We start from the raw sequence: 72089 nt of genomic DNA on the forward strand, positions 1-72089 counted from the left end.
TTGCCTCCCGCAGTCTTATTGCTGCCAGAGTAGCTGTCTTTACCCCCATCAGTTCAACTGGTAGTAGGTCAAGTATAGTGTCTAGGGCATCACTATGCGTAGTGCGTAGACTGCCTGTCATGCAGACTTCCGCCATGCGCTGCATCTTCCTGAACTTTTCCCTGCATGAGGAGTTGTCTAGGGCGGGCCACCAGACAACAACACCATAGAATAGAATTGGTCTGATGATCGCTGTGTATAACCATCTGACCATCTTCGGGGACATTCCCCATTTCAGGCCTACCGCCTTGCGGCAGGTATAGAGTGCTATTGCCGCTTTCTTAGTCCTTTCAGCGGTGTTCAGCTTCCAGTCCAGTTTCCTGTCTAGTGTGATACCTAGGTACTTCGCACTATCACTAAGAGCTAGTGTTTCTCCTAGGAGCTTCGGAAGTCTTAAGTTAGGTATTTTGTACTTTCTGGTGAACAGCACGAGCTCTGTCTTGGATGGGTTGACTCCCAGCCCGTTCTTTTGCGCCCAGGCCGACAGAACTTCGAGCTTCCCTGTCATTAGGTCGCATAGCGTCTGTGGGAATTTCCCCACGAAGGCAATAGCAACATCGTCCGCGTACGCAATGATCTTACATCCGCCACCCTCTAAGGAACGTAGTAGGCTGTTAACCGCCACGTTCCAGAGTAGTGGTGAGAGTACACCTCCTTGTGGGGTGCCCCTCTTGACGTATCTTCGAATAGTCGAACCTCCAAGTGTAGCCTCGACACTCCTGTTAACCAGGATCTGCCGTATTAGGTGAGTTGATCGATTGTCTATTCCAAGTCCCGTCAGTGCGTCGATTATTGAGCACGGTAGGATGTTATTGAAGGCTCCTTCTATGTCTAGAAAAGCCACAAGTGCGTATTCCTTAAAATTAATCGCTCGTTCGGCGATCATAGTGATATCGTGCAGGGCTGTTTCTGTTGATCGGCCCCTTTTGTAGGCATGCTGAGAGCATGAGATGTCGTTTGGGTTAATGTGAAGTTGTAGGTGGAGACTTAAGAGTCTTTCCATCGTCTTAAGGAGAAAGGAAGACAGACTTATAGGTCTGAAGTCCTTGGGGGTGCAGTGGGATGGTTTCCCCGCCTTGGGTATGAATACAACCTTCGTGCACATACCAGTAGTGGTATCATACCAGTAGTGAAGACTGTGCTGAAGATTTTCTTAATCCATTTCCTTAGGTTAATACCGGCTCTGGATAACTGAGCTGGTAGAATACCGTCCGGTCCCGGAGATTTGAAGGGTTTAAAACTGTCCATTGCCCATTTCAGGTTTCTGTCACTAAGTAGGTAGTTGAGCGAGCCCTGATGACCCTGGCTACGCATCACCTGGGTTGTTCCTTCCGAAGAGCAACCCGGGAAGTGTGCGTTGATAAGGGTCTCCAGGGTTTCCAGGCTTGAGGTTGTCCAGCACCCCTCCGTGTTCTTAATGTAACCTGCGATGGGGGCTGTAGTAGAGAGAATCTTTCTTAGGCGGGCGGCCTCTGATGTCTCCTGAATGTTGGTGCAGAAATTGGCCCAGGCAACCCTCTTTGCCTTGCGCAATTCTTTGTTATATTGCCTAAGTTCAGCTTTATAGGTTTCCCACGCCTCGTCTGTGTTGGTACGGTGCGCGTGGTTGAAGGCCCTACGTGCATTTTTTTTGTACGGGGCTAAAGACGAGGTCCACCACGGAGGCTTCTTCGATCTGTTGCTACCTATCCTTTTTTTGGGGCAGGCCTTGTGGTAAGCTTTTGCACTAGTCGCAGTAAGCTTGTCTACCATGGCGTTAAGCCCCTCATAGGTCTCGATGGTCTCCGAAGGCGGTTCGCCTAAGGATCTATCTAGTATATTTTTATAGAGCTCCCAGTTTGCCTTTCTAGGATTTCGTACTGCTTGCTTGGTAAAGTTTTCAAAATTTACTACTATCTCAATATAGCGATGGTCTGAAAATGAGTGTTTGTCAAGGACTCTCCAGCTGGTGATTGCATCAGCCAGGGAGTGCGAGAATAGTGTGACATCAAGAACCTCCCTTCTGTTCTTGACTACGAAGGTGGGTTCTGAACCTCTGTTACCCACTAGAAGCTTAGAGCTGAGGATAAAATCGAAGATTGACTCACCCCTCTCGTTTGTGTCAGTGCTTCCCCACTGACTGTGATGAGCGTTGGCATCGCATCCTATTATTAGGTCGATGTCCTTCCTTTCGCTGTCTTCCACAAGCCGCCTGAGTAGCGAATGGGGTGGAGGTCCTAGGTGGTCGTGACCCATATATGCCGAGCATATTCTTAGATGGCCGTCTGGGCCCTCTATCGATGCGGCTACGTGATCTTCATTGCTGAAATTTGGTAGCAAGAAGGTATTAAGGCTTTTCTTTGCGAGTATGCATGCTCGCTTTTTACCTGTTACATCGGCTGTATACAGCCTGAAGTCCGACGCCCCCAGACCGAGAATCCTGTCTCCGTGGATCCAGGGTTCTTGGATGAGGGCCACGTCAGCTCCATCCTCTGCAAGATGGAGCAGGAGGGCGGCGGAAGCCACCTTACTGTGATGGAGGTTTATCTGCAGGAATGTCAGGGACATCCTTTAGATTCTCCACCACAGTAACCTCCGCCTCGGTGTCGGAGCCCAGCAAAGAGTCCTCCTCCATGCCGACGCCACCAAGAGCCCTCGCCAGGTCACTCTCCTCTGAGGTGTACCCTTCCAGAATGTCCTCCTCCAAATCCGACATTCCTTCTGGGCGGACCTCTTCGGTCGGTTCCCCCGAGTCTAGCTCCTGTGCGTCCATCTCCAAGTCGATGCCTCCAGGTTTACTCTTCGCATCCGACTTGTAGATCCTCACCGCAACGTGCTCGAACCCGTATTTGATACGGCTACCGGCACCCTCCAGGATCTTCGCAGTCTCCTCATTAAGAGTGAGGACAACCTGCCTTCTCAGTCCCACTGCTTCCTCCACCTTGGCGACCCTCCAGTCCGCCGTAGGGAGTGTGGGATTGCAGATTTTAAGCATGGCCAGAATGGTGTCAGGGTCCGCCGGCTTCTCTGTCAGCCATACGCGGGCCCTCGGTTTGCTGGGGATCTTGTCCCAGTCCACCGCCTCCAATCTGGCTCCTGGGTAAACCTCCCCAAGCGACGCTATCATTCGCTTGTAGAGGCTTACAGACCTCGCATCTTGGCACGCTATCACCTTGATGCTACCCTGGTACCACCCTGCAACTTCGCAGTCCGGTGGGGGTCCTCCGCTCTTGAGCATCTCCTCCATGAAGCGCCCATGCAGCTCATTCACTACCTTACGCCAAAGCTCCTTGGGGATCAGGCCATCTTTGGAGCCATTATCAATGACCCCAATGATGGTCCTGCCCTTGGTAACTTCGGCGAAGGATCTGCTACTCTGTGTCTGCACCTTCTTCTTCTTAGCTAGGGGCGCTCCACCGTCGGTCGACCTCTGCCTTTTCGCACTCTGTGCACTCTCCTTGGCAGAGTCGCCTACTCCTGTCGGCTTTTTTGGGTCCAATCTGGCTCCCGCTCTTGCTGGCTGAAAGTCAGGCAGGATTTCCCTCGCCCACTTTATAATTTCAGCCTGATCGGGATTGGACTCCGCCGATGGGTCTGCCCTCATTAGGATGAAGGCCGCTCTCCTCCTATCTTTATAGGAGCCCTTCCGCTGCAGGGGGCCAGCAGTCGTCGGACCGGGGCCTTCCTTAGGGTTGCCGCCGGTGCGAAAGGAGCTCGATTCAGGGATCTTACCCCCCACACCGTTCGGTGGTCCCATAGTGGGCCCCGTTTTGGGGGTCGGTGCCTTGGCATCTCCCCCTACACCGGCGCCGCTCGCCTCCGGATGTTGTCCCTCAGTGGGGCTTCGCCATCCCAGCATCTCTTTGGCCTCTATCTGCCTTGGAGATTGACGGATCCGAGATCCCATTTCCGGACTTTCTTAGGGAGTTCCGTTCTCCACTGTTTGTTTTTTTTGTTATAGTGTTATTGTTCATTTTTGGACCCACGAGTAGGCGGGAAGGGGTTCGTCCATCATGACATAGCCCGCTTGTCATGATAAGCCTGGCTAAAACTGAGGGGTCGGCCGGTCCCCCAGAGTCCGCATATTAACGTCCGTGCATCCCCCGGACATGCATCCCTCGGCATATGCTGTTCCACCTTGGATTGGGGTTATTTGAGGAAGGGAGTTTTCTTCTCCCCGCCCAACTACAATTAGCCAGCATCCTCGGCAGAGACATGACCTAACCGGGACCTGTTACCAGCCGCCCTCACGTGGAGAGTATAGTCGCACTACCATCGGTGTACACAGTTACGGCACATGAGCTCATGCGTTTCTCCCCCTGTTGTACCCGATTGGCTGACGGCCGAGACTTAAATTTACCGACCATATATCTACCATGGTCAAAAGAATTTAATGATAGAATTTAATGAACTAAATCGTTATATACATCATTGATCCGTCCGATTCTTAAGTATGGATCGTGTGTCTGGAGTCCTCAATACGGAGTACACCAAGATCACATAGAATCTGCACAAAAAACTTCCTGACTTTCGCTCTTAGGGGACTTAATTGGGATGCAAATCTTTACCTCCCCTCTTATCATAGTAGACTTTTACTAATCAGCTTACCATCATTAACAAACCGTAGAACGATGCTGGGTGTCATGTTTCTATATAATCTTATTTATGGAAATGTCGACAGCCAGCATTTACTAACACGCGTTAATTTTAACGTTCCTAGTAGAAGGACTAGAAACTTTCGTCCTCTACTCCTGAGCCATTGTAGTTCGACAAATGCCCAACACGATCTGTTCAGGGATGCCGTGTTCAGACTACAATGTTCTCTACCACATCTTGTCACTTTGCTCCACTAACAATCTTAAATTGCTTATATTAAACGTCTTATCAGTGCAACACTCTTCCTCGTGATATTTTTCTTCTACTCCTCGCTTAAACTATTTTGGATCTATTCCAGCGATTCGAGCCGTACGCGGCAGAGTCCCTCGGTCGGTTGGACGGGAGGTGGGCTGTACGTATGCATTGAGAACCGCGCAAAAAAAAAAAAAAAAGTATATCGCCCAAATCATCATTAAATTTGATCTAATAAATTACGCCTATATTTAAATCGAACAGAATTTGTATTTTATTAAAAGTGGAATTCTGAACATTAAATTAAGCTACCTGAAAACGCTCGGTAATTTAACATACACTTCGCTAGATCGGTACTTTGATAAGAGGTGTGATCTTGAGGCAGAGATCTGCAAGACGGTGAGCGGCAAATAACTCAAGGGGGTTAGACAAGACAAGATAAGCGTTTGTCTTGAGCGGCGCTACTTTACACTTAGCAGTCAACAACGAAACCTTAATATTTTCCAGATTTGCAACACATATAAACGCAGGCTCCATAGGCTCTCATCAATGAGTCAGAAAAGGCATGCACTTATATTGCTGACATCGGCTCGCTCATTACAAACCACGGTATTGAGATATCTTCTAACGGCGACAAGGCTCATTGAGCCACAGTATCTGCAACAAAATCTTTGCTTTTATAAGCATTGGGATCAGCCAAGGGAATGAAACAGCTTTGATGTCACCGAGAGAATGTTCCGCTATGTTTCGCCCTTTGACCCATGATAAAGCATCAATTTCAAATTTAAATAAATGTAAGGCAGGCAAACACTAGAAAGTAGCGGCAGCTAGAAACAATAAGACCAGATGATGAAAAGGCGAGAATAGGCAGCGGTCGTAAGAAGGAGATCTGGGATAGCAATTAAGCTGAGAAAAGTCGCAGAATAAACTTTTAAAGTCACAAGAATAAAGTTGTAAAGTGGCAAAATCAAAGTTGAAAGAAAAGTCGCATTATCATCAATCCAATAAAGTTGTAACAATAATTATTTTCTTCTCTTAGGTGTACCGCGGAAACTGTGGGTGATAGAACCTATGTTTGTTCTGGACTTTGGTTCAGGGGAGCCTAAAGGTTATGGAGCAGGTAAAATTAAGCGTGGAGGAAAAAAAAAGTTGGAAATTGTCGGCCTTCCCTCATTGTGTTAATAAACTATCCTATATTATAATAAATACTTTACATTTGGGGGCTCGCCGGTCGAATGAACGGAACTAGATAAGAGTGCAGTGAAAGATACATCAAATTCGCCGATACCATTCAGACCCGGCATTTCTTCCAAAAAGGGTTGCAGATCAGCTGGAAATATACATATGAAAGTCTCTGTAGTCGGAAAAGCTACGAAAAATTTATGAAAGTTGTGGAGTTGCCTGCTGTTGTAACACAGTAACATAAAGACAAACGGCGCCAGCCACGTTGTGAGAAGTGCACAATAAATAGAGACATATATGTATATATGTAAGTTAACACCTAAAATGTCAAACACTAGATAATATTAATAAAACGCTAAGTCCAAGCACATAAGTTCTAAATAACAACTGCCAAAGAGCTTACATAAACGCATTGAGTGCACCGGGCGCCGGATGCAATATGATGCCGTGGCACCAATAAGGATCACACGGATCGAAAGACACGTGCGCTGAGTAAGCATTGATTATGCTTGCGATCGTGGGAAAGCCAAAAGAAAGAAAACACCCAATTATTTGGCAAAGCTCACTGAACTTAATGGCAAGTGCATCCACTAACAACACAATGCACTTGCATTGACCAATTAGCAATGAAGATATGGACTTAAGCTACAACGACAACATCAGCTACCAATGACATTGAGGGACGCCAGCAGCAGCAGCAACCGCGACCGAGATCGCGGCAGCGATGGAGCAACGCATTGGTGTAATTATTAATTATAAGAATCATAATTGTCAGTTCTAATCCGATACTCAAATAAACAAAATTTGAAAAAGATTAATTTCTTTTTTTTAAAGAATATTAATAAAATCTTTTTAACAGGCGCCCGAGCAGGGACCTGGTGAAAAACCGCGAAAGGATACAAGTTCCGAATCTCGTTCAGATCGGTAAAAAAATCCCGACGTTCGGCTATATCTTCAATTAAATAAGAAAACGCCAAACACCGCGATTCGGAAGTGCAAAAGTGCCGTTAAAAAAGAAATGCTACAACGCACTCCTAAAGGAATTGTACCCACGCCGAAATGATTTTAATGTGAGCTAGTTAAGAAATATTTGAAAACAGAAAAATCCATAAGAAACCTTGAGTAAAATAAACATGAACAAAAAATTAATAGTTCAAATCGAAAATAAGAAATGAACTACTAATTAAGAAATTAAACAAAAAAAAAAAAAATTTAAAAGAATAATATTAAAAAGGATATAAAAATTAAGTTTAAGGAAATCCCAATCAAATCACACAAATTCATAACATATGCTCCAATTGAAACCTTACAAGATCTAAACTAGAATTTTTAGAAAAAATTAAATATAATTCGCTTGACATCCAAACAACTAACCCTCATAAGACCACTAACGATCATCCATTAAAAACCTCATTAAAATGACTGAACAGGACTTGGTAGATAGGATGGGAAATCTTGCAGGACCTTCGTCCTCTGTAAGGACGAGTTCGAAACTACTGACGGAAAAAGACATTGAAGAGAAAATTAGGGACATACTTCAAGAGAACCTAGCTGGGTTGGTAAAGGAAATCATTAATCCAAACAAGGACTTTTCAAACTTTTCAGACCAAATAATTAAAAGGGAACTAGCCCACAATATTGGCGAGTTAGATAAATTACCGGACATTGTGCGGACACTTAGAGACTTTTCCGAACACAAGACCGAATATTCGTCTTGGAAGAAAAGTGTAGAAAGGGTTTTAAAAATGTATGACAGTAAAAAGGTGTCCCCAAAATATTACGGCATAATATTAGCAATTAGGAACAAAATCGTCGGTCAAGCAGATGCTGTCCTCGAGTCCTATAACACACCTTTGGACTGGGAGGCAATATCGAAGTGTCTGCCTGCACACTTTGCTGATAGGAGAGACCTAAAGACACTAGAATATCAGTTGTATGCACTTAACCAAGGCAGCAACTCGATAGTTGAATTCTATCAAGCCGTAAACCAACAACTTTCTTTGATTTTGAACCAAATTGGGAATCTCGAAGCATCTCAGGAAACTATACAGGCACTAACAGCACTGTATATAGAGAAAGCACTGGATACATCTGTAAGAGGCCTGAACGGCAATCTTTCCCAACTTCTGGCTATTAAAGAACCCCACGACTTAGGACATGCATTACATCTTTGCAACCTAATAGAGAATCAGAACACTAGGAATGGCCAAACACAAAAAAACATTTACCCCAGAAGAGATAACTTAGTACCCACTAGGGGGTATCCGCCACAAGCCCTACCCCGAATGACCAAACCAAATTTTCAACCAAATCTGTACTATTACCCAAGCCAAGTAAAAAAGCCCGCAATCCCACCAAGGATATTTGAAACAACACCAAACCGACCTAACCCACTCAACCAAACTCAAACAAATCAACCAGGAGCGCAAGCTTTCTTTAACCCCAACCCACCTCCAAGACCCCAACCAAAGCCAACACCCATGGACGTAGACCAGTCTATTCGTTCACGCCACGTTAACTATATGAATAGACCTCAGGACAACAATTTTGTAGAGAAACGACCCCTGAGCAACACAAATGTTCAAAATACTAATAAACTGCAACGCCAGTTCAATATACAACCAGAGGTAGATGAGGAACAAGAATATTTTCAGTCATCGGAAGAGAATCGAATAAACGAGCTGGATGAAGAAGCTTCATGGCAAGCGGAATCCGAACAACAGGAATCCATTGATATGTCAGAATTATATTTTTTCGAATAAACCGTTCCTCCTTACCCTATTTTAAGGTAACTATCGGGAACGGCAAAACTCTGAAATTCTTAATTGACACCGGCTAAAACCAAAATTACATTCAAGCGAAACTATTACCAAGCCCTAAACCCAATAGTAACAACTTTACAGTAAATTCAGTAGGAGGGAATAACGAAATAAAACAACATACAATAGTTAAACTTCCCAACATATCAGATACCCCATTAAAATTCTTTCTTAGATACACTGAAAACCTTCCATGGAATTCTAGGTAACGACACTATGAAAAAACTAGGGGCAATAATAGATGTTAAAAATGATATTCTGCTGTTGGAAAATAATAGGAAAATTAAAATCCATCAATTAGAGGCACAAGCCGTAAACAAGATCGGACCAACAGACGAACATATGACAGAAACTCAAAGAGAAATAATCAAAAAATTTATCGACACCTATAAAAACCTTTTCGCCGATCCTGAAACTAAACTAACTTACACTACCAAAGTTGTAGGTGAAATTAGAACTTCCTCCGATACCCCTGTCTACGGAAAGCACTACCCATATCCGGCATCGCTTAGGCAAGAAGTAGAACAACAAATTCAAGAAATGCTGCAGGATGGCACTATTAGACCCTCACGGTCACCCTATAATGCACCAGTTTGGGTAGTCCCGAAAAAAACCGACTCTAATGAAAAACAAAAATACAGGCTAGTTATTGATTATAGAAAGCTCAATGAGGTAACAATATCCGATCGGTACCCCATTCCTGAAATAGGGGAAATGATCGCACAATTAGGAAACAACAGATTCTTCTCAGTACTAGGTTTAAAAAAGCGGATTTCATCAAATACCACGTAAAGAGTCAGACATGGAAAAAACTGCATTTGCAGTGAATGGAGGCAAATACGAATTTACCAGATTACCATTTGGATTAAAAAATTCACCAGCCATATTTCAAAGAGCTTTAGATGACATTTTGCGAGAACACATAGGGAAAATCTGTTATGTGTACGTCGACGACATCATCGTTTTCAGCAAAACAGAAAACGACCATGCCGAAAACTTGAACAAAGTGTTTCTAACATTACAAAAAGCGAAAAATGAGGATACAAATCGACAAATGCCATTTTTTCAAAAAAGAAGTTGATTTTCTGGGATACACGATTTCAGAAGAGGGAGTTAAAACCAACATCGAAAAAATCAAGACAATTAAAAACATCCCAATACCTAAAACACTAAAGGAACTTCGATCATTTTTAGGAATGACAGGCTATTATAGGAGATTTATTAAAGATTATGCGAAGATGGCCAAACCTTTAACTGCCCTTTTAAGGGGAGAAGAAGGAGGCGTATCCAAATACAAGTCTAGCAGAATAGCTATTAACCTAGACAAAGAAGTAACGGGTGCATTCGAAAAACTTAAAAACACACTTATATCTAGGTTATAACCGATTCCTTGTCGTGGATGGCAGCAAAATTGATTGCAACGCACTTTTGGGATACGGCAAGCAGAGTAATCGTGGTCAAGAAAAAGGACACTTAAAGCTTACGTCGATTATGGGAAGCTCAACATCATGGAACTCCCGGATTGTTTTCCAGTTTCTGTAACCGAGAAGGTTAACGAAAAGCTGCAGACGGCAAAGTCTTTTACAGTATTGGACCTGGAAAATGGATTTTTCCACGTACCCGTGGAGAAAGTTAGTCAGACCTACACCGCATTTGTTACGCGTGAAGGTCTCTTCGAGTTTAATGGAGCCCCGTTTGGTATTGAAAACTCCCCAGCTGCCTACGGTTCGTCAACCACATTTTTCTAAACATAATAAACGAAGATGTCATGCAGTTGTATAAGGACAACATTTTGGTTTAAGCGATATCAGAGAAAGAATGTTCACAGAAAACTTCAAAAGGTATAAAATACAGCAGCCATTTCGAATTTCTTTTTTGGGCCATTATATTCGGTTTTTGAGTTAAAAGGTCTTACTCAGAGAAAAACCAATATTTTTTGTTTAACCCTTTCGACCCCAACATTTTCCCTGTCGAAAAAAAAATTTTTTTTTTGTTGTATTCTGTTTGTATTGGGCCAAGCAGTATTTGAGTAAAGTTTGAACTCCCCACCCCCACTAGTTTGGGCGCTACCGGATGTTGCTTGTGGGCAACGTTGGGCCATAGTGTATATTAAAGAATACATTTTTATTTGATGGTTATTTTTGTTTATTTTCAATTTTTAAGTATGGTAAGACATACAACAGTTTTTATTGTTGTTACAGCATAGGTGTACTTTACATTTAATACATTTTGACATTGGGGTTCCTGTTATAGCTGTCGTAGAAGTCCGGCGGTACGACCTCCTCGTCGTCCACCTCCTCGATGTTCTGCCGGATCTGGGACGCCTTCGGAAGGATCTCGTCCGACGGCGGCGCCACTGACCCTCCGCTAGTCTCCAGAGTGGAGCAGAGGCTGTACTCCGTGGCCAGGGACTGGGACTGGGACTGAGAGAGGCTGCTGAGGGGATCGCTGCCGGGCAGGACCAGGGCCAGGCCGCCCTCACCGCTGCCGTCCCTGGCCACGCCCCCTTTGCCGCCCCCCTTGGGCGACCGCTGGGCATATAGCTTCTCGATGTCCGGCAGCTGCCGCCCACGACCCCCCTTCTCCCGTTCCCGTTCCCGCTCCCTCTCCCGATCCCGCTGCAACATCTCCTGGATGTCCATGCTCCGTTCCCGCTCCAGCTGGTCCATGATCTCCAGGTCCCGTTCCAAAGTGCTGGAGGAGAATGTGCTGCTGCTGCACTCGCTGAACGAGACGTCCTTGTGGCGCAGGAGGTCGACGCCGCCCGGAGGCCACCGCTGCGGCGGCACCATCATGCTGCTCACCACGAAGCTCTCCTCCCCGTCCCCGTAGTTGCTGGTGCTGCTGTCGTCCGGGATGGCGATGCTGGTTCCGTTTCCGCTCCCATTCCCGTTGCAGTAGGTGGAGGCCGTGACGTTCGAGAGGCACTCGGCGGTCAGTTTCAGGGAGCTGCGATGCCCCGGACTTGACCCCTGACCACCCGGACCCTGGACCTGGCGGCAACGGTTGCTGCTGGCGCTGCCGCTGGCACCGCCGCCCAGCTTACGGTGCGGGTGGGCGTGGCCAGTGCCCCCGTCGGATATGATGTTGATATTGACGTCGTGCTTCTTGCCGCGCACGTCCTTGCCGAGATTGTTGACGACTCCGTTATCCCCCGGCCCCCTCCCACCTCGCCTTTCCCTATCCCTATCCCTATCCCTGTCTCTATCTCTGTCCCTGTCTTCAGAGATGTCTTCCATTTCATCACCACTTTCTTCGTCACTGGAGACATCCCAATCGAAGTTGACAATTCTCTCAATATCATCATTTGATAAACCTTTTTCTTTTGGTCTCATATTTTGGTGGTGCAATGGCCCAAGGTTGCTCACAAGCAACTTTATTACTTTGAAAATTCCTCAGCTGTTTTTTAATAGAAATCAATTAGATTGAACTACAACATGCATTAAAGAATTCATTTATTAACAAATTTCACTCACATTCTTCAATTTTTAATGCGTAATTTAAAAGTAAATCACTTTTTTTTCAATATACCTCACAATACAACAAACACTTTTTACGCGAGGCACGTCCAGCACATTCCAAATAATTTCGTCAAATGATGCGCAAACTAGAATTTTTTTGCTTACATTATAAGTATACACATCAAAGCACCGTTATCTCGAAGAATAAGCAGACAAAAACAAAAGCACCGACTACCGATAGCCGTTAAACTTTTGAAATTGCTCACAGGCAACTTCGGGGTCGAATGGGTTAAATTTGATCAGGTTATTTACTGACCCCTTGACTGAGAGTTTGAAAATAAAAGTCATTTGGATATTTGTCAATTTATTTTTTCAGTTTGATTTGTCGTGTTGTTCGTCTTGCCTTTAGTGTTTTTTCAACTGTTTTTTGCTTTACCAGTTATTTTTTTTTTAAATGGTTCGTGAGCCAAATAAGAAAGTTCAGCAGTTTTTTAAATTTGATGCGAACGATAAAATGCTTTCGGAAGTAAGCTGGGTTCCATTCAACCAATCTTAAAAGACACTTACTGGCAAAACATGCCGATTTATTTAAGGAGACCGATAAGGATGTAAATCCAAAAAAAAAGAAAAATGTCACATGAAACCAGCGAAGAGGAACTTACATCTTTAATAGTTAAAATTGTAACGAAGGATTGGAAGCCATTTTTATTTTTAGAAAGCGAAGGATTTGGTGAAATAGTTCATCCAATTTTCTCAGCTTTAAATATGAGCCCTATAACATCTCGGAATGTTATTAATTGTGATTAATTTGTACAAGAAAGAGAGCAAAAAATAAAAAACAAGGGTTTTCTAATAAAGGAAAAAATTATATCCCTGAAAATAGACGTTGCCACAAGAATTAATAAGGTCATTTTAGGTGTAAAAATACAATTTATAAACTCGAATATTGATTTAACAGACATTGTTGTTAAGACACTCGGAATGGTACAGCTGGAACAATCACACCCTGTAAAATATATTAAAGAAAAGGTTTGGATAGTGCTACACGAATGAAATATTACTCTCGATCACGAAACTAGTAGGTAAGAAAGGTTTGGTCAATTATATATTTAAATGTGTCGATGTTCTTTATAAAAATTCTCCAAGGCCTTTGTTAATTAAAAATGAAAAAAATATACAGACGCTTGATGTAATCACTCGATGGAATTCCTCTTATACAATGGTGGAATAAGAGAAGTTTTGCTTCTTGAAAATTAGGTTTTGTTAGCTGCTATTTACATGGACAAACGTATAAACTGTGTTTTGTCTGAAGAACAGAACTTCATAGCAAAAAAAAATCTAAAAAAAACAGCGTTTGAGCTGAAAAAAGTAAGTGAGCTTAAAAGTATTTTTTACCAATACTAATTAAAATACCCTTTTTTTATTATTTACTAAAAGAACAAACTAATTTTTTATTTTTATTGAATGTAACAATTAACTGTTATTTATACAATTTTTAAAATTAAATTATAATTAAGAGTTAGGCAAATTACACAGGCCGACAATTTCCAACTTTTGTTTTCCTCCACGCATAATTTTACCTGCTCCATAACCAAAGTCCAGAATAAACATAGGTTCTATCACCCACAGTTTCACCCGCAGTATATTGAATTATGTAGGCCGTGTAATGGCGATGACCATCATTGTTTCTAGTACATATCATTTTTGAAATGTATGTGTACCAACTAAAATTAAAAAATGGTATCTAACAGTTACCATATCTTTGGAATACTCATCCAAAGTTGAAATCTCAGATTTTCTACATTAATTTTTGGTCTTCTATGATTTTTCCCCAAGCATTTTTTTATGGAAGATTTTTATTTTCTTATTGAAATCAGTAGATCATACCATGTTTTAATTTTGGATTTAAGGAAAATCTCGAAATAATTTTATTGAATTATAGAAAAATTATTCTAATAGAAAAACAATCAATTTAGATTTTATTACATCTAGGGTTAATTCAAGGGAAAATAAATGTGACAATAGGTTATAATTTTTACAGATAACGCGAAAAGGTTAACTTGACCGAGTATGCTTTTATGAAGGAGCAGTACGACGTACCTGCAATGGTGGCAGGTCTAATAACTTTAGCCGACAACGATATGGCGGAAGAAGACCATCTGAGTCCCAGTTTAAATATTTTAAATAAAAGAAACTGTTTTTGCACTGATTCAATACTTCTTTGATGAACCATATACTGCGGACTCCAAACGCATGAACAGTATTCCAGGATCGATCGAACCAAAGACATATACTTTTAGTGGTGAAGGGATCATCAAACTCTTTTGACCAGCACTTCATAAAAGCAAGTACTCCTATGGCTTTATAAACTGTTACAGAAATATGTTCATTAAACGACAGCTTGTGATCGAAAAGAACTCTAAGATCATTCAATAAGGAAACACGATCTAAAAATTAATTCCCAAGTAAGTACGAGATGACATGAGGCATGCTACGATTAAACGTCATAACCTTGCACTTTGAGCAGTTTAGTGAGAGAATACTTCATCAAGGTCAAATTGCAGATGTCTATGAAGGAAGTGGTCAGAGAAAGAAAAACAGAGCTTGACATCATCAGCATACATAAGTGTAGTAGCACAGCTCACGACACTAGGTAAGTCGTTAACAAAGTGGATAAACATACGAGGTCCCAAGAGACTGCCTTGTGGAACGCCAGATGTAACTTTTATAACATGAGATGTGATGTTCTTGAACAAAACCCGCTGCGTACAATTCGATAGGTATGAAGTCATCCACTGTATGATATTAGGAGGAAAACCCATAAGATAAAGTTTCGGGAGAAGGAGACGATGATTAACAGAATCGAAAGCTTTGCTAAAATCGGTGTAAACTACATCGGTTTGCATTCGTTTTAGATAACCCTTGTGGACGATCGAAGTGAATTCTAGCAGATTGGTTGTTGTAAAACGATGTTTGACAAAACCATGCTGGGTGGAGGAAATTATGCTTTTGCAATGATGTTTTCTACCAATTGTTCTGCCAATTTCTCCAGCAGCTTGGGAAGCGCAGAAAGTCTAGCAATACCGCTATTTATTTATAAGTATTTTAGAACCTTTCTTATGAAGTGGAATAATAAAAGATTCTTTCCATCTCTTAGGAAGGAATGAATGGTCCAAAGATGAATAGGGTAGTAAGAGGGTAGCATAGGATATCAGAGCAGTGCCTGATAATACAGCTCCGGACATTATAAGGACCAGCAGAAAATGAGATATCCAAGGTTGAAAGAGCATTAGAAACATCGAGATGATTAAATTTAGACAAGTAAATATTTTATATATACGAAATTTTATAAGGGTATGTAGAATTTAAATTATAGGAATCGGACGTATAAGTTGATTGAAAAAGTGAAGCAAAGAGATTAGCAATACCTTGTTCTGAAGAATCAGAAATATTTTTATAAGTTAGGGAAGGAGGTGAAAGACTGGATTTACGTTTCATATTGACAAACGAATAGAAGGAGCTCGGATCATTTCGGATGTTTGCCTTACAATTCACGATGTAACGCTTATAAATTTGATTATTAAGAATAATAAAATGGTTGCGAATGTAAAGAAAGTTTGACTGATGAAACAAAGATCCAGACTTAAGAAACATTTTGTATGATTTAGATTTACCTGTTCTTAAGACGAGAAAGGTGTTCATTAAACCAAGGCGGTTTAGTTGATGAAGACGATGAAACTACAGGAACAAATTTGTCCAACGCGTTGTGGATTACATCATAAAAAGAATCAGTAGCAGCATCAATAGAGTTAAAAGATGAAAGATATTCCCAGTCAATTCTAGCTAAATGATTTCAAAGAGCATTGTAATCCGTTTTTCGGACATATTTAGTACGATACTTGAGCTTTAGTTAGCATGAATATTGGGGACATCAATTAATACCGAAACCAATAGTGTAGAATGGTGTACGTAATCAGGAAGCGATAGAGGTGAAGACCGATTTACAGTCACAGAGGATATCATATTAGAGAAAATAAGGTCTAAAGATCTGCTAAATGCGTTAAGGATGGGGTTAATTTGGAAAAGAGCAATTTCAATAAATTCATGAATAATGGCGTTATGACAACTGGCATGCAAAGAATTGTCATCTTCACACGGGATCCAGGAGATTTTGGGAAGGTTAAAATCACCCATAATTAGGACAAAATCAGAGTCATTGACTAATGATAAAACGAACTTAATATCCTCAAGGTGATGAAAATATACAGTATCCTCAACCGATGGAGGTATATAGGAACAGGTCATGAAAATATGAGTCGGTCCAACAGGTATTTTTAAAGCGATAAACTCGATTCCAAACTGATTCGGGAAAGAGATTAGTTCAGCTGAGAATTTATTATTAACAGCAATGAGGACACCACCACCGAAAGGTCTATTCATTCGAAACACAGTGTACTTTGGAACAAAAATTTCATAATCAGAGAAAGAGGAATTAAGCCAGGTTTCAGTAAGTGCAATAGAATCAAAATCAAAAGAAGCACTCTTAGTAAAAAATTGGCTCAATTTACCCAGAATACTTCAAACGTTTTGGTAGCAGCAAGAAAATACGTTATTACTCAGTTTTTTGGAGCTGAACCGACATAGTTGGGATTTAGAGGATCTTTGGCTAAAAATTCATGAATAATACTGTGCTTAGGCCAGGCTGATGGATCAAGTGCTTTTTCAAAGTAGGATTCAGGAATTACAATTTTAAAAGAGGATATACTACGCTTATTATTAAAATTAAACTTAAAGATCGCTAATTCATTAGAAGCTACCTTAAGATGGTTTGAGAGGTGTCTCCTGACATCATCCACAGTGGCGTCCGGCATGAGGCGGGATACAAATATAGTTTTACGAGGTGCAAAAGCTCAAAAGCAGAAACTTCAAATCAGAATATGGGATTGGAAGAGAAACAAAGTCAGGAGTCATCGGTTCAGAAGTCCTCACACAATGTGAGAAGTGTTGAGAAACAATCTTTGTTCTCTGCTTATTTGGATGGCGTGCAGGCACTAACTCAAACTAAAGAAGAGCCATTTTCGGACAATCTTCTTCAGATTTACACTGACATAGAAAACTTTATGTTTACTCAGAAGAGTTTAACTCTCCATTGCAACATCTTAGATTTTTATCACGAGATGAAATTGCGGTCTTTGGAGCAATTCTCTTGCAGAGTTATTAGGGAGAGTTACATCCGGTGTATGTCTGGAGTAAGAAAACGTCGGCACCCGAGTCTAAGCAGCACAGCTACATTCGGTTTTTTTCATTACTGAGTGAATATAATTATTCAAGTTTTGTACACGATAAATGGCTATATTTGGAGAGTATCTAGGAATGTTTTTATTAAGAAATAATTATTATTTATCCCGTTACTGCGTTCGGTCGGAGTCGCTTAAAGAAAGTGTTATATTGCGGTGCTTAAAATCTGGCCTCACAGTGTTATCTTAAATAAAAAAATTGAATTATTTGGTTGTATTGGTTATTTAAAATTGAATTATTAAATTGAATTATTTAAAATATTAGTTTTTTGTGCGGATGAACGAAGTAATATTGAAAAATATGCGATTTTTAATTTGTGACGCGGTTTTAAATTCGGAGGTACCATTATAACATAAAAATCAGCCCATAACTGCCTGTAAAAATGTTAACAAGAATTTTTTTAATATAAATGCGGATTTTATTGTATTAAAATGGTGTAAAACATTTTATTTAGATCCGAGCATTACTTTTTGAGTTACGTTACGCACCGACTTGGAAAAAGTTGTTTTGCGAAAAACGCGTCTAAAGTTTTAAAAGCAGTTGAAATTATATAGATAGAAAGTAACTAGATAATCTGATCGACATGAAATTTTCACAGGATATTCCTGAGATAATGTTCTATTATATAAAAAATTATTGAAATTTTTTTTTTAAGTTTCAAACCATCCTTCCTTTTTAAACAAACAACTACCAAGCAATATGGATACTTTATCTTCAAGATTTTAGCGTCTTCTTAGAGCATCAATCAGGAAGCAGTATCAAGCACGTATATTACTTAAGCAGGTACCAATCAAATGTGCTTGTTGTGACGTCGAAAATCACTTCTCCATTGACAACAAGCACATCTATCAAAATTCGACTATAATATCCTATAGCTGTCATATAACTAAATGAGTTGTCAATATGAAACGTAAATCTAGTCTTTTTCCTCCTTCCCTAACTTATAAAAATATGTTCGATTCTTCAGAACAAGGTATTGATAATCTTTTTGCTTCATTTTTTCAATCAACCTATTCGTCCGACTCATATGATTTAAATTCTATATACTCTTATAAAATTCCGAACAAAAACAATAAATTTGTTCATCTCGATATTTCTAATGCTATTTCAACCTTGGATATAATTTTCTGATGGTCCTGATAATGTCCCGAGCTGTATTCTCAGGTACTTCTCCGATATCCTATGCTATCCTCTTACTGCCCTATTCAATTTAGCTTTGGACCTTTCATGCCTTTCCAAGAGATGGAATGAATCTTTTATTATTCCACTTCATAAGAAAGGTTTTAAAATACTTATAGAAAACTACCGCGGAATTGCTAAACTTTCTGCGATTCCCAAGCTGCTTCACAAAACTGTTAACATCGCAACTGCAACATCATTGAAAATGCACATTTCCTCAAGTTTCGTTCAACTACAACCAATACGCTTGAATTCTCTTCCATCGTCCAAAAGGGTTATCTAGAGAGAATGCTAACCGATGTTGTTTACACTTACATCGTCTCCTTCTCTGGTAACTTTATCCTATGGGTTTTCCTCCAAATATGGACTGACTTCATATTTATCGAATCGTACGCAGCGTGTTTTGTTCAAGAACATCACATGAAGTTATAAACGTTACAGATGGTGTTCCGCAAGGCAGTCACTTACGACCTTTTCTTTTTATCCTTTTTGTTAACGACTTACCTAGTGTCGTAAGCTATTCTACTACACTTATGTATGCTGATGATGGCTAGCTCTGTTTTTTTTATGACGATAAGTCGTAGCATGCCTCATGTCATCTCGTACTCACTTGGAAATTTCGTTTTAGATCGGGTTTCCTTAATGAATGATCTTTAAGTTATTTTCGACCACAAGCTGTCGTTTAATGAACATATTTCTGTAACAGTTAATAAAGCCAAGGGAGTACTTACTTTTATCAAGGGCTGGTGTTCAAGCATTGAACACGATGAGAATTTCAACATAGAATGTAGGAGATCGGACCCATGGGAATAAGTGATTAACAGCATGGTTTGAAAGACGATCCCCTGCAGTCTAACCAAATATTTATGTGGTGCACTTGAAGCACTTAAGAAAGGGTCACATAGCATGTCAGCGTGCAGTCCGTTGATAAGTAGTTTTAAATAGATTTAAGATTTTCATGTATGTTTCTTGTAAGAGAATTGTAAGAAATAAAAACAGTTTTGAAAAGGAACTCATTGGAGTAACACGATTATTTACGGGGCTCCTCTTAACATTTGGTCCATCGAGATACCCTGACGTTTTCCCCCCTGTGGTAAGAGACTCAGGTTTAAAAAACTGACACCTATAAGTGGCTGTAGAAGAATATTAAAATTCTCAGCCCAGGGTAGCTACAAAATAAGGCTGCGATCTGAGTAAAAAAGATCTCAGTTTAAATATCGTAATCCTCTGTTGTTTCCCCCAAGAGGTAAGGAACACAGAGAATAAAATAATATAAATGCCAATGAGCATAATTCAATAGAAAGGAAAAACAAAAATTAATAAATATTTTTCTATCGTGTTTGTTCCGGAACGACACCGGAATAATAAAAAAATATATATATTAAAATATATATAAAAAATAAAATTTGTGTGTTGGCGTATCCGAGGCCTACATCGGAAAAGTTAAAAAGAAAAAGGAATTGTGATTACTTGATTGTGGACAAACGAACTTAAAAAAAAAAAAATCTACAAAAATTAAATGAAAAAAAAATATATATATTATATAAAAAATATAAATATAATTATTAAATCGGAAAACATCAAAAAAACAAACATCAGCATCAGTCACAGCAGCAGTGAACACCCCAAGCAGGAGCACATCAGGAGCAATATCGGCCGAAACAAGTCACCCACGCAGAAGCAACATCCGCAGCGACACCAACTTCAACAGCAACATCAGCCAGCAGCAGTGACAAAACCCCAAGATGAAGCAGCATCAACAGCGCAGCGACAACAAAATCATCAAACCAACAGCAGCAATTATAGTCGTCGGCAAGTTTGGTCTTTTAGATTTATAACTTTTTAGTTTTATAACTTAAATTTAATTTTAATTAAAAAAAAAATATTAATATGTCGACAAAAGAAAAAATCGCTATTATAGAAGACCAGGTGCGTCTCACCCGGCAAGTAGATGCGCTTCTCGCAAAAAATTCTTATTCAGAAGAGGATAGGGAGTCAATTAGAAATATCGAGCTTAGAGCCTGTACGAACCATAATCATTTGGTTCAACTTGGTGCTGTACGAATATTTTACTAAAAATCATTTCGATAGCATGTTATCAAAATTCAAGTCCGTTAAGGAAAAAATTATTGGCCAGGATGAGCTATTTTCTAGGCTTCAGGGTGCCATAAAGAATCTCAAGGATTACCTCGAGCAAACTTATATAGAAATCCAGGAAAGGAAAGCTGAAACCTTTTCGATAAGAATTAAAAAATTAAAAATGTTTCTTAGCAGAGTAGAAACAGTGTCCGATTTAATAAATATTGAAGGCCTAAATGATAAATATATGGCCAAAATAATAGAGCTCAGAGAAGATGTTGAAATACACATTGAGCTCATGAATAATAAAATCGAAGTAAGTCGATTAGAAAAGGTAGAAAGTAGTAGCCCTAAAATGGACGAATTACCTACCCTACCCAAAATTGAGGTACCCAGTTTCTTTGGAGACTCCAAAGATTGGGACCATTTTTATGAGTTATTCAAGGAGCTTGTGCATTGAAGAATGGATTTAAGTCCATCCTTGTAGCTAAGCTACCTTAAAAGTGCTCTAAAAGGGGAAGCACGAAATGTAGTCTCCCATTTATTGCTTGGCTCAGGCAATAATTATGATGCAGTCTGGGAGTTGCTCATAAAAAGGTATGAGAATACTAGAAAAATATTTTCAGACCAATTGAATCGCCTAATTGATCTTCCAAAAATAAATTTGGACTCATACAGGCATTTTAAAAATACAATTTATTCTATAAATGAATCAATTTATATGATGCGTCTCAAAGCAAATCTGACCGAAGAATCAGATTGCATTTTTGCGCATATTATTATAAAGAAATTTACTATTGAGGCTCTGCAACAATATGAGGGCCAAATAAAAAAGTCAAATGACATTCAAAATTTGAAAGATGTCATAGAATTTTTAGATAAACGGCTTAGTTCGTTGACATCAGTTGGAAATGAGTTACCAACTAGAAAAATAATACAAAATAATCACACAAATTAGCAAGCATGCCCGATGTGCAAAATGCCCGGGCATCAATTAATTTTTTGCTATAAATTTAAAGCGTTAAGTCCACAAGAAAAAACGAATATGGTTAAAAAATTGAAGTGGTGCTACAGATGTTTAAAGCACAGTTCAAACTCAAAATGTCCAAGCGAGCTCGTATGCTCGTATTGTCAAAAGTTACACCTTAGCATGTTACATTTTAAAAAAGAGAATGTAAATACATGCATGACCTCTGAACCAGCGTTGTTAGCCACGGCGTATGTTCAGATTAAAGGTCAAGATGGTAAATTCGGGAAATTTAGAGCATTGATTGACAATGGGTCACAAAGCACTCTAATTTCTGAAGAAGCGGCACAAAAACTTAAGTTGCCAAAAATAAAAGCGCACACTAAAATAAGCGGAGTATCAGCAACAGGTGCCTGTGTTTCAAATCACAAATTAAATTTGACAATCAGGAATAATTCTCAATATTCAAAAGAAGTGAGCACAAACGCAATTGTTTTGCCAAAATTAATGAAAAGTCTTCCCACAAATAAAATTTTTATAAATAAGTCGGATTGGAAAGGATTCTATTTAGCCGATCGCAATTTCGATAAACCTGGTCGAATTGACCTGGTTATTGGTGCGGATTCATATCCACAAATTTTACTGCCGGAGATAACCAAAAAGGGTATGCTTCTTCGGCAAAAAACTATCTTTGGATGGACAGTGTCAGGACGCACGAAATCCAGGGGTAGTAATTCATTCGTAGCAACCAGTATCGTGCTTAAACAAATGGACCGATATTGGAAGGTAGAAGAAGAGGATAGCAATGGCATAAAAACAGAAATAGGTGAAACGAATTTTAAAAAAGTTACTAAAAAAGATCCGGATGACTTTAAATAATTTGCAACAAAGATACAAATGGAAAAGAAATTCTTCGAATATGCAAAAAGGTCAAATAGTTATATTAAAAGATGATAGTTGCCATCCAGCGAGGTGGCCTCTAGAAAAGTCAAGAAGCATTAGCTTCGGCTTATATAGGAGAAATAAACGAGATTCCGAGAATTGCTTGAGACCCTCTAAAGCCTCCTGTTATGAATCATACAGCGGAAATAGTTCACCTGGCCAAACAAATAAAAGATTTGAAAGCACAAAATTTAGAATTGAGAAAAATCGACTTTCATCATGTGTCAGGTCATAGCTTTTAATTTTGGTAATGATAATCATAACATTACTGATTATATCCTATTTAAGAAAATTAAAGTCGAGAAGACAATTGATGGCTTTATCATTGCCAACCCCATTGCCGAATGATTGAAAAAAAAATGTTTATTTTATATGTTTTTTGTATAATGTAATGGTTTTGTACATATAATTAAGTAATCATTCAAATAAAAAAAAAAGGAAAAGCTACATATATCTAAAAGTAATAAAAAACAAAATACGTAAAAATTACAGTCCACTAAAAATCGAACAAAAAATTTAATTAATTAAAAAATGTAAACACAAGTCAAGCACTTTTGTGGCCCCTTGCAGGATGTTCAAAAATTAAGTTGAACATGGGAGCTAATAAAATAACTTAAAGAATGTTAAAATATTCAAAAATATGAAATAGAATTATATAATTAAGAACATATTGTTATCGAATTATAATAATAACAATTTTCTAATACTGAAGAAAAGAAATTTATAAAAGCAAAAGTACATATATACATATACAGTCCGCTATCTAGTGTTATCAAAGGACAATATAATGAATCTAAAAAATATATAAAATGTACACCTTTTTTGTGGCCCTTTGCAGAATGTTCAAGCATTGAACACGATGAGAATTTCAACACAGAATGTAGGAGATCGGACCCATGGGAATAAGTGATTAACAGAATGGTTTGAAAGACGATCTCCTGCAGTCTAACCAAATATTTATGTGGTGCACTTGAAGCACTTAAGAAAGGGTCACATAGCATGTTCGCGTGCAGTCCGTTGATAAGTAGTTTTAAATAGATTTAAGATTTTCATGTATGTTTCTTGTAAGAGAATTGTAAGAAATAAAAACAGTTTTGAAACGGAACTCATTGGAGTAACACCATTATTTACGGGGCTCCTCTTAACAGCTGGAAAAAAGAGTTTGATGATCCCTTCACCACTAAAACACTGTTCTTATGTCTCTTTGGTTCAACCGATCGTTGAATATAGTACATGGTTTATCAAAGGAGTATTGAATCAGTGCAAAAGCTGTTTTTTTTATTAGTTTTAAAATATTTAACTGGGGCTCAGAAGGTCTCTTTCCTCTTTCCTTTATAGAATCATTCTTGCTCAAGTTGACTCGAAATATTTACTGGAAAAGATACTATTTTCTGTTCCAAACAGGTAACCCCAGGACCCCTTTGGTTACCAACTTGCAGATCAAATTTTGTGGATCATGATCCGTTTGGTGTTATCTGTACAAATTATAACCTATTGTCGCATTTATTTTCCCTGAATTATCCCTAGGTACAATAATTTAATTGTATCTTTATTAGAATAATTTAGCCTTACTTTTAATTATAATTAATTTAAAATAACAGATATTTGTTACATTAAATAAATAAATAAATATAATCCGATCTGCCAAATTCTATAAGAATCGACCGATATCCTATAGCTGTCATGTAACTGAACGATCGGAAATTGGACATACTTGCTATTTTTCAAGATGCTGGAGACTTCGAACATTTTTATTAAAAAATTGATTATTGAATATTAACTATCGAAACCGACGTGCACTCGATTCCACTTTACAATTAGCTCTATTCACGTATTCAAACTTAAGTCTAGCTATATCTACCGTAGTCTATCTATGTATATCTATAGTTTTTTTACTTATACTGGACTTTAAGGATGACAAATCCACTATATGTCTTTTCAAACTAAATCTCAATTATATTTATATCTATATCTATTTACAATATACAATATACTTGTATATATATATATATCTATTCTTTCTACTTACAGGTTCATTCACCACTACAATAACTAATGCAGATTCAATGCAATGTATTAATGCAATGGATAAAAGCATTGTACAACTAAAAGAAAGTAAGCTAAATTATAGCGTAGCAGAAGTTGATATACTTTTGCAGTTAAATATCAGCTTTTATTAAAAGATTTATATCGGACCGCATATATATCGAATACAGTTTGCTGATCTTTAAGAAAATTTCTTTATGAAATGAATTTCTTACACGGGTGCCACCGAAATCGATGACGCAATTGATTCACCTGGAAGGAATTCACTTGGAATATTTTAGCGGTGAAACAGGATTTTTATCCATGCTGCAAACCCTATTGAAAATCTCTGTTTGTGGTTGACACCTTGTCAATTTTCCAAGTAATTGATTAGTAACTTTTTAAGTTCTATCGTTGCAGAACAATGTGTAAATTTATTTCTTTGTCTGACTGGCTTCAATTTATTAATAAAACATCAAAATTGTGCCACTTGTAGCATGCGTACAATTGTATATATACAATGTAGATTATACATACATATAAATAAGGCTGCAACACTTTGTTGTTTTGCCAACAGAATTCTTTGTTCACGAATGGAACAATATTTTTAAATTTCGTTTTTATACCCTTGCAGAGGGTATTATAATTTTGGTCAAAAGTGTGCAACGCAGTGAAGGAGACATCTCCGACCCTATAAAGTATATATATTCTTGATCAGGATCACCTCCTGAGTCGATATGAGCATGTCCGTCTGTCCGTCTGTCCGTCGGTCCGTCTGTCCGTCTGTCTGTTTCTACGCAAACTAGTCTCTCAGTTTTAAAGCTATCGAGTTGAAACTTTGCACACACCCTTCTTTCCTTTGCAGGCAGTATATAAGTCGGAACGGCCGGGATCGGTCGACTATATCCTATAGCTGCCATATAACTGATTGATCGGAAATGCCATAACTTTGGTGTTTTTTAAGTTAGAGGGTTGGGACTTTCCACACATGTTATATTTGACCAAAATATCTTATGTACAAAATTTCATAAGGATCGGCCGACTATATCCTATAGCTGCCATATAACTGATTGATCGGAAATGCTATAACTTCGTTGTTTTTCAAGTTAGAAGGATGGGACTTTCTGTGCATTCTAATTTGGGCCAACTTATATGATCTGCTAAATGTCATCAGGATCGGCCGTCTATATCCTATAGCTGCCATATAACTGATTGATCGGAAATGCTATAACTTCGTTGTTTTTCAAGTTAGAAGGATGGGAGTTTCAATGGATTCCTCTTTTGGCAAAATAATTCGATTTGCCAAGTTTCATAAGGATCGGCCAACTATATACGATCCGCTATATATCTAATAATATAAGATGCGTGGCGCCACCTAGCGGACTGCGACACAACTGCAAGGGTATATAAACTTCGGCTCCGCCCGAAGTTAGCTTTCCTTTCTTGTTTAAAATATTTTTATAAAATAGTTTTATTCCATTTTATATAATATTTTTTTAATTGTTCTAAAATATGATCATATGGGACTAAAAATAAAATTTTAATTTAAACTTTAATAAAAAACAAAGAAATTAAGCGTTCTGCATAAAGAAAACCGATTCAGGGACCTAAAATAAATAAGTATTAAGTTTTTTTTTTTTTTTTTTTTTTTGATATTAAGTTACTTCCCAGCTCAACGAGGGGGAAGATTTCCTTGGCCGTCCCGTGAAGACGGGTAAACGCCAACGCCTATGTGTGAAATTAAGAACTTCGAGAAACTTGTTAAAGATTTGCAAACAAATTATTTATACATTGATGTTGATGGTATAAACATATGTATATAGTGATGATACATGAAACGATAAACGATTGTTTAGAGTGACCATATGATTATGAGGGTGAATTGTTATGTTAGTGCATTATGATACTTAAATCCAATATTCCGATAGTTAGTTAAATAAAGTAAATGTATCTTATAGATCTATCTTTGCCATTTCGATGAAATCAGTTATTGCATTGTATTTTTCAATGGGTTCTTGTTTGAAAAATTGATAGATGTCATTATATTTAAGCAGAAGCGGGAATCTTCGACGGATATTATTGTATTTTGAACATTTCAGGAGAATGTGAGAGATGTCTTCTATGGTGTTGAGGTTGCAATCACAGTTGGGGCTGTCATACACTTTTAGTTTGAATAGAGTGTATCTATCAAAAGAATGGCCACTGAGGATCCTGTTAATTTGCTTAACTTGTAATCTATTGAGATTGCAGTGTTTGGAACTATACCATGGCTTATGTGTGACATAAGGAAATAGATTGCAATAACCCCTGTTCTTTTCTAAACAGAAGGCATTATAATCGCGTTCCCATTCAATTTTAATTATATTATAAATATGGTTAATAGCATCGTTGATCTCATATTTAAAATTGATAAGTGTTCCTGAGCTGTTGGCGTTTTTCGCTGCATTGTCAGCTATTTCGTTTCCCTTAATATTAACATGACTAGGAACGTGATGGAGTTGAAGGTACAGCATACTTTGATTGGAGTTAACTTTTTTTAAGATTTCAGACCCTATGCGATTAGAAGAATGGCAATTCTTGAGGGTTTGTAAAGCACCCAAGCTATCAGACAGGATAGCTACCTTGACCAGTTGTTGTTCAATTGCAAACTCAATGGCTTTCTCTAGGGCTGTAAGTTCTGCAGTGAGCGAGGATAATTTTTTGTTCATATAAAAACTCTTCGTTGTGTTGCTATTTATATGGTAAAAAGCACTCCCAGTGAAATTATCTTTAACAGAACCGTCGGTAAAAATAACGTCATAACTTTTGTCAGAGAGAATACGAAGTTTTTCTTTCATTAAATTGCTCACCAAGTCAGGGTTAGAAGAATTTTTGTTACTACATACACCTTTGAAAAAATCAATGTCAAATGTTAGAATCCTAGGCTTATGAGTGAAGGAGTCAACATGTGTTATGGAATCATATATATCTTTAAATTCTAGGTAGGTCTTTATATAGCTAGTGTTCTTAGCGGAAAAATTGTTTTTTAAAAGAGAGGCAGCCGGAAGGTTAAAGGCAAAAATTTTTGCTAACTCTTTAGCTGTCGCAAACTTCATCCTGTATGCTGGAGGAAGTTCACTTGCCATGTGATAAATAATGTTAACCGGGGTTGATTTAATAAGTCCAAGAGATTTTCTAAGATATAAATTTGCATGAACCTGAACAGCAGATGAAACAGTCTTAGAAATATTAGCAAAAGATGAGCAGGCATACTCATATTTTGGTCTAACAAAAGCTTTAAAAAGGTTAATGGCTTTGCCGGGATGAATGCCAAAACGGCAACCACTTAACATATTTAAAAACATGTTAGTTTGATTGGCTTTTGAAAGCGTGTGTCTAATATGTTTGATGGTTGAGTTATTTGTACAGATAGTTCTCCCTAAATAACAAACATGATCAACTTCCTTAATTAATAAATTATTACACATTATACCTAGTGTACGTCTTTTATTGTTAAAATGTATCACAGACGATTTCAACGGGTTAAAAGTAAGGTTAATAGTATCACAGATATTGTTAAAGTTATTGACCTTTTGTTCAAGTATGTTCCTTGCGTCCGAGAAGTTTTTGCTGTAGGAGATAAGGAAAAAATCGTCCGCGTACTGAAAAATGAGGCTTTGGTGGTCGCTTATAGAATGAAGAACAGCAGTGTAGAGATTAAAGAGGATGGGACTTAAACAGCTTCCTTGACTGACTCCTTTGCTAACCGTAACTTCGGTTTTACCCATGACAAGTATCCTTTTCTTTAAGAATTCAATGATAAAATTGATGTATCGGTGGTTAAATCCAAGATCACAAAGGACTTTACAGAGGATTGAGATGTTAACGCAATCAAAGGCTTTGCTCAAGTCTAGGACTGCAGCTACAACATGAAAGCCCTTGGCTTTCAGATTGGCAACGTTGTTTATGACATCATTTATACAGTGTGCTGTCGAATGATTTCTTCTGAACGCATAGGATCGGTCAGGAAGGAGGCTATTGATTGCAATGTGTTCTTCTAGCTTGTTTTTTACAAGGCTTTCCATACACTTGAATACGACACTAAGTAGACAAATAGGTCTGTTATTGGTGATCACTGAGGAATCTAGATTTTTTTTAGGCACTGGAACGATTTTGATTCTACGCCACACTTCTGGTATTTTGCCTTCGTTGAAGATATCGTTTAGCATGGACGTAAACTTGTCAACTTGCTCGGGGGGTAGGGAGAGTAGCATATTATAGGATATTTTATCTAGACCCTTAGAAGAATGCGGGTTTCGGGATTTCAAAAAACACAAAACATCACAAGGAGAGAAATATATTTTGTTTATAGTTTCGAGCTCGATTTGTGGGAAATCATAATAAATACAGCCTGTGGTGTCCGGGGATGTTGAGACGTGTTGTAGGAAGATAAGATGATCCTCATCATCAAAGAGTTTTGAGGTCGTTTTGACTTGCTTGTATGCTTTTAAGGACTTAATTTTTTGCCAGAACTCCTTTGAGGACTGGGGGTTAGATAGTGAGTCAGATAACATGTTCATGTTAATTTTGCGTACTTTGTAAAAATAATTGTTTAGTTTTTTGTTATATTTTCGAAATAATTCAGCGTCTGAAATAAGCTTTGTTTTATAGTATTTTTGCCTACTGGCATTTCTCAGTCTGAAAAGTTTCTCACAAGTTTCGTCCCAATATTTTTTGGGTATATATTTATTACGTTCGTCAAGAAGAATCGTATTTTTTTCCATAATGTCTTTAGTTAAGCTACAAAGGTTATCAATAGAGGTAATATTAATTTTTGAGAAATCCTCAAGAACTTTGGGTTGTATGGTTCTGAGGACATTTGTGGAAGCGGACCAGTTTGAAATCTCAATTGTTATGGGGAAATGGTTGCTATTCGATATTTTTGAGTTGGACGCGGACCAGTTAGCGGAGAAGGTATTTTTGTTTATAAAAGTTACATCGGGTACGGAGCTATATGTTGGATTAGGGGAATATGTATGGGATCCATTATTGATGCAGCAGAAACCAGTTGATAAAAGGATTTGCTCTAATGCTTGTCCTTTACTGTCCTGTATAGAACTGCCCCAGATGGGTGACTTGGCATTAAGATCGCCCCCTACAAGTGAGGGATCCTTGAGTCTGGCGGCAGTAGACAGAATGTCCTTGCAGCCTGCTTTAAAATCGTTTACATTCGTATTGGGAGGACAGTAAACGCTGAAAATATTAAGATTACGTTTTAAGTTTTTAGTAGTAATAGCTATGGTCTCAACGTTGTTGGTATCGAAGGTTAGAATTTTGTATTTAATATATTTCCTAACGTAAATGCCTACGCCTCCATAACCGTCACAGCGAGGTTTGCAGATAAAATTATAATTAGCTAGGTTACACATGGAATTATTAATAACCCAAATTTCTGATAAAATGGCTATGTCTATGTTGTTATTAATTAAAAAAAGTTCCAGGAGTTGTTTGTTGTTTTGTGACGTTAGACTTTGAATATTATATTGTAGGATTTTAATTGGTTTGAATTATAAGAAAAAACACAAAGAAAAGAAAACGCATTAATTTAACCTAAAAATAAAAAAATTTTTACTATAATTATTTAAAATCACAAAACAATGAACAAATGTCTATTTAAGTATTTAAGTTGAAAGGTTAATTTTTTTTAGGTCAATCTCTGTGTTAGTTTTTGCTATTTTTGTTTTAATGGATTCTAGAAATGATCTTATATTAACTGGGGTTTCTGAGTTGTTCGCCAAAAGAAACGAAGCAATTTCGGATGAAATATTAATAAGACTGTTTTCGGCCGTTTCTAAAGCTGAGTTATGATAAACACTAGTTGAAGATGGAATAGCTAATTGACTGGGAGAAGGGGTATTCTTCAGGGAAACGAACCTTTCCTCAAGAGCGATTTCGTGCTCCTTAATTACTTTTCTCCAATCAGCAATCGTTCCTTGTGAGTTCTTAGATTCATTTACTCTGTGTTGTACATTTTTTGCAATTTTGTTGTATGGAAGGAGTCTGTGAATAGACTCAGCGGCCAATTTTGCATTATCCTGCAATACTGGGATTGCAGAACTTCTGGGGGTTTGAAGTACAGGAAAATCCTTAGCATTAAAAATCTCAGGGGGGGAAGGAGTGAGTTTGTCAAATAGGGCTGGATATCTGATTCTAACCTCTACTCTTGAGAGATTCTGCGATGTCATACATTTTTGAATGGCAAATGCTTTCTTCCTCGCTGGGCATTCCAGGGAGGTTGCAGTGTGGGGATGATTACAATTAACACACTTGATCGTCGTGCATACCTCTTCTCTGGGATGAGGGAGAGAGCAGTTGCGACACTTTTCTTCAGTCTGTTTGCAGTGTTGAGCAAAATGTCCAAACCGAAAACACCTGAAGCACTGACTAAAAGGTATGTATGTTTCCACTTTCACTTTGGTGTAAAGAAAGTTGATCTCCTCGGGGATTTGAGAGCCTTCGAAAATTATTTTAACCCTGGACGTGGGGACAAATTCTTTATTCTCATTTTTTCTATTAACTCTAATAATTTCGTGAATAGGAACAGGGGAAATAATAAATTCTTTTAACTCATCTAATGTGAATTTTGTGGGAATTTGAAAAATAATTCCAGTTTTAAAAATGAAGTGTTTTAATATTTTGGGGTCATATCCCTCTTTTTTTAAATCAGAATTAATAAGCTCATTAGCAGCTTTAGCTGTTTTACATTCTGCCTTACAACGCCCGAAGCCAATTTTATTTACTTTAACAATGTCTTTAAGTTTAAGCTTAAAAATTGAAGCATTCAGTTCTAAAGCATTTATGGGTTTTCGGTTCTCGTCTTCATTAGTGTGTTTGTCAATATAGACGATGTATGGCCCTTTATGACTATTATTATATGTCAACGGTACTTGCTTTGGAGTATCAGAAATATCATTGTCAATGTGATAGGATAGGTCCGGGTCGGTAAAAATGGTCTGTGGAGCAGGTTGGCTGCAGGTGGTGTGGTTCTTCTCTGAAGACTCTAAGATGTCCATTTCCTCCAGGTCTATTTTTTCAAGGTCCATTTTTGCTGATGCCGAATCGTTCGGTTTTCTTTTTTTAAACGATTGTGATAATTTTTTAGTGGATGCCGCATCAGAGCTCAGGGTCTTGCCCCTGGCTGAGTGGGCCATTTTTGAATTAAGGGGACGGACCCCCGTTATAGGATGATTCGCTTCACTTGTAGTTTTATTTATTTTTTTTTTTTTTTTTTTTAGGTACTAGCTATGACAGTTACTAAAATAAATAATTTTAATTTTGCACTTCACTTTTTTTTTTTTTTTTTTTTTTTTGGATAAGTTCACCAGATTTAGGGTTTTGCCGAGAGGTGTTGCCTGGACCAGGTCTTGATTCAGACTGAAGTATTAAGTTTGTATTATGCATATTATATTTGAAAAATTAACAGACCTAAATGTTGTCAAAGCTCTTGACTTTCGTTTTCCAGTACAAAATTTTATTCTAATTCGAGACTGTCATCGATTTCTTCCTCATGTTCTAAGGCTTCCTTAGGGTCTTTTTCGCATAAGAGCATTTCCTAGACTTCAGGTGGAAGTTTCATTTTTTTTCCTTCTGAATGCATCTGATATGGATACATCGGATGGAAAACATCATATGACCAGCTGAGCTTAACTTCGGATTTTTTGGTATGCAACATTGTTAGTCTGTCTTCCCTGAATACAATGCGATTAAAACCACTTCTTTATTTAAATTTTTAAAAATGGAATTTTGGCCAACAAAAGTGGTCATCTGGACCATAGTACATTCGTGTCACTTATCTGGCTGTCAGGCACAAGGTTGATACATTCGGTCTGGCGTGTGGGAGGAGTGGATGTCTGCGGCCAACCCGGATTAGAGACTGGCTATAACAAAGGGGCGCCGTCGTATTACCAAGCTCAACGAAGCAGCAGAAACTCCAATCGAACAGCAGAGGTCGACAGCAATCGATGAAATGAAGTCGACTTAAAAAGGGGGGGTACTGAGCTAAGTAGAAGCAAGAGAGCAGTGCGGAGAAATGCCATTAGAGGGCGCAACTGAACCGGTTGCCAGGAAGCAAGCTGACCCATTCCTGGGGTGCAGATCTTGGCAGCCCATCCTGTACGGCGACTAGTGAACATAAAGACTCGTCGCTGACTATGGTGACGAGCGAAGACCAGCAAGCTAACAGCGATGATTCGGCGGTGGTGCAGCAGTGGTAACAGTGAAGCGGAATAGTCATCAATATTGTAGAGATTAAGGCCCTCGAATAAAGAAGACATTGTAATTAAAAAGCTATCTGACTTATTTCTGGGCTCGGGCGATCACGTCAAATCAAATTAAGTGGATTGTACCTAAGAGCTCTGTGAGCTAGCCGCGGAAATTATTTGCGAGCCGAACAAGAAGAGCAGTTCGTTACACCTGGCGCTAAAACTACGTTACTGCATTGAGCTTAGAAATAATTCAGCTAGCTATCTAATAACAATGTCTCCTTTATTCAAGACCTTGATCTTCCACAAAAAATAAAGAAAAAAATGGATAAATACGATACGAAAGGAAGAGACATTAAAATTTATCATTCCAAGTAGGTTACTAGAAACTTTTCTCCTTTATTCTTTGTCTTGTAATTGCCCAGAATGATCCCTTGCGGCATTATGTTCGGTCTACAATACTTCTATCTTTAAATCATCCATTTTTAACGCTTTATCTGAGAAACACTTTTCTTTCGCGATTCGAATTGTACGTTATGCGGGAGGTGGACTATACGTGTGCAGCGGAAAATAAATGCACAATACCATTTACAAGTGTGGATATTGGTAACTAAGCCATAACAGAAACTGGCGATCGATAGAAGACTGTGAAGATGAGCGAAGCTTCATTAAAAGTCCGACGGAGAAGCTGTATAACGGACGGATTAGAAGAAGAGTCCCTGCTGAAATTTTGGTGTTTTTTTGTACCACTCAGAATACCATTTGCTATAAATATATATATGAGGCTTGTGAGGCGGAAATAAGAAACCTTTAATTTTTTGTGAGATAGAGTATGAACATATAAACATAAAAACAAAAAAAACAAAAAATACACAACACCAGATGGACCACGTAACTTTGATGCTTTTTTTGTGGCAAAGATGAAATAATTGTACTGAAAAACATAAGATTAAAATAGACAGCCATCAGCCTTAGCCCCGGCCCAAAATACTGAAAGTCGTGGCAAAGGTCCAGATCACCTATGGGTACGAAAAATATTTCCACGCCCTGTACGCGGATGGGAGCCTAAATCACACCGACATCATTCATACTATACGTATGCTGTCTTCGGGTTCTAGTAAATAATTCACCTGTCGGGTCTGTAGGCCCGTTTACTCACCGACTCATTGCCGTTATGACACAAATACCTATCGCAATAGTAACCGCAAGCTATTGCCCGATCTAATTAGCCATACCCTGAGCTTCACCCCATCCCTCACGCCATGCCCAAGTCTTACTCGAGTCGTACTGTATCCCACCAAGCTATGAGCGGTGGCTTAAGGGCTAGGTTAGGTTATTGAAAAATTAGAAGGAACGTCGCATCCGAGCAAGGGTGGGAGTCAGATTTTGTATCCAAAATTGCTGTCATAATTCGTTCACCACAGTCTCTTTGTTAGCGTGCAGAAATCTTCGATGGAATTCCACTATTATAAGTTACGTTATGTGACTGTCAGGGGAAACCATAGTTCCCTTTATCATCTTGGCATGCTGAAACAGACTTCATACTCCATTTGCATCTATATACGGTCTGAACTTGTAGAGTCGATAAAACTTAGTCAATGGTTTTCCTTTCAAAATTAACCTCATATCCGTCTGGTAGTAATCTGCCAGAGAAGCACCTCCGATCGTTCGCCTTCCATCGCCTTAGACTCCAGGTTACTCCCGCGGTACTTCATAGTAGTCGAGTCCAGGGTGAAAACCGCTCGGAGTCAATGGGTTTTGTACGATCCACGTCTATGAATCCATCCAATATACATACAGGGTCAATAGGGTTTTCCAGTCGGTCCGCAATGTTTTAAGCTTTGCGATGAGAGAGTCTGAGGTAATAGCGCTCCAAGCACTGCTCCCATAAGTTCTCGGTATGTATATCGGACTTTGTGGAGTTTCCTTGGTTTTGCTTTCCAGTAAACTGCAGTGAGCTTTGAAATCGTATATAACTGTTATTCTATTAAAATTTTTTAATAGCGGCCAAAAAAATAGACGATTTCACGGTTCAATTTCAATCAATTTCCAATGTTTTTATTTGAGGGTTCAATCTAACAAACAAACTCGCAGCCACTCAAATCAGTGTCAAAAATACAAGTAAGTGAAAGCTTAGCAATAGAAACTCAGTCAATGCATTTGTTTATCATTTCGTTGGCAAGAGGCAAGGCGAGAAACGCATACACATGTAAGATGAGCTAGTATGCATCAGCTCTACAAAAAAGCTCCCAAAAGCGCATGCGCAACAAATACTAGTAAAGCGCATGCGAACGGGGGAGAAGTAAACAAAAACAGGACTGCTGATAAGCCCGCCGCTGCTCCTCCGTTTTACAATATATAAATTATTTTAAATAGCTTCGCCTTTGGCTGCTTGGCTCAACATCCTTGAGAGGCAGCAGACACAACCTTGACACCGCACGCTTAGTAGTTCCAATCGCTGTTTACTCCGTCACGCCCAGGAACCTGTATCCTCCTGTATCTTGGCCAGAGGCCACTTCATTGGGGGTAGATTCGCATCTTTCACCAGGACTAAGTCACCAACAGAAATTACAGGTCTAGGGGTGCGCCATTTGGAACACTGCTGCTACAGCGTAAGATATTTTTCCTTCCAACGCGTCCAGAAAACTTGCTGCAAAAAGGAGACTCTCTACCACCCATCCAGACGGTTGAAGTTTAGGGCAGTAAGGTCCGTTTCGATGAACGTTTAGGGCGGGCCGCCTTTGTGAAAATGAGCCGGATTTAGCACATTTAGGTCAGCAGGATTTTCTGAAATCGCCACAAGTTGCCTGAAATTAATGAATGAAGCTATGCGGCATATCCAAGTCCTCAATTTCTCAAAGCTAAGAATTGCGGGACCACCTTCCCGATATAGGTGGTGTTTCGCCGTCATAACTGCTGCATCCCACAGACCGCCAAAATGGGGAAAGCGTGGAGGAATAAACCGCCACTCGGTAGATTCCCACAGGCAAAACTCGTGCAGAGAAGTCTTCGCTTCAGCTCATTTTTGGCACCTACAAAAATGGTAGCATTATCCGACCATATCTGTCTGGGTTTACGTCGCGTACAAGTAAACCGTTGGAGTTCAGAAACGAAGCCGTGGAAAGGAAGTGGATGCTTTGACTAAATCCAAATGGATTGCCCTTGTACTGAAACAGATAAATACGCTCACGTAACATTCGATAGGGCCTTATTCCGAAACTCTGCCTTGTAGAAAAACGGTCCGCAAAAATCCACATCTGTTACATCAAAGTTTTGAAATCCTTCAAGTCTGTCGGTCTCAAGATGAGCCATGACATGCTCCGAGGCTTATGCATTTGTTCAAACCGTTGAAACGGTTTTCCTCCTCCCAATGGGCCAGTATTGAATTTCGCAATTAGTGCCCAAGAGGCAGAATGCAGGTTCTTCTCCTGAAAGTGAATCACTATAACCGAAGTTACGGGATGGCCTCTTGGAAAAATGATCGAATGACGTCCATCAAAATCCAGCGCAGAGTTCAGCCCGTCAACACGATGCAAACCGCATCAACTAAAAAGGGTGCAAGCGAGGCAAGCGGGCTCTTCCGTAAACTTGGTAAGCTGGACGACGCGCATCAGCAGATCCTAGACAGAAATCCCTTCGTGATGGATGCGGTGGGAAAATTTGTAAATGTAATCGAACACTCTCCGTAGGGCGGGAAACGAATTGGCAAACTTTGACAATGAGGCGATGTCCCTGGATGGAGCCGTGGCCAAAAGGTCCTGTCGCGAAGTTCAATGGTTGCCCTTTCGGCCACAATATCGAGGGGCCAATCATCCTTGGGCACGAAGAAATGGAGGGCCATGGGATAAAAGCTGGGAATTCAATAGCTCAGTGGGAAGAGCTCTGGACAGTACATCGGCTGGGTTAAAGGCAGTAGGAACATAACGCCATTTAAATGCCTTGGTAAGCTCCTGTCACGTCACACATGAAATCTAGCTGGTTTGTCTAGAATTCATAGTAATCGAGAAGTCACACCAACAATAATAATCTCCCTTATATGTTCCAAGATCAGCTACTTCAACCATTAGAGTCAGCTTCAGATAGTTCCAGCTTTGGTATTGTCTGAGTCTTTAAGGGTGTCACTCGACTCTTTAAGCATAATAGCCGCCAATCAGACCATGGCAATACATATACGCATCCAAGCTAGCGTCGCAGAATCCGTGGACCTCCAGCCTTTCTTGGCAGGGAATGACTAAACGAGAAAACTTAATTCGCTGAGTTTGGTCAAAACTGGAGCAGAATTGCAACCACTCGGAGAGAAGAGATTGAGAAGGTTAGCAGAAGGATCCCATGCTAATCGAAGAGTCTTTGGGAACAGACTGCCATCGACAAATTTTAAGTATGACTCCCTATCACCTTCGGGTACTCCTTCCAAAATCTCTGGGATGTTGGAGCACCATTTCCTTTATTGAAACTGACCCATGTTCAACAGGGTTGATGTCTGAGCTATTATCTCAATCGCTTCAGTCTTCGTTTTGGCACCAGATATGAGGTCGTCCTGTTGAAGACGAGACAAGAGACCCAACGGGAAAACCGGCACATTCATCCTTAGCCAGCTGGTGCATTGAGCGAAAAGATAGAAAAGACTCTGGCTTTGTGCTGTAAGTCACGGTGTCGAGCTTAAAAATAGCAGTGGTACATCTTGCAAATGTCTCCAGTCAAAGCTACAAGGTGAGACTGAAACAAAAGCAACGGGGCCGGGCATCAAGACATCATTGAGGGAATAACCAGAGGATGTAGCAGCCGAACTGTCGAACACAACTCTCAGCTTAGTAGTGGAGCTCTCTTCCTTCACGATGCAATGATGGGGAAGGAATTACTGGCACTTTCCTCGCAATTCCAGCGGCACCAGAGACATGTGACCCAGATCTAAGTACTCCTTGATGAACTACGTATATTAGGTGTTTAAATTCAGATGACGATCCAGTTTGAGCTCAAGCGAATGGAACCGCCGCAAAGTCTGTGCGTAGGATTCTCCTACCAGCTCCACGCTGTGCTTGAATGGAAGACGAACTAAATGAGCACTTGATTCAAGACGGACGCAGTGCATGGCAAAGTGGGCATCGCAATCGAGTTCTTTCTTAGTAGCCTGAACGATAGGCGCAGTGCAGGATTAAAGTTCCCGTTATTAGTGGAGAGGATAACCAAGGAAATCCATCTCTGTGGGGAAACAAGGCTGCCGGCATGGAACAGCGACGCTACGATGTTCCTGAACACGTCCGGGTCTGTGGGGGCCTGGTTTCCGACGCATAGTCTTTTGACTCGGAGACCTGAAGATTGATATACGGGCAATCATATAGCAAAAGTAAGGTCTCTTCGCCGATCCCTAAAGGCTTGGAGCAGTTCCTCCAACTGTCGCTGCCTTTCGCTCGTCGCATCAGTCTTCTTTCACTTTTTCGTTGCTCCATTTATACACCGGGGAGTGATGCCTTCGATTATGGCTTCGTTGTTGTAAACCCGCCGTACAGGCCGCTTCGAGCTTAGCTTCTGAAATGTCAGACATTGTTACAGCGCCAGCAGGTGGCACGACGTGGCCGATGTCGCGTGCTACCTCGGTAAAGTTCCTTGTTTGGAGTTTTTTGCTCTAAAACCTCGATTTTTCGGTTCTCTCTGCCGTCCTTGTTGAGTCTTACTGACAGTTGAGCAGAGTAATGCCTCTTGGTCGCTAGCTGTAAAATTACTAGCTGTAATTGCTTGTAAAATTGCTGATCCCCAACCGATGAGACGAATGAGCAGTGGACTGTGTTATATGTTCTTGTCAGTTTCGCTGTCTAATTGGTACTAAAGAAAATTTACATTTGTGGAACTTAAAGATATGTGTGTGTGAGTATACATGTTGTGGATTGTAAAGCTAGTTGGTATAGACAATATAAGGATGACAATATGGGCTAACTTATAAACAAGGTTTCGATAGTTCTTAAACATCCCGGGCCACCCTGAAACACGGTTTCCGAACTGGGTAGTTTCGCAATTTTAGTCTTGATCCTGACTGCTCGAACCATATTGTCCTTTCCTTGGAAAGTCTCGATCACCTTCGCTAAATGCCATGATGCTGGTGGTGTGTTGGACTCGTTGACGAGCACAACGCTGCCGATCGAAATGTTAGGGGTTGTCGTGGTCCACTTAGGACGTTGCTGTAGACTTGTCAGATAGTCCTGGTGCCATTGTTTCCAGAAGCCTTGATACATGGATTGGATACTCTGCCAGTATCCCAGTCGGCCCACAGGAATGTGGCCAAGATCCGCCTCCGTTATTGTCGTGAATGGTCTTCCGATAAGAAAATGGGCTGGGGATAGATAGCTGTCATCTGTATCTGAGGTGTAGCATAGGGGTCGTGAGTTCACGACAGGTGTTTCCAATTACTCGTCGAAGATGCAGCTTTACGCATCGAACTGCAGATTCCTATTTTCCTCCCCAATGCGGAGCACGTGGTGGGATGAATGTCCATTGAATTCCTTCGTCTGCAAGGGTGTTCACGATTTAATCTTTGTGTTGAGATGAACTTAAGATTTGCTGCATTTCATCGAGGGATCACTTCGCTCCGATGAAATTTGTACCATTTTCGGTCGTCAAAATCGTCGCAACGCTGCCAGAAATGTTTCTGTGGATAGGTCCGTGGCGAGTTCTAGATGGATCGCCGATGTGACCATACAAACGAATAGGCATATGTAGCCCTTGCTGATGCGTGGTTTACGCACCTTTGCGTCCTTCAGAAGAATGTGTCTTGCGTAGTCGCATCCGGTGTTTACGAAAGGAAGTGCTTGCGTGATACGTACGCTCGGTAGATCTGCCATACGTTAATGCGTTGTGTTGTACCTTTGCCGAAAGCAAGCCAGGCAGTTGTGCGTGATTTTTCGTTTTAAATTTCGAACCATGACGAAGAGAGATGAGACTCCAGGATGCAAATTAAAACGATGCTCATGTTCAATGATCAAATATGTGATCCGATGATTCTTTGGAAGCAAAATAGGATGCTTCGCCTCTGCTGACAACTGTGAATGTTGGATTCGTCCACCCACTCTTAGCAGGTTGTCCTTGTCGATGATTGGCGAGAGCTTGACCAATTGAGATTGGTTCCCTAGAGCCTTGTTTGCGCGTAGTAACTGGAACTCCTGTTGAAAACCAGCTTGAGCGTGTTGCAGCCATCGAATCCTTGCTGTCTTGATCTCATCGAATGTTAGAGAATTCGATGTTTGTTTCGAAGATGGGTGCGATGAATGAAGCGCAAATCGTATGCAAGTGTGTGTATAAGCTTCAGCCAAGATGAGTTGCGATTGAGAAGCTTATCCCATGGGTTGTCCGTCGTGACAGTCGTCTGTGCAGCTAGGCAGTTACTTTTGACTTCGCCTTGTATGCGTTTGTCTGAAAGAGAAGTACTGTTATGAGTATTGTTCAACCTTTCCAAGAATGTTCCTTGTCCCTCAGCCATGAAGAACCATAATTGGAAGTCAATGAGCTCGGATACTCCCAAGCCACGGGATGCGCAATCCGCTGGGTTCGATTTTGAGTCTACATGCCGCCATGCATGCTTCGGAATGGTTTCGAGGATTTCTGAAGTGCGGTTCCCAACAAACGTCTTGAGTTGGGCTGGTAAATACGATAACCATGATAGGACTATCGTCGAATCACTCCATGCGTAGATCGTTACGTCGTTGTTCATTAGTTCAGCTTTTATGGATTGCAGAAGTTGACTCAGTAGAAGTGCGCCACATAGTTCCAGGCGCGGCAAAGACTGCTGCTTCAAAGGTGCCACTCTTGTTTTTGCTGCAAGTATGGCGACCGAAATGGTTCCATCGTCGTTAACCACTCGGCTGTATACCACCGCTGAGTACGCCTTGGTAGATGCATCTGAAAATCCGTGCAATTCGATTTTCTGTGTGTCGATTTTAACTAAGCGTGGTATCTGGAGCTTGTGAAGGTTGTCCAGATCAGCTCGCCATTTGAGCCAGTTGTCTGCTAGTTTGCTCGGTAGTTCGTCGTCCCAATTTAAATTCAACAGCCACAGTTTTTGAAATAGTATTTTGAATTGAACTACGATTGGTGCCAATAGACCGAGAGGGTCGATTATACGTGAGACATCCGACAACACTTGCCTCTTGGTGCAGCTAGGGTCTTTCGATAGATTTATATTGTACGACAATGTGTCCTCTCCAGGGTGCCAATGCAGCCCTAGCACTTTGACTGATGATTGTGAGGAATCCGTGTTATCCTCCGACTCGATGCGTTTGGTATTCGATACCCATTTCCTGAGCTCTAGGTTAGCACAGGACATCAGTTGGACGAGTTCGTCCCTGTTGCGTAGCAGCTCATCCTCACTATTTGCTCCAGTGAGAACGTCGTCGACATAGAAGTCCTCCAACACAATTTTTGCTGCGTTCGGAAACTCGTGCTTATGGTCAGCAGCGAGTTACTCTAGCACTCTGACTGCTAGAAATGGTGCGCATGATGTTCCATACGTCACCGTGCATAGTTGGAAGTGCTTGATACGATCTGACGGATCCTCTCTCCATACGATTCTCTGATAGTCTCTATGTTTTTCGCTCACCCAGATTTGACGGAACATCTACGGAATCGCAGGCACACAGCAAACAGGTCTCGCTGAATACTCGGTCCGATCGAGAGCGTGTCGTTTAATGCCATGCCTTTGGCGTCTCGATATGAGCCGTCGAAAACCACTCTAAGTTTCCGACCCACTACGGGATGATGTGGCAAGTAGAAATTCCTACCCTTGGGAATTTCGCTCGGTGAGATTTCTTGCATATGTCCTAGCTCCTGGTATTCCCTCATGAACTTCACGTAGTCGTTACATAATTGTTGATTTTGTGCCAAACGTCGTTCAACTGATTTGAACCTCTGCAGCGCTGCTTGAAGTGTATCTGTGAATTGTGTTTCCGATACTTTAAACGGAAGTTCCACGACGTACTTGCCTTGTTCGTCTCGAGTGTGTGTTGCAAGAAAGTGTTTCTCCACCTCCTCATCTTCAGGATGGACTCCTGCTTTGCGTTGTATGCTCTCTAGTTCCCAGAACCTTCTGAGATAAGCATCGATGTCTATTGTCGTTGTAAGTGCCGTAGCGCTGCATGCGCGTGATGAAAGCAGTGATGTAATTACCCATCCGAAAATTGATGATATAGCAATGAGCTTTCCTTTGTCGTCGTAGATCTTTCTCCCAGTTATAATACTCCAAACGTGTTCGCTGCCCAAAATAATGTCAATTGGGGCATTTGTGCTAAATTGTGAATCTGCCAGTTGCAGATCGTTGAAAACTCGAAGTGAAGACTCATCGATGGCCTGCCTTTCCAATGATGATGTAATCTTTCCAAGCACGTGAGCCTAGACCGCTGATCAGCTGATCTTGAGAAATACGGGATTGGATGCGTATAGTGCTGCATCCCCTTGTAGTATCTGCTTTGGTTGATGAAATTCCCGTAACCAGTATGCGTGATGGCGTACGAGCCAAACCAAGTGTTTGTATACAGCGTTCAGATATGTACGACAGTTCTGAACCCGTGTCCAATAGGAGTCGGCATGCTACCAAATCTCCCTTTGCGTTGCGAACGTTGACCATGGCCGTAGGCAAGGTGCTCCTGTTCCATCCAGTTGATTGTTGTGAATTTGCACTGCCTTGTGCACATACCATTGCTGCAGAACCTTCTGCTTGTGCGATATGACTCGTAGTCACCGTTGAGATGTGTGCGCTAGGATCCTCCTGATCCTCACCATTTTGAGCGATTGTTCCAATAGCCTGTTGCGTGCGTTGCTGGTGAAACAGTGAGTGATGCTGACCTTTAAATTGTCTGCACTTGAACGTGGATTTGCATTTTCTGACCCCATGACCAGGATTCAGACAATTGTAACATAGAGCGTGTTCCTTGGCAAACGAAAACCTCTGTCCTGCTGACATATCCAAGAATTGTTGGCATTCATAAAGACGATGCTCTGTAGAATGACAGCTCTCCAGCGTCAAGTAGATGATCCAACAGTCTCGTCCTGTTTCCTCTATGGCATCCAGACCATGCACTATTTCATTTGCGCCGTCTGACACCTTTCGTAATGTTGTTGAATCCGACAGTCCATGACAGGACTATCGTCGAATCACTCCATGCGTAGATCGTTACATCGTTGTTCATTAGTCCAGCTTTTATGGATTGCAGAAGTTGACTCAGTAGAAGTGCGCCACATAGTTCCAGGAGCGGCAAAGACTGCTGCTTCAAAGGTGCCACTCTTGTTTTTGCTGCAAGTATGGCGACCGAAATGGTTCCATCGTCGTTAGCCACTCGGCTGTATACCACCTCTGAGTACGCCTTGGTGGATGCATCTGAAAATCCGTGCAATTCGATTCTCTGTTTGTCGCTTTTAACTAAGCGTGGTATCTGGAGCTTGTGAAGGTTGTCCAGATCAGCTCGCCATTTGAGCCAGTTGTTTGCTAGTTTGCTCGGTAGTTCGTCGTCCCAATTCAAATGCAACAGCCAGAATTTTTGAAATAGTATTTTGAATTGAACTACGATTGGTGCTAATAGACCGAGAGGGTCGAATATACGTGAGACATCCGACAACACTTGCCTCTTGGTGCAGCGAGGGTCTTTCGATAGGTTTACATTGTACGACAATGTGTCCTCTCCAGGGTGCCAATGCAGCCCTAGCACTTTGACTGGTGATTGTGAGGAATTCGTGTTATCCTCCGATTCGATGCGTATGGTATTCGATACCCATTTCCCGAGCTCTAGGTTAGCACAGGACATCAGTTGGACGAGTTCGTCCCTGTTGCGTAGCAGTTCATCCTCACTATTTGCTCCAGTGAGCACGTCGTCGACATAGAAGTCCTCCAACACGATTTTTGCTGCGTTCGGAAACTCGTGTTTATGGTCAGCAGCGAGTTGCTCTAGCACTCTGACTGCTAGAAATGGTGCGCATGATGTTCCATACGTCACCGTGCATAGTTGAAAGTGCTTGATAGGATCTGACGGATCCTCTCTCCTTACGATTCTCTGATAGTCTCTATGTTTTTCGCTCACCCAGATTTAACGGAACATCTTGACTATGTCCTCTGAAAAGACGTATTTGTACATACGGAATCGCAAGCACACAGCAAATAGGTCTCGCTGAATGCTCGGTCCGATCGAGAGCGTGTCGTTTAACGCCATGCCTTTGGCGTCTTGATATGAGCCGTCAAAAACCACTCTAAGTTTCCGACCCAATAAACCCTTGGGAATTTCGCTCGGTAAGATTTCTCGCATATGTCCTAGCTCCTGGTATACCCTCATGAACTTCACGTAGTCGTTACGTAATTGTTCATTTTGTGCCAAACGTCGTTCAACTGATTTGAACCTCTGCAGCGCTCCTTGAAGTGTATCTGCGAATTGTGTTTCGGATACTTTAAACGGAAGTTCCACGATGTACTTGCCTTGTTCGTCTCTAGTGTGTGTTGCAAGAAAGTGTTTCTCCACCTCCTCGTCTTCAGGTTGAACTTCTGCTTTGCGTTGTATGCTTTCCAGTTCCCAGAACCTTCTGAGATAAGCATCGATGTCTATTGTTGTTGTAAGTGCCGTAGCGCTGCATGCGCGTGATGAAAGCAGTGATGTAATTACCCATCCGAAAATTGATGATATAGCAATGAGCTTTCCTTTGTTGTCGTAGATCTTTCTAACAGTTATAACGCTCCAAACGGGTTCGCTGCCCAAAAGAATGTCAATTGGGGCATTTGTGCTAAATTGTGAATCTGCCAGTTGCAGATCGTTGAAAACTCGAAGTGCAGACTCGTCGATGGCCTGCCTTTCCAATGATGATGTAATCCTTCCAAGCACATGAGCCTGGACTACCAGCTGATCTTGCAAAATACGGGATTGGATGCGTATAGTGCTGCATCCCCTTGTAGTGTCTGCTTTGATTGATGAAATTCCCGTAACCAGTATGCGTGATGGCGTACGAGCCAAACCAAGTGTTTGTATACAGCGTTCAGATATGTACGACAGTTCTGAACCAGTGTCCAATAGGAGTCGGCATGCTACCAAATCTCCCTTTGCGTTGCGAACGTTGACCATGGCCGTAGGCAAGGTGCTCCTGTTCCATCCAGTTGATTGTTGTATATTTGCGGTGCCTTGTGCACATGCAATTGCTGTAGAACCTTCTGCTTGTGCGATGTGACTCGTAGTCACCGTTGAGTGTGCGCTAGGATCCTCCTGATCCTCACCAGTTTGAGCGATTGTTCCAATAGCCTGTTGCGTGCGTTGAAGGTGCAAAAGTGAGTGATGCTGAGCTTTACATTGCCTGCACTTGAACGTGGATTTGCATTTTCTGACCCCATGACCAGGATTCAGACAATTGTAACATAGAGCGTTTTCCTTGGCAAACGAAAACCTTTGTCCTGCTAACATATCCAAGAATTGTTGGCATCCATGCAGACGATGCTCTGTAGAATGAAATTTGCTGCACTTGTTTCCTGCAAGTACAACCAGCGAATGTGTGACCTTCCTTGTCTTGTCACCGATTGAGGCTGTAGTCTTGCCTCCGACTGTTTCACGCTTGCTGAGCTCTAGTTCCTCGCAACGTGCATCCAAAAATATGAAGAATTCCTCCAGTGTGGGTGAGTCTGTCTCCACACTGCGCTCGATCCACCTGCGTCGAGTATCTGCATCCAGCTTCTCCAGCGTCAAGTAGATGATCCAACAATCTCGTCCTGTTTCCTCTATGGCATCCAAACCACGCACTATTTCATTTGCGCCGTCTGACACCTTCCGTAATGTTGCTGTATCCGACCTTGTTGTTGTTGGCAGCTTCGTAAACTGCTCCAATAGTGAATTCACGATATGCCGTGGACGATTATATCTTTCATTAAGTCGCTCCCACGCAGTGTTGTAAGCTGAATCCGTGATAGCCAAATTTCGTACCAGATTCGGAGCCTCGTCGATCAGAAGAGATTTCAAATGATGAAATTTATGCGTATTTGTCAAATTTGCCTTGTTGTGAATTGTGCTCTCATATATGTCCTTGAATGCTGGCCACTCTGAATAATTTCCAGCGAACCGTTTTATTTGAATTTTAGGCAATTCGCTTTGAGCTGATGCCCCTACCATTTGAGCACTACCTGAATTCGCCGCGTAGGCGTTTCCTCCTTCAGGTCTGGACCAGTTTTGCAGTGGCTCGATTTTCCGTCAACTGCTCGAAGAGTTGTTGTTGTAGCAAACTTATTATTGCGTCGTTGTTTTGCAGCACGCCGCTGCCGTTTTCACTATTCACAATTGATGGACTAGGTCTTGTACCTACCATCGCCGAAAGTAATGCATGTGCCCTTAGATATTTTTCCTCGTAGAATATGTTGTCATTCTCTGGATCCACATAGCCATCTACTTCGTCTAGCATAGCTATTTCATCACCAAATCTATTGAAGTCTTTCCATGTTGTGTTGAGATGCTCCAGCCGCGAAGACACCTCTGCCCGTGTAACGTTCGAATGTTGCGCGTCCTCAGCCCAAGCCAAGCTCCGTGTGATATTGGCCTTGAGTCTGGCGCGCCCTTTTGTCAATGCTTTTAATTGCTCCATGCCGAGAAACAATTACAAATGAGAACCAATGCACAGAAAACTACAAAAACAAATCCGGCTCGAAGGACCAAACAATGATCCCCAACCGATGAGACGAATGAGCAGTGGACTGTAGAGTTATATGTTCTTGTCAGTTTCGCTGTCTAATTGGTACTAAAGAAAATTTACATTTGTGGAACTTAAAGATATGTGTGTGTGAGTATACATGTTGTGGATTGTAAAGCTAGTTGGTATAGAAAATATAAGGATGACAATATGGGCTAACTTATAAACTAGGTTTCGATAGTTCCTAAACAATTGCACCAGTTAAAATCGGCCGTTATAGAGGAACTGGCGTACGTATGGTCTGACCCTGACCCTGCTCTGCTGAACGTGTGTTAGTTGAAAACAATTAAAAGTTGGTTGGCCGTCAGCCAACGGGTACTACAGGGGGAGAAACGCATGATTTCATGTGCCGTAACTGTGTACACCGCTGGTAGTGCGACTATACTCTCCTCGTGAGGGCGGCTGGTAACAGGTCCCGGTAAGGTCATGTCTCTGCGGAGGGCGCTGGCGAATCGTAGTCGGGCGGGGAGAAGAACACTCCCTTCCTCAAATCATCCCAATCCAAGGTGGAACAGCATATGCCGAGGGATGCTTGTCCGGGGGGTGCACGGACGTTAATATGCGGACTCTGGGGACCGGCCGACCCCTCAGTTTCAATCAGGCTTATCATGATAAGCGGGCTATGACATGATGGACGAACCCCTTCCCGCCTTCTCGTGTGTCCAATAATGAATTTGAACAAAAATATAAATAAAAATAGTGGAGAACGGAACTCCCCAAGAAAGTCCGGAAATGGGATTATGGATCCGTCAATCTCCAAGGCAGCTAAAGGCCAAAGAGATGCTGGGATAGCGAAGCTCCCCACTGAGCGACAACGTCCGGAGGCGAGCTGCGCCGGTGTAGGGGGAGATGCCAAGGCACCGGCCCCCAAAATGGGGCCCACTATGGGACCACCGAACGGTGTGGGGGGCAAGACCCCAGGGTCGAGCTCCTCTCGCACCGGCGGTGCGGCGAAGAGGCAGAGGTCGACGGACGTTGGAGCGCCCCTAGCGAAGAAAAAAAATGTGCAGACGCAACAGAGCGACAGATCCTTCGCAGAGGTTACTAAGGGTAGGACCATCATTTGGGGTCGTTGACAACGGCTCCAAAGATGGCCTGATCCCCAAGGAGCTTTGGCGGAGGGTGGTGAATGATCTGCATGGGCGCTTCATGGAGGAGATGCTCAAGAGCGGAGGACCTCCACCGGACTGCGAAGACGCAGGGTGGTACCAGGGTAGCATCAAGGTGATAGCGTGCCAAGATGCGAGGTCTGTAAGCCTCTACAAGCGCATGATTGCGTCGCTTGGAGAGGTTTACCCAGGAGCCAGTCTGGAGGTGGTGGACTGGGACAAGATTACCAGCAAACCGAGGGCCCGCGTATGGCTGACAGAGAAGCCGGCGGACCCTGCTACCATACTGGCCATGCTCAAGATGTGCAATACCACACTCCCTACGGCGGACTGGAGAGTCGCCAAGGTGGAGGAACAGTGAGACTAAGAAGGCAGGTCGTCCTCACTCTAAATGAGGAAACTGCTAGGATCCTGGAGGGTGCTGGTAGCCGTATTAAGTATGGGTTCGAGCACGTAGCAGTGAGGATCTACAAGTCGGATGCGAAGAATAAGCCAGGAGGCATCGACTTGGAGACAGACGCACAAGAGCTAGACTTGGGGGAACCGACCGAAGAGGTCCGCCCAGAAGGAATGTCAAATGGGGAGGAGGACATTCTGGAAGGGTACACCTCAGAGGAGAGTGACTTGGTAAGGGCTCTTGGAGGCGTCGGTATGGAGGAGGACTCACTGCTAGGCTCCGACACCGAGGCTGAGGTTTCTGTGGTGGAGAATCTAAAGAATGTCCCTGACATTCCTGATGGAGCTGACGTGACCCTCATCCAAGAACCCCTGTGCACAGCCAATGTAACAGGTAAAAATCGAGCATGCATACTCACAAAAAAGAGCCTTAACATTTTCTTGCTACCAAATTTCAACAATGAAGATCATGTAGCCGCATCGATAGAAGGCCCAGGCGGCCATCTAAGAATATGCTCGGCGTATATGGGTCATGACCAAATAGGACCCCCCACGGCACTTGCTACTCAGGCGGCTTGTGGAAGCAACGAGAGGAGGAAAAACCTACTAATAGGATGCGATGCCAACGCTCATCACAGTCAGTGGGGAAGCACGGACACAAATAAGAGGGGTGAGTCAATCTTCGATTTTATCCTCAGCTCTAAGCATCTAGTGGGCAACAGAGGTTCAGAACCCACCTCCGTCGTCAAGAACAGGAGAGAGGTTCTTGACATTACATTATTCTCGCACTCCCTGGCTGATGCAATCACCAGCTGGAGAGTCCTAGAGAAACACTCCTTTTCAGACCACCGCTACATTGAGATAAATTTTGAAAACCTCACCAAGCAAGCAGTTCGAAACCCTAGGAAGGCAAACTGGGAGCTCTATAAAAAGATACTGGATAGATCCCTCGGTGAACCACCTTCAGAGACTATGGAGACTTACGAGGGGCTCAACGCCATGGTAGGAAAGCTTACTGCGACGAGCGCAAAAGCATACCACGGGGCCTGCCCCAAGAAAAGATTAGGTAGCAGCAGATCGAAGAAGCCTCCATGGTGGACCTCGTCGCTAGCCCCCTTCAAGAAAAATGCACGTAGGGCTTTTAACCACGCGCACCGTACCAACACAGACGACGCGTGGGAGGCCTATAAAGCTGAACTCAGGCGGTATAACAACGAATTGCGAAAGGCAAAAGAGGGTTGCCTGGGCCAATATCCAGGAGACATCAGAGGCCGCCCGCCTAAGAAAGATTCTCTCTACTACAGCCCCCATCGTAGGTTATATTAAGAACACGGATGTGCGGTGGACAACCTCAAGCCAGGAATCCCTGGAGACCCTTGTCAACGCACACTTCCCGGAAGAAACAACCCAGGTGATGCGTAGCCAGGGCCATCAGGGCTTACTCAACTACCTACTTAGTGACAGAAATCTGAAATGGGCAATAGAAAGCTTGAAACCCTTCAAATCTCCGGGCCCAGACGGTATTATACCGGCTCAGTTATCCAGGGCCGGTATTAACCTAAGGAAATGGATCAAGAAAATCTTCAGTACAGTCTTCACTACTGGTATGGTACCAAAGGCGTGGCTGTGCACGAAGGTTGTATTCATGCCCAAGGCGGGCAAACCATCCCACTGCACCCCTAAGGACTTCAGACCTATAAGTCTTTCATCCTTCCTCCTTAAGACTATGGAAAGACTCTTAAGTCTCCATCTCCAACTACACATTAACCAAAGTGACATCTCATGCTCTCAGCATGCTTACAAAAGGGGCCGATCAACAGAAACAGTCCTCCACGATATCACTATGATCGCCGAGCGAGCGATCAACTTTAAGGAATACGCACTTGTTGCTTTTCTAGACATAGAAGGGGCCTTCAACAACATCTTGCCGTGCTCAATAATTGATGCACTGGCGGGACTTGGAATAGACGACCGATCAATTCACCTAATACGACAGATCCTGGTCAACAGGAGTGTCGAGGCTACTCTTGGAGGTTCGGCTATTCGAAGATACTACTCTGGAACGTGGCGGTTAATACGCTATTACGATCCTTGGAGGGTGGCGGCTGTAAGAGGCTGTTGCAGCTCCAGTAATCGCGGAACAGCTGGATCCTCCCGCAATAATGCAGCCGCTCATTTCCCTTGCTACTCCAAGAGCAGGGACGGTAAATGAAAAGTCAGCACCCGAATTTACCGTAGCAGAGCAAAATTTGTCTGCTTTGTCCTCCATGGCATCACTCCAAGTGATTCCCAGGAATACCCTTGAATTAACCCCCATAGCTTCCACTAGAAATGGTAACCCGCCGCCCGGACCCCCGGAACGGACTGATGCCGCGGTATTACCGACCGTGGCACCAAAACCATTACAGGTAATGCCCCCGATACCTCGGAGATTGATATCTCGGCTTATATCAAAGCCAAAACCAAGGCCGTTATTAGAGTGGAAGACATTAGGAAATTTAAATACTCCTACTCGAGGCGCATGTCATCCTTCATGATACATGTGCCAGTGCCGATGTTTGTGACAATATCTTCGCCTGGCTTCTGGCCAGAGGACATATTTGTACAAGAGCATCAGCCGAGTAAGTAAAGAAAAAAAATTCGAAGCCTGCTGGAGTCAAGCTCCCAACATCTGTCCAATCCGACTCTTCAAAAAACTAACACGTTCTATCAATCTTACCTATCAGAACTGTCGGGGCCTACGTAGCAAGCTCCCTAGACTTTATTCTGATAGTCTTTCCTTATTATCTTTCCCATATTATTGTCTTTACTGAAACTTGGTTAAAGCCGGAGATCTTTTGCTCCGAAGTTTTACCAAGTAGGTACACCACTTTTAGACGTGACCGACCCCAGCGAAGAGGAGGAGGAGCCTTAATTTCTATTGACTCTAATTTCGTTTCTGAAGAGGTAAAGTTACCAGAGTTTGGTGATTTCGAATTTATTTGCGTTAAAGTCATATTGTCTGCTCAATCATTGTTTATTACATGTTCTTACATTCCACCATCTTCCGAGCCGCCTACATACTGGCATCACTTGTCGGCTATACAGGCTGTTACCAATCTTATGTCAGATATTGACCTTCTGATAGTTCTTGGCGACTTTAATTTACCAGAATTCAATTGGTCAATTACTGAAAATTTAACTTTCTTATCACTTTCCACCCATCACGATTTCACGGCGGGCATCTTTGACCTGTCCCTAGGCCAGATCAACCATGTTAGAAATTCGTTAGGTCGGCTTCTTGACTTATGTTTTGTATCTGATCCAGATAGTACCACACTTTCCAGAGCGTTGCCCCTCTCAACCCCTGAAGATCCATACCACCCAACGCTTGAAGTTTCAATTGAAACCAATTCTGGTGTCAATCAGAAGCCTTCCTGCGTATCAAAGAAGATTCGTTGTTTTCGTAAGGCTGATTTTCGTAAACTTAATTTATTAATTGATACACATGTGGATGCCCTAAGCTCCCAAGCGGAGTAATAGGAATAAAAAAAAAAAATGTATTAATTTATACTTTTGACTGGTCCGATATTCTGGCATGCACTGATATAAATATCATCCTAGATAAATTTTATTTGACATTAAATTCATTTTTTGACTTAAGCGTGCCGTGGAAATATCCGTCCGCTACAAATAATCCCCCTTGGTTTACAAGGTGCCTAACAAAATTAAAAACATATAAAGACAGGCTTTTAAATAAATATAAAAGAACCTGTAGCAGCATAGATTTCTCAAGATACTTAATAGCTCGGCTAAATTTCACCGTGCATAACGCTGAATGTTATAAAAATTATATTCGCCGCTGTCGGATTCAGTTCACTCAGGATCCAAAGCAGTTTTATAACTTTGTAAACACGAAGCGTAAACATGTATCTTTTCCTTCCCTACTTACGTATCAAAATTTATCAGCGACTTCGGATCAGGCCATTGCGGATTTATTCGCAAAATTTTTCCAAACAACTTATTTACCTCCTAACACTTCAGATCAGCCATACGCTTACAACATTCAACCAACTAATAGTATATTTGTTCCATTTCTTTCTGAAAACAATATACTATTGGATCTTCAAAAGGTAAAACCAGTTTATTCGCCAGGCCCCGACGGAGTACCAGCCTGTGTGCTAAAATACTGTGCTAGGGCTCTGTGCAAACCTCTTCAAAAACTATTTAACTTATCTATGGAATCTTCGATTTTCCCCTTTAAATGGAAGGAATCTTTCATAATTCCTCTGCACAAAAAGGGGAAAAAATCCGATGCTGCCAACTACAGAGGCATCTCAAAATTGTCAGCGATTCCAAAGTTATTCGAAAAATTAATAACTCCTCATTTTCAACACCTATGCTCATCAATAATTTCTCCATGTCAGCATGGTTTCATTAAGCGTCGCTCTACCACCACTAATTTATTGGAGTTGACATCCTTTGTTTTAGATGGCTTCCAAAAGGGACTTCAAACTGATGTTATTTACACAGACTTTAGTAAAGCATTTGATTCAGTTAATCACTCACTCTTGTTGAGTAAACTAAATCTTTTGGGATTCTTAACCGACCTCATTACGTGGATCTCCAGCTATTTAAATGGAAGAACACAGAGAGTCTTATTTAAAAATCAATACTCCCGCTTAGTCCGTGCCACATCTGGTGTCCCTCAAGGAAGCCATCTTGGCCCATTACTATTCACTCTTTTTATAAATGACTTGCCCCCATCCATAACGAACGCGCTGGTACTAATGTACGCAGACGATGTTAAGCTTTGTCTGCAATATAAGTTCCCGTCTGCCCAAAACAGACTCCAGTCGGATCTTGACAATTTTCAAAAATGGTGTTTAGCTAATGACTTAGTACTTAATGGTTCAAAATGCAAACTTATGTCTTTTTATCGTACTAGTCCTCACCAGGCTTCGTACAATCTCTCTGGGATTGCCTTAGAAAAATTAACTCAGGTTAATGATCTTGGTGTCCTCTTAGATAGAAAACTTAAATTTTCCGACCATATTTCTTCAATGGTTAATAAGGCTAAAGGTGTTGTCGGTTTTATTAAAAGATGGGCTAAGGAATTTAACGACCCTTACATTACTAAAAGCTTATTTATATCCTTGGTCCGCCCGATACTGGAGTACGGTTCATGTGTCTGGTGTCCCCAATACGTTGTTCATCAAGACCGCATAGAATCCGTACAAAAAAACTTCTTATTATTTGCTCTTAGGGGACTTAACTGGGACGCAAATCTTCACCTACCTTCGTATAATAGTAGACTCCTACTAATAAACTTACCCTCCTTAAAAAATCGTAGAACAATGCTGGGTGTCGTTTTCCTACACAGCCTTATTAATGGTGATGTAGATAGCCAGCACTTACTAACACGCTTACAGTTTAACGTTCCGAATAGAAGGACCAGAAACTTTAGTCCTTTATTCTTAAGCCATTGTAGATCGACATATGCACAGCATGATCCCCTTAGGATTTTATGTTCGAACTACAATGGTCTGTATAATATTATTTCTCTTTCTTCCCTGTCAAATTTGAAAACCTCCATTTTAAATTACCTACAAGAACATACTAATTCTTCCTCGTTTTCTTTATAATCCTTCTATTTAAACTTATATGCTATACTCATAATACTAACTCGAATTTATTCCCGCGATTCGAGCCGTACGTTATGCGGTGGACTGGGACAAGATTCCCAGGAAACCGAGGGCCCGCGTATGGCTGACAGAGAAGCCGGCGGACCCTGCTACCATACTGGCCATGCTCAAGATGTGCAATCCCACACTCCCTAAGGCAGACTGGAGAGTCGCCAAGGTGGAGGAAGCAGTGAGACTAAGAAGGCAGGTCGTCCTCACTCTAAATGAGGAGACTGCTAGGATCCTGGAGGGTGCTGGTAGCCATATTAAGTATGGGTTCGAGCACGTAGCAGTGAGGATCTACAAGTCGGATGCGAAGAATAAGCCAGGAGGCATCGACTTGGAGACAGACGCACAAGAGCTAGACTTGGGGGAACCGACCGAAGAGGTCCGCCCAGAAGGAATGTCAAATGGGGAGGAGGACATTCTGGAAGGGTACACCTCAGAGGAGAGTGACTTGGCAAGGGCTCTTGGAGGCGTCGGTATGGAGGAGGACTCACTGCTAGGCTCCGACACCGAGGCTGAGGTTTCTGTGGTGGAGAATCTAAAGAATGTCCCTGACATTCCTGATGGAGCTGACGCGACCCTCATCCAAGAACCCCTGTGCACAGCCAATGTTAACATTTTCTTGCTACCAAATTTCAACAATGAAGATCATGTAGCCGCATCGATAGAAGGCCCAGGCGGCCATCTAAGAATATGCTCGGCGTATATGGGTCATGACCAAATAGGACCCCCACCGCATTTGCTACTCAAGCGGCTTGTGGAAGCAGCGAGAGGAGGAAAAACCTACTAATAGGATGCGATGCCAACGCTCATCACAGTCAGTGGGGAAGCACGGACACAAATAAGAGGGGTGAGTCAATCTTCGATTTTATCCTCAGCTCTAAGCATCTAGTGGGCAACAGAGGTTCAGAACCCACCTCCGTCGTCAAGAACAGGAGAGAGGTTCTTGACATTACATTATTCTCGCACTCCCTGGCTGATGCAATCACCAGCTGGAGAGTCCTAGAGAAACACTCCTTTTCAGACCACCGCTACATTGAGATAAATTTTGAAAACCTCACCAAGCAAGCAGTTCGAAACCCTAGGAAGGCAAACTGGGAGCTCTATAAAAAGATACTGGATAGATCCCTCGGTGAACCACCTTCAGAGACTATGGAGACTTACGAGGGGCTCAACGCCATGGTAGGAAAGCTTACTGCGACGAGCGCAAAAGCATACCACAGGGCCTGCCCCAAGAAAAGATTAGGTAGCAGCAGATCGAAGAAGCCTCCATGGTGGACCTCGTCGCTAGCCCCCTTCAAGAAAAATGCACGTAGGGCTTTTAACCACGCGCACCGTACCAACACAGACGACGCGTGGGAGGCCTATAAAGCTGAACTCAGGCGGTATAACAACGAATTGCGAAAGGCAAAAGAGGGTTGCCTGGGCCAATATCCAGGAGACATCAGAGGCCGCCCGCCTAAGAAAGATTCTCTCTACTACAGCCCCCATCGTAGGTTATATTAAGAACACGGATGTGCGGTGGACAACCTCAAGCCAGGAATCCCTGGAGACCCTTGTCAACGCACACTTCCCGGAAGAAACAACCCAGGTGATGCGTAGCCAGGGCCATCAGGGCTTACTCAACTACCTACTTAGTGACAGAAATCTGAAATGGGCAATAGAAAGCTTGAAACCCTTCAAATCTCCGGGCCCAGACGGTATTATACCGGCTCAGTTATCCAGGGCCGGTATTAACCTAAGGAAATGGATCAAGAAAATCTTCAGTACAGTCTTCACTACTGGTATGGTACCAAAGGCGTGGCTGTGCACGAAGGTTGTATTCATGCCCAAGGCGGGCAAACCATCCCACTGCACCCCTAAGGACTTCAGACCTATAAGTCTTTCATCCTTCCTCCTTAAGACTATGGAAAGACTCTTAAGTCTCCATCTCCAACTACACATTAACCAAAGTGACATCTCATGCTCTCAGCATGCTTACAAAAGGGGCCGATCAACAGAAACAGTCCTCCACGATATCACTATGATCGCCGAGCGAGCGATTAACTTTAAGGAATACGCACTTGTTGCTTTTCTAGACATAGAAGGGGCCTTCAACAACATCTTGCCGTGCTCAATAATTGATGCACTTGGACGGGACTTGAAATAGACGACCGATCAATTCACCTAATACGACAGATCCTGGTCAACAGGAGTGTCGAGGCTACTCTTGGAGGTTCGGCTATTCGAAGATACTACTCTGGAACGTGGCGGTTAATACGCTACTACGATCCTTGGAGGGTGGCGGCTGTAAGATCATTGCGTACGCGGACGATGTTGCTATTGCCTTCGTAGGGAAATACCCACAAACGCTATGCGACCTAATGACAGGGAAGCTCGAAGTTCTGTCGGCCTGGGCGCAAAGGAACGGGCTGGGAGTCAATCCGTCCAAGACAGAACTCGTGCATTTTACCAGGAAGAACAAAATACCAAATCTAAGGCTTCCGAAGCTTCTAGAGGAAACACTAGTTCTTAGTGATAGTGCGAAGTACCTAGGCATCGGCTCTGGGGACCGGCCGACCCCTCAGTTTCAATCAGGCTTATCATGATAAGCGGGCTATGACATGATGGACGAACCACTTCCCGCCTACTCGTGGGTCCAATAATGAATTTGAACAAAAATATAAATAAGAATAGTGGAGAACGGAACTTCCCAAGGAAGTCCGGAAATGGGATTATGGATCCGTAAATCTCCAAGGCAGATAGAGGCCAAAGAGATGCTGGGATAGCGAAACTCCCCACTGAGGGACAACGTCCGGAGGCGAGCTGCGCCGGTGAAGGGGGAGATGCCAAGGCACCGGCCCCCAAAACGGGGCCCACTATGGGACCACCGAACGGTGTGGGGGGCAAGACCCCAGGGTCGAGCTCCTCTCGCACCGGCGGTGCGGCTTGGCAGCCGACTCTGACAAGGATAGCGCACAAAGTGCGAAGAGGCAGAGGTCGACGGACGGTGGAGTGCCTCTAGCGAAGAAAAAAAATGTGCAGACGCAACAGAGCGACAGATCCTTCGCAGAGGTTACGAAGGGTAGGACCATCATTGGGGTCGTTGACAACGGCTCCAAAGATGGCCTGATCCCCAAGGAGCTTTGGCGGAGGGTGGTGAACGAGCTGCATGGGCGATTCATGGAGGAGATGCTCAAGAGCGGAGGACTTCCACCGGACTGCGAAGACGCAGGGTGGTACCAGGGTAGCATCAAGGTGATAGCGTGCCAAGATGCGAGGTCTGTAAGCCTCTACAAGCGCATGATTGCGTCGCTTGGAGAGGGTTACCCAGGAGCAAGTCTGGAGGCGGTGGACTGGGACAAGATTCCCAGGAAACCGAGGGCCCGCGTATGGCTGACAGAGAAGCCGGCGGACCCTGCTACCATACTGGCCATGCTCAAGATGTGCAATCCCACACTCCCTACGGCGGACTGGAGAGTCGCCAAGGTGGAGGAAGCAGTGAGACTAAGAAGGCAGGTCGTCCTCACTCTAAATGAGGAGACTGCTAGGATCCTGGAGGGTGCTGGTAGCCGTATTAATTATGGGTTCGAGCACGTAGCAGTGAGGATCTACAAGTCGGATGCGAAGAATAAGCCAGGAGGCATCGACTTGGAGACAGACGCACAAGAGCTAGACTTGGGGGAACCGACCGAAGAGGTCCGCCCAGAAGGAATGTCAAATGGGGAGGAGGACATTCTGGAAGGGTACACCTCAGAGAAGAGTGACTTGGCAAGGGCTCTTGGAGGCGTCGGTATGGAGGAGGACTCACTGCTAGGCTCCGACACCGAGGCTGAGGTTTCTGTGGTGGAGAATCTAAAGAATGTCCCTGACATTCCTGATGGAGCTGACGTGACCCTCATCCAAGAACCCCTGTGCACAGCCAATGTAACAGGTAAAAATCGAGCATGCATACTCACAAAAAAGAGACTTAACATTTTCTTGCTACCAAATTTCAACAATGAAGATCATGTAGCCGCATCGATAGAAGGCCCAGGCGGCCATCTAAGAATATGCTCGGCGTATATGGGTCATGACCAAATAGGACCCCCACCGCATTTGCTACTCAGGCGGCTTGTGGAAGCAGCGAGAGGAAAGATTAGGTAGCAGAAAAGAAAAGATTAGGTAGCAGCAGATCGAAGAAGCCTCCATGGTGGACCTCGTCGCTAGCCCCCTTCAAGAAAAATGCACGTAGGGCTTTTAACCACGCGCACCGTACCAACACAGACGACGCGTGGGAGGCCTATAAAGCTGAACTCAGGCGGTATAACAACGAATTGCGAAAGGCAAAAGAGGGTTGCCTGGGCCAATATCCAGGAGACATCAGAGGCCGCCCGCCTAAGAAAGATTCTCTCTACTACAGCCCCCATCGTAGGTTATATTAAGAACACGGATGTGCGGTGGACAACCTCAAGCCAGGAATCCCTGGAGACCCTTGTCAACGCACACTTCCCGGAAGAAACAACCCAGGTGATGCGTAGCCAGGGCCATCAGGGCTTACTCAACTACCTACTTAGTGACAGAAATCTGAAATGGGCAATAGAAAGCTTGAAACCCTTCAAATCTCCGGGCCCAGACGGTATTATACCGGCTCAGTTATCCAGGGCCGGTATTAACCTAAGGAAATGGATCAAGAAAATCTTCAGTACAGTCTTCACTACTGGTATGGTACCAAAGGCGTGGCTGTGCACGAAGGTTGTATTCATGCCCAAGGCGGGCAAACCATCCCACTGCACCCCTAAGGACTTCAGACCTATAAGTCTTTCATCCTTCCTCCTTAAGACTATGGAAAGACTCTTAAGTCTCCATCTCCAACTACACATTAACCAAAGTGACATCTCATGCTCTCAGCATGCTTATAAAAGGGGCCGATCAACAGAAACAGTCCTCCACGATATCACTATGATCGCCGAGCGAGCGATCAACTTTAAGGAATACGCACTTGTTGCTTTTCTAGACATAGAAGGGGCCTTCAACAACATCTTGCCGTGCTCAATAATTGATGCACTTGGACGGGACTTGAAATAGACGACCGATCAATTCACCTAATACGACAGATCCTGGTCAACAGGAGTGTCGAGGCTACTCTTGGAGGTTCGACTATTCGAAGATACTACTCTGGAACGTGGCGGTTAATAGGCTACTACGATCCTTGGAGGGTGGCGGCTGTAAGATCATTGCGTACGCGGACGATGTTGCTATTGCCTTCGTAGGGAAATACCCACAAACGCTATGCGACCTAATGACAGGGAAGCTCGAACACAGCAATTTTATACACAGCGATCATCAGACCAATCTTATTCTATGGAGTTGTGGTCTGGTGGCCAGCCCTAAACAACTCCTTATGCAGGGAAAGGTTCAGGAAGACGCAGCGCATGGCGGAGATCTGCATAAAAGGCAGTCTACGTACCACGCTAAGCGACGCCCTAGATATCATCCTTAACCTACTACCAGTAGAACTGATGGGGGTAAAGATAGCCACTCTGGCGGCAATAAGACTGCGAGAGGCGAATCTATGGAGCAAGAATAGTTTTGGTCATACCAGACTGGACCTACATCACTGCGTGCCCATCGACCAACCCACCACTAATTACAGAATCATCATTCCCTCGAGGGAGGAAGGGGACGCCCGGACACCGGGACCGGAGGGCTCCATTCATTTCTACACAGATGGATCAAAACTTAACGGCCAGGTGGGAGGCGGTTACTTTTGTGAACATTGGAGCCTAAGGGGGTCCTTCAGACTCCCTGACCACTGCAGTGTTGTTGGTAGCACTTAGGTGAAACCCTTTCCCCAGCGGTAACACAAGGAGCCCTAGCGGCTCAAGTGGAAGCGGGGGGGTCTTCTATGACCCCCCAGCATCACCATCATAACCTAACCTAACCTATGCTTGGTGCAAGGTAGCATCTATTCATTCACGTGCCACTGATCCTTCCCCTGCCGTAGCCCTCGCCACCATACATCGAGTGCATAGTTGGGATGAATGCCCCGCAGCACCGGATCGCCGCTTTGTTTTTGGGATCTACAGACCACCGGTTGTCTGAGCCCACCCTGTAGAGCCCCCTAAGGATTTGGATAATCAAGGCGAGCGTCAAAAGTGTTTGCGGAGTCAGCAGGAATCATCTTACATGAAGCGGCCAAACAAGGTTTTCCTGGGGTTCCACCTCCTCCAGAAACTACCCATCCAAAACGTGTCTTCTGCACAAGAGTCTCCTAGCTAAATTTGCCCAACTGAGAGCAGATCGAAAAACAGGATTGCTCCAATCAGATCCACACGTTGAGCTATGCGGAAGTTCGGATCAGCTAGAACCACATTGGCGAGAACCTTCCAGTTGGAGACATCTATGTTCAGGCCAGGTTGACAATTTATGATGTGAAACGCCACAACTGCCTCAATGTACAGATACGTGGATAGGCGTGACCACAGGCAGACATTAACCGATGCTTCATCCAAAGTGAATTCAGCGTCTTCAAGGCCAGTCACTACTACAGAGCATTTGGACCGATGAAGCTGAAGTTGGCTGGACACTCGCGATGTGATAAGATCACCTTTGTTCCAGGAACCGAGCCATCGATTCCCAAGTTGGCAGGCTGTCATCACTGCTTCCTGCCAGAGAGTCTTCCCACTTGGCCTTTGTGGCAGGGTCCAGCTTTTAAACGATGATCTGGATGAGGAGGAACTCTTGAATTTCGGCCGACGTCCCGGAACTCATGAGGGGCCGCATATGATAAAGAGTAGCAACGGATCCCGGCTCAACCAGTCTTCTTTCACTTTTTCGTTGCTCCATTAATACACCGGGGAGTAATTTCCTCGATTATGGCTTCGTTGTTGTAAAGGCCGCTTCGAGCTTAGCTTCTAAAATGTCAGACATTGTAACAGCGCCGGCAGGTGGCACGACATGGCCGATGTCGCGTGCTACCTCGGTAAAGTTCCTTGTTTGGAGTTTTTTTGCTCTAAAACCTCGATTTTTCGGTTCTCTCTGCCGTCCTTGTTGAGTCCTACTGACAGTTGAGCAGAGTAATGCCTCTTGGTCGCTAGCTGTAAAATTACTAGCTGTAATTGCTTGTAAAATTGCACCAGTTAAAATCGGCCGTTATAGAGGAACTGGCGTACGTAAGGTCTGACCCTGACCCTGCTCTGCTGAACGTGTGTTGGTTGAAAAGATTTAGGAATTATGCTTGGTGCAAGGTAGCATCTATACATTCACATGCCACTGATCCTTCCCCTGCCGTATCCCTCGTCACCATACATCGAGTGCATAGTTGGGATGAATGTCCCGCAGCACCGGATCGTCGCTTTGTTTTTGGGATCTACAGACCACCGGTTGTCTAAGCCCACCCTTAAAGGCCCGCTAAGGATTTGCAGCGTCACTTATCAGAGTAGAAGCTATACCGAATCCAAACACGGTGAGTTTAAATTTAATAGTAGCGGAATAGATGATTACTTTCCGCCAATCAGCAATCTCCAAAACTCATTTTGTAACTGCAGGGTCATGTTCTACCATGTTGACGCCGGCACAAGGAGCGACGCGACAAGTTATATTAGTGCCTATATTCTCCGTTAAGCCCGAGAAATGGCTACAATTTATAAGTAACGAGCAATCGACGAAATGATATGAATTCTGCAACGAAGAAAATCTTATGAGTCATTAGAAGTGCCTTAGAGAAGCTGTTTTAGACACTGTACGTTGTATGGACGTTCATAAATAGTATTTGCTAGTCTACAACGTGAGCTGAACGATGAGCCACCAATCAAACCAAATAAACTGGAGACTGTAATACGACATTCGTTGCGCAGAATTATTGTGCCACTATAGTTTCAGTGTAAATTCATGATCCTATTCAAGATCATTATGCCAAGTATTTTTTGAGTATGATAATTATCAAAAATATATTATCGATTATTATCAAAACTAGACTGAAAGTCATAAAGACAAAGCGGCTATCTTTTGCTGCTTTGGAAAACATACTGCGAAGAGGGTGAAGAAGTTGTTTCCCAGGATTTTCTCGATGGATGCAAATTGCTGCATATCGTGCTTCTGCCCTCGGGCATCCTACGATAAAAGTTGAGGCCGTTTTAGCGGAAGTCAAAAGAGAAGAAACAAATGAGTTGGCATTATTATTTCATTGCAGATCGACAAAAAGGACACCATTCTGAATGAAACCAAAAAGTACATTGCCAACGAAAGTCGTTGGGAGACTATTCTGTTGTGGAAATGTGACTCTCCAAATTCTTACTTCATGGCTCAAGAGTCTAGAGTCGAAGATGGTCAAGGACGGATTTAAGGGAGGATGGCAATGCGAAAATACGAAGAAAGGGGTGACATTCAAAAACTTCAAAATGGTGAGTTAGTTAATAACTGATGTTCTTGGTACCTTCCTGTATTTGTAGTGACCAACCCCAACAAAAAAAGAAATATCTTATCTTGGATGGCTCAGCACAGGGAAATGGAGTATCGCTGATTGATACCCTCATGAAAATACCGGATTTGTTGGTGTCTCTGCCAAGATTGATGTTACGATTCAGGAAACGACATGTCGCTGTAACAAAAGACATTCGAGAAATGTTTCACCAAATTAAAGTTTTTTCTTATATTTGTAGGATATATCATATTTGTAATGCAAGTGATGACTTTTGGCACTCCTTTTCGCATTTATTGGCCAATTTTAGAAGAAAGAAAAATTCAGAGCGATTTGCGAAAAATATCCAGATGCTGATTTTTTAACATATGTGGTTGTCAAAAAATCCTTTCCAAGTCTGACGAACGTTAGCATGTTCGTAATTGGACCTGATTTGCTGTAGAGCTCCGAAATAAAAACCAACCGTAAGCGTCGGGTACAGAGTACGGGAATGTCCATTTTTGATCCTTAACATTTGTGCTAACATAATCCTTGAACTCGAACATGATTATAAGTAGATTCCGGAGTCGTAGACAAAACCTATATAAGGACTGACTAATGTTATCCTGGCTTATCCAAGGGTCTGCTCGGGATGAACAGTCCCTTGCTGTGGTCAGGCGGAATTAAAGTCCTGGTTGGTTAGCATCAGGTATATGGTGCTGGTTTGGTTAAGGTTTCTCCAGCGGTCCTTCTGACGGGAATTATAAATTCGGAGATGATTATATATGTGTGGTTCCCACTGGTGTTCCTTCTGGCGATAGCAATACTCAGCGGCGATTAAGTATAGGTGGTTCCTACTGGCGGTCCTTTTGATGGGAGCATCACTCTAAGTAGATTAGTTTTAAGCACCACAAGATGGTACTGAGTAATGCACCGGTTCACTCTGTATTCGCAACAATCTAATGAAAGTAATAAGGTCAATGTATTATATAAGTATCTAATAGTAGAAGATTATCATCGAAATTTTTACCATTCTTCATCTACATGGAGAAATAGTAATAGGAAACTATCATGAAATATGTAAGTTTCTGCATGAAATAAGCACAACCACTTCCCCCGAAAATGGGAGATCTGCCAAAGAAACGTATACCACCGTCTACGGACTTTATCTTAACGCAATGGAAGTGTTTTTTGTGAGCATTTTTAATTCTTGTTATTTAATATTTTGAAAACCAACCGGTGTTTATTTATATTTAGAACCAATTTTTTATATTCATAGATCCGTTTCGCTTTGCGTGTGCAGTGGTATATTTAAAGCTAAATTATTAAATTTGTAAATTTTCTTCTAAGCATAGCTCTGCTCTGCTTCTTTATTTTTTTGTGTTGTTTCTATTGTCGCTCAATATAAATTCTTATACTAACTCTCAATCCTTTTTACTAAATCTCATTAATCGCTTTTTAAGCTCCCTTTTTCGTTTCCCTGGCACAGTGGTACTTTAATAAAAATAAAATAATAATAATAAAGAATTAATTAATAATTATGACTTGTAATAAAACAATTTTACCATCCCAGACTACTATCCACTTCTGGCTCTGTGAAAATGTGGTACATGCTAAGTGTGACGGGTTTACGGCCTCAATTTTGGATGCCATTCCACGTAGGTCTTGTGCTTTGCTTTTCCACGGTTGTCGTGATGTTCAGGATGAAATGAGCTCCTTTATGAGACAGACTAAAAGATATAAAGAGTTGATTAGCAGATTTCACAAAATCAATGACCAACTCTGTGCGCTTGATTCACAGTTTAGTAGTTTTCTGCTGCTGAACAAGTCTCAAAAGCATAAGAAATGGTGACCCCACCATCGAAACACATATTTGTTTCTCGGCTTGTCCCTGAGATTGATATCTCGGCTTATAAGCTTATATAAGCTTATATTAAGGTGGTGGACATTACTAAATTTGAATCCACCTATACTAGGCATACGTCATCTTTCAAGTACGTTTGCTCCAGTGAACATTTTCGTCCAAGAACATCAGCTAAGTACGGTGAAGAAAAAAGTACCAAACTGTTGGAGTGAAACTTCCACATGTTAGAGCCACTGACCAACTTCCCCCCTTATCTCAGCTACAAAAAACTTATTGCTTCACTGACACTTACCTATCAGAATACTAGAGGGTTATGTACCAAACTTCCGAAGCTGTATTCTGTTTTTTCTTTGCATCCCACATTATAGTTTTTTTGACGTGATAGAACCCTTCAAAGAGGAAGAGTGCTGTTAATTTCTGTAGACTCCTGAAGAGGTAAAATCTCAAGAGTTTTGTGACATATAACTTCTCTACATTAAAATCATTTTGTACGATCAATCTACTGACCTAAACTTATACGTTACCAGTTCCTGTATACCACCTTCATTTGAACCTCCCACATACTGGCAAAATTTGTCCGGTATTCGATTTGTTTCTAATCTTATATCTGATTGACTAGCTGGTAGCTCCGTGTGACTTTAATATCCCAGAACTCATGTGGTCTAATTTTGAAAATTCACCGTTTGATATGTCACACTGTTAAATTAACCACGTTAGAAATTCGTTAAGTCGGCTGCTGAACTTATGTTTCGTTTCAGATTCTGAAATTACTCTTTTCGAAATATTGCTCCATTCTAATCCTGAGGATCCATATCATCCCACTCGTGAGGATTTATTCGAAACCAATACATTAATTGACCTTTAGTCTCCACTTAACATATATCTCATAAAGTTTGTTTCTTCCGTTCGTTTCTTAAACTAAATAAATAATTTAATTTTTTAATTTGATTGATTCAATCTACTGGCATGTAAAGATATGAACATTGCCTTACAAAAATTTAATTTAACTTAAAATATATTTATCGACTCTTGCGTGTCGAGGAAATATCCGACAGCTTCAAAAAATCGGGCAACGAAGACTAGACTCTTAAATAAACAAAAAATAAATTGCTGCGCAATTTGGGATTCAAGATATTTAGTAGCTTGGTCCAATTTCACTTTGCACAAAGCAGAATATTATGGGAATTATATTCGCGGCGCTAGTAGGGTATTGGCAATGGAGATCGAGCGCATATCAACCTCGTTGCATCATCAAAAAGATTGCTTTGCGGTTAAATTTATCATTAAACTTATGCGCATATCTTATGCACCGTCACATAGACGTTTCGTTTGTGTGCGTTTGACTTCGCTTTGAAGCCTGCCAAATCTTAGATTTTTGTGTCTGTTCAGATTTGCTACCCTAAGATATTATTAATTCATTATTGGGCCCTAAGATATTAATTTCATTATTGAGCTAAATATTCCTAAATTTTTCCTTCTAAATAAACTTTCTTGAGATTATGTGAAAACTATTTGTCATATTCATCCATTTCTTCCTTATTAATATAAACTCCGGATTCATATAAAACTGCATCTGAAAATTCGAAAAGTACTATAACTTCTAAGATACATTTTTATACCCTTGCATATTATTATGATTTTGGTCAAAAGTGTACAACGCAGAAAAGGACTCTAAGATATTACAGACATTTCCGACCCCATAAAGTATATATATTCCTGATCAGGATCACCTCCCGAGTCCATATAAGAATGTCCGTCTGTCTGTCTATTTCTACGCAAACTAGTCTCTCAGTTCTAAAGCAATAGAGTTACAACTTTGCACACATCCTTCTTTTGTTTGCAGGCAGTATATAGGTCGGAACGGCCGGGGTCGGTCGACTATATCCTATAGCTGTCACGATAGAAATTGGCATAACTTTGGTGTTTTTTAAGTTAGAATGATGGGACTTGGTACAGATTCCATTTGGGGCAAATCCGATTTGATAAATTTCATAAGGATCGGTCGCCTATATCCTATAGCTGTCATATAACTGAACGATCGAAATTGGTACAACATTGCTATTTTTAAAGGTTCTTGGGACTGTTTCCAACATTTTTATTAGAAAATTGATTCGATAGTGAAATTCTCATAAGAAGCTCATAAGAACTATATACATACTTTTCGCACGGTCCAAAAGCATGTCGAACGAGTGTTTTAGCTCGTTGCCCGGTATGGCCGCCAGTATGCCAGTGCAAATCTTTTGAATGGCCTCTACGTCTGCATAACGCTTTCCTTTCATCGGCAAATGCATTTTTCCGAAAAGGTAGAAGTTGCACGCTGCCATATTAGGTGAATACGGGGAGTGGTTGAGGCTTAAAATGTGATTTTTGGTCAAATAGTCGGTTTCAAGCGTCGATCGATGAGACGCATTATCGTGCAACAAACGACAACTTCCATCTTCGCGATATTCGGGCCGAACACGTCGAATACGGCGCACCAAACGATTAAAAACTCCAAGGTAGAATACCTCATTAACGTTTTGGCCGGGTGGAACAAATTTTTTGTGGACAATACACTAGGAATCATAAAAACAAATCAGCATTGTCTTCACTTTTGACTTCTCCAGGCGCGATTTTTTGGGTTTCGGCTGGTCCGGCGCCTTCCATTTAGCACTCTGGCGTTTCGTTTCGGGATCATATTGAAAACACCACGTTTTGTCACCAGTCACAATCTTTTAAAGGAAGTTCGGGTCTTTTTGTGCCTCTTTAATGATGTCCTTCGAATGTTAAATTCTGAGCAATTTTTGGACGTCAGTCAATTTGTGCGGAACAAACAGTTCACACACCTTTTGTAAATGTTCGGTCAAAATGCGATAAAATGATGTTTTGGAGATGTTAATTATATTTTCAAGAATTTCAATGATGATTTCGGCAGATTTTTTATGAATTTACGCTGTTTGTCCGTATAGCGTTGTGCGGCCACTACGTCGAATTCGAACTCGCGGGCAAACCCGTAGATCCCGGAGTCGTAGTCAAAAGAACATATAAAGGTTCTGAATAAAGATATCTGGATTCTGCGAGGGACTGATCGGGTTGACCAGGCGCTTGCTGTGGCCAGGCTGGAGTTGATGTGGGGTACTTGAAGTCCTGGGCTGGTTCTCCTCAAGTACAGATAGTATGGTGGTTCGGCTTATTCCGTATCGGCCGGTCCTACTTGTGTTCCGTTTCACGGGAGCAAAACTTTTTTGCTTGCCTCGGTCAGTCGGTCATTCTTCCCGCTGATAATGCTGATTTCTGCTTCTGGCGCCGCCTACTAGTGATGGGTTAATAGGTTGAATATAGTTTTATGCTTATTACTAATTATTAATAGGTGTGCCAATTAGTTGGTGGGTTTTTATATTGCGACATGCTGATGCATATTAATTGGATCAAATTACTAAGTGTGCATATAAGATAGTAGGTCTTGGCACTAGGTGCCAACATTCTCCCCCCATTGAGGGACTCAATCCAATGCGGCTGTGCGTTGTTGTTGGACCGTCTGGTTGGTCAGTGCGCATACAGGATTCTTCGTCCTTTCTTGGCCTTGCTTCTTGCTCCCTTTTGAAGATGCCTGTTACCCACGCCGGGTGATGTGTCTCCTTCTTACATCCTTTAGAATTGGAGGTGACTTTAACTCCCTGACTTCCCTTGTTTACTGGCCCTTGCACTCTGTGCTCTTCAGTTGTGAGTTGACAAACTTGGGCTTGGGGTTCAGGATCCGTCTGCGGCTCTGCTCGTTGATCCGCCATGAGTGGGGAACTATGTAATCTTCCAGATTTTACTATTTACCCTTTGCCGATGCATGCAATCAAACTTTGTTCCGATACGATTTCACCGATACCCTTTAGTGGCTCGTTAGCTTCCGGTGTCCAAGCCGCCGTATTACCGACGACTTGTTCTCCCTTGATATTAGGAGCTGATTCCGGTCGCACTGGCCCCATCACAATCCATCCAAGCACGGTATTTTTTAGTAGTGGCTGTCCTTCTCCCAAATATGCCAGTTATGGCCTCATAACCTGGGAGATGATTTCGTCGTCCAACAACACATCAATATTCTGGGGCTGCGTAAATTCAGGATCGGCTAAGCGCAACTGAGGTGATATATTTTTTGGCACTTGAATAGGGTGGGATGGTTGATTGGGTATTATTTCCGGTAGTACAACGACGTTGATTTGGTCTTCAAAGTCAGTGGTTAATGATGATAGGATCGCAGCCTTTTTTCGTGATCTTTTAGTTGTTCCTCCCAGTGCAGCGATGTTCAGGGTTGATGGCTCCAATTGTAGTCAAAGTGTGTCAGCCATCCTTCTGGTGATTGTGTTAATCTGTTATCCAGAATCTAGGAGTGTGCGGCATTGCTGAGGGGTTCCGGTTGGTCCATGTATAGCTACTTGGGCGGTTGGTAACAGAACGGTGGGCTTATCTGTAAGCAGGGCTGTGGCTGAACACACCAATCGTGATGAACATGACATCATGACATCATGTAAGCTACGCAGCTGGTCCTGGATCCATTTGTTCTGGGGTGTTCGAAAAGCTCTTGGAGCGCGGATTTAATCAACAGCCGTTCATTTTGGTATCGATTCTTTAGTCGTTGCCAGGCATCCTGGTAACTGGTCTGTCTGCCAATTGACGTTGAGATTAGGTTTTTTGCTTCACCTGTTACATGATTCTCCAAATGATGGAATTTTACTGCATCGCTGTAGTCTTGATTGTGGATGCATTCCGTAAAAATTTCGTAGAATCGTAGCCAATGTCGGTAGTCTCCGTCAAACTTTGGAATTTCTACTGGTGGTATTACAAACGGAGGAGCGGTCGCGGGTTTATGTGTTGATGCTGAAGTCGTTTGCATTTCTTCGCTCAGAAACGAAAAGAATTCTGCTCGTACCACCTAAAATCTGTCATCGATGTGTCCATCATTTTTTATAGCTGGTTCCAGGTCGATGAGATCATGGTATCCCGTGACAATTTCCCTCCATAGCTCCTTCATGTGTTGTCTGACGCATGTGGACACTTCCCGCCCTTCGGTGCGGTTGCACAGCAAGTCTTCCATATCGTCTAATCGTCCTTCAAGTCTTCGTTTTAATGATGTTAATCGAAGGTCTTCTCCTTCGTTTCCTCGTGTTGATTGTGCCTTTGGATCGAGATTTTCACCTGTTTTCCGGGGCCTTTGTGACGGGCCTGAAACTGATGGGATTCCATCCAAAAATATTGCTTCATATTTTTTCACACGCTCTTTTAACGCTTCGGCTTTTGTAAAATACTCATTTTCCGGACTTAGTGCTAGCTCATGGAGCTTGGCATAATTTTTTTTAAAAAGGTCCATGATTGAGTGAGCTTTTTGAGTCTCTCCTCGAAGTATCCTTCCTTGAGTTTACGCTCTGCGGAGTCCTTAGTGAAGTTTTTTATTAGCCTTTGGATGGCTGTTGCTTTCAATTTGCTCATCAATGAGCATTTGGATTACGGGGTCTGATTCTGATCCCATGGTTGCGACGTATCGTTTTTTTTTTTCGATGAGTTAAATTGCGTTGCGGCTTGTAATCAGCCAAATGTTCCACCAAATGTTCGTCCGTAGAGCGATGTGCGGGATAGGTAATCATCGCCATGACCTTGTTTACTCAATTGAAACGTTTTGGTAAAAGTTTTACCAATTTTAAAACAAAATTTAATGTTGGCTCCTTGTTCGAAGCTCATTTTCGCACCGATGACAAAAACATACTGACACTTAAAACGCAATAACCTCACTTCCAATAGATAAAATGTCATGCAATTTTTACTGGAAGTCGATAACGGATAGCAGATTCTAACGCACCAGTTGACATATAGATGGCGCACTAAAGGCCGCTAGACTTAAAAAGTCCATGTTTACTTTGGAACGCACCTTGTAATCTCTTGATTCTAAAGCACGGCCAAAGCACACAATTGTTTACAACTACCTACCGGGAGACACATTTCTGGTGTTACTGTTCTTAAAAACTAAATAATTTGTTCTACATTTTTTATCAGAATGTTCGCAGTATTCTTGGAAAGACTGTGCCTCTTTCGATTTTGACGCAATAGCTTCAAGTGAAACTTAGGAAATTTTTTATCCCTCTCATCTTTCATTTTCTGCAATATTGTTTTATCAATTGTCAATGATTATTGTCATATATTAGTCCCACTTTGCTCTCATATGATGATGATAGCTCGATTTCCTAACCCCGTTATTAACACTAGGATCGGGACCTTTGACCTCATCTTTTCAAATGCCACTTCCACCATTGATAAACTTGATTTTCCGATATCGTTCCCTGAGGATTCACACCACTTTACGCTTTCATTAGTAGTCTCTATTGACTCTTCTTTAGAAACTATTGGTCAAAATAGTCCAGCACAACAGCAATGCTTTAAAAAAATAGTTTCATTGGTATCAGACAGTTTTTTACGCAAAAGAACTGGAATTTTCTTTTCAGTATTAGTGACATAAAAAGTGCCACTGAAGCTTTTTATGAAGTTTTTATTGATGTAATAAACCATTTTGTGCCTGAATCTTTGTCCACGACGTCATCTAAACCACCTTGGTTTATATACATATAACTTGGTTTTTATACAAAAAGTTATGTCCGTCCGTAATCACTATATATATCTACATCGATGTATAAAATTGCACTTAAAAAATATTTTTACTTACTCGGGCCTGACTTTTGTATTGTTTTTCTTGAACATGCCAAACTTTGATTTTTTTAAGTTAGCGGGTTGGGACTTTCCTCACATTTTATATTTATTCAAAATATCGTATCCACAAAATTCCATCCAAAAAATTTGGACCGACAGACTATATCCTGTAGTCCTGAACGATAGGAATTGGCATAACTTTTTATTTTTTAGATAAATATTATTTGTCTTCCGAATGTTTCCTTATCTGATCTGCCAAATTTTATAAGGATCGGCTGACTATATCCTAAAGCTGTTATATAAATGAACGATCGGAATTGAATCGGAAACTTTGTTGTTTTTAAAGCTAAAATGATGGGACTTTCTACGGATTCCATTTAAGGCAACTTAATCCGATCTGCCAAATTTCATAAGGATCGGCCGACTACATCATATGCTGTCATATAAATGAATGATCGGAAATGACACAACCTTGTTATTTTTAAAGATTCATGGGGCTGTTTCCAAGATTTTTATTAAAAAATTTATTGAATGGTGAAATTTTCATAAGGATCGGACAACTATATACGATCCGATATATATATAATAATATAAGCTGCTACTTAACTGCAAGGGTGTATCAACTTTGGCTCCGCCCAAAGTTAGCTTTAACTACTTGTTCTTTTTGCAGGCAGTATATAAAGTTTTTTTTTTTTTTTTTTGTTAGTAGCAGGGTACATTTGTATTTAAAACTGTCCATTGCGGAAAAAAATGACAATAAGTTGTGAATTTGTGAATTCTAAATTTGTTCATGTTAGGAAGTCCGGGCGAGGTCTAGAGGGTGCGTTCTCTGCAGTCTTCTGATCTGTTGACTGTTGTTCAGCAAGGCGATGGCCGACAGATTTGGGTGGTCGTGGAGCCTCTGTAAGTAGCGCGCACTGCTCTTCTGAATCTCGTCTCTCACCCTTTGGAAGTTCAGGACCTAGTGGATTGTATGGTTGTCGTGGAAGAGGTGGGACCCAGTGATGATTCTAAGGGCTCTATTTTCAAAAGCTTAGATGATCCGTACATTCGACGACCTCGCAGTGCCCTAGAGTTGGATTCCATATGTCCAGATTGGAAGTATTATGGTCTTTTACACCAGTAGCTTCGAAGACGTTGTCAGCTTCGATCTCCTACCCATGAACCAGTAGAAGGATCGAAGTCTTTCATCAGCCTGTTTTCTCTTCTTCAGTTGCCTGGGCGAAGAGAGAATGTGGTGGCGGTGGACTTTTCGTTGTTAACAGTGATATTCCATCGCTTTTGC

General features: G+C 41.9%; 1 protein-coding gene and 1 long non-coding RNA gene across 2 annotated transcripts; both read right to left on the bottom strand.

Annotated features, from left to right (window-relative positions):
* Nucleotides 1–24277: 24277 nt before the first annotated feature.
* LOC116656474 lies at nucleotides 24278–26754 on the bottom strand. The gene is made up of 2 exons (XR_004311421.2): nucleotides 26483–26754; nucleotides 24278–26425 (listed from the first exon to the last, which is right to left on the bottom strand). It is a non-coding gene; the product is annotated as an uncharacterized LOC116656474 (long non-coding RNA).
* A 17364-nt stretch (nucleotides 26755–44118) lies between these two features.
* LOC123257613 lies at nucleotides 44119–46636 on the bottom strand. Its single transcript, XM_044717365.1, has 2 exons — nucleotides 46361–46636; nucleotides 44119–45996 (listed from the first exon to the last, which is right to left on the bottom strand). Exons 1-2 carry the CDS (start codon nucleotides 46634–46636, stop codon nucleotides 44119–44121), a joined length of 2154 nt encoding a protein of 717 aa, XP_044573300.1.
* Nucleotides 46637–72089: the final 25453 nt, after the last annotated feature.

The sequence above is a fragment of the Drosophila ananassae genome, chromosome XR, assembly GCF_017639315.1.
Source record: "Drosophila ananassae strain 14024-0371.13 chromosome XR, ASM1763931v2, whole genome shotgun sequence".
Classification (NCBI taxonomy): domain Eukaryota; kingdom Metazoa; phylum Arthropoda; class Insecta; order Diptera; family Drosophilidae; genus Drosophila; species Drosophila ananassae.

Excerpts from the sequence above, each read along its gene's own strand:
- LOC123257613 (XM_044717365.1), bottom strand. The coding sequence starts at position 46,636 with ATGGAGCAATTAAAAGCATTGACAAAAGGGCGCGCCAGACTCAAGGCC. Across the intron at positions 45,997-46,360 it reads ATGCATTACTTTCGGCGATG|GCTCCGAATCTGGTACGAAA; the intron begins GTAGGTACAAGA and ends CTGATCGACGAG.